Below are 61,683 nucleotides of genomic sequence, written 5' to 3' on the forward strand. Positions count from 1 at the left end.
AACATTTTGTTTCTATTTTGTACCTACATTTTACTGAACAAGACCCAGGTTAGAAGGCAGCTGAGGCTATTGAGAATAGAAGTCAAGGGTCATCCATCCTATGATTCACTTCTATGAACAGTAGACCTTTATCCACACCAGGCACTTTCCTCATAAGAGGAAAGGGCCTGGTGTGGATAAAGGGGAGATAAAGGGAAGATAAAGGAGAGATAAAAAGAAAGATGTGACATTAGGAAGACTTGTGGCCTGTTTGACTTGTGCACAGTGTCTTCTGATGTTTCAATCTTGCGCACAACAGAGACAAAGGCAGAGTAGGAGACCACAATGCTGGTCTTTGAGACTATTAATCTCCAATAGAGTTGATCAATGAAAGCTTGTGTTACTGTGTTATGTAAATGTTTTAAGCTGAGATGCTTTGGGAAAGAAGGTGCCATAAGGGTTCCTACCATCAGTACTAACATTAACATCACATATTCCCTGTCACCAAAACTAGGAGGGAGACTTTGAGATTTATTCCATACAAATGCCCACTCTTTGACTTTCTATATTTTGTTTCTTTCTCTCTATTTATTTTGCCCTTATCCTCATTATTCAGCTCTTTTTTCTTGATATTTATCCACCACTTTTGTGTCACACTGCTGTCTTTTTTACCTTTATCTCTCTTCCCATTCTCTTCACAGTAGCTGGTGGCTATGCGTGTGCACACTTGAATCTGTGTGTGTGTGTGTGTGTGTGTGTGTGTGTGTGTGTGTGTGTGTGTGTGTGTGTGTGTGTGTGTGTGTGTGTGTGTGTGTGTGTGTGTGTGTGTGTGTGTGTGTGTGTGCATATGTGTGTGTGTGCATTTGTGTGTTTGCATGCACAACGCTTACCCACCTTTTTTTCCTACCACTACATTCCTGGTTGTCATCTTCATTACATTAAGATAGAAGAGAGTGTGAATTTGAATGTTTAAATGTTCCATTTCCATCAGGCAGACTGTGGTTATCTTTCCTCTCTCCTGGCTCAGTCTAGCAGTAGGGACAGCATATGCAAACATGCTCTGTTGTCAGGATGCTTGTTAGTTTAGGGAACCTTCGTAGGAGCTAGAGAGAGGGCTGCTTGGCATCGGTTGTTTTGAAACACACAGATAGCCAACGGCATGTGCAATTAGTCTGACTTGGTGAAATGTTTATTTGAAATGTTTTTTTATTCGCTTGAGGATTGGAGAATGGATTTTTGTTGGGCTATTTAACAACTTTTCTTTTTTTTTTACTCTCATTAAAAAGCATTGGATTTTGCTTCAGTAATTGTTTTTTTGTCCCTTTCGTCTCTGTCAGTGGAATTCTTCTGTTCTTCAAAGGCCAATTGTTATTCCTTCACTTCTCCATCCCATTTCTGCAAGAGATTGGCATTTCAATCATTCAGAGTGTTAATTCTATGCCTTTTGTGTCAGAAAGCTCAACAACTTTCAATGGAGTCCCTTTTTACATTGAAACATTTCAAGGCCATTTGTTGATGTAAGCCATCCAGTAATACAACCCTGTGATTTTTCAGGTTAAAAAGTCCTGCCAATAACCATACTCTGAGGAAGAAATGTTTCCAAGCAAGGTGTTTCATTTCGATTTGTTTGATTCATCATCTATAATTTCTCTATACTCTATAAAATGTAAGGCCTGTTTGTCAGTATATAATATAGAGTGGCAGTGAGAGATGCTTTAATGATCTGAATGGTCTTGGAGGAACTCTGACTTGATTGGGGTCATCAGCACTTACAGAGGAACATGCTGTAGCAGACATGGGTCAAATACGTACATGTTTCAAATACTTTCAAATACTAGAGCTTTATCTAGTTTGCCTGGTATAGTAGGACCTTTGGAATAGACACAACAGTCAAAACTTCAAGCTAAATCAAGATGCACCTCAAATTCTTTCAAGTACCGTAGCTTATTGTATATGTATTTCACAAAAAGACTGATGTTCAAGTCATTAAGTGACAGAAGACATGCTCCCAGACCTTCCCCATTGCTCCACACTGCATCAGCCAAAGGTGCCTAGGTGCTGCTGAAAGCCTAGGGGGAGATGGAGTGGTCATGGGATGGGAGGTCAGGTCAGGTCAGGTCAGGGTGCCTATCCTGGCTGTGTGCCCATGGAGGTCTCCTCATTAGGCAAACCCAACGGTGTGATGATCAGCCTGCTATACCGACCACCTGAGCACCACTCTCAACCACACAGCTGCTGCCCATCCCTCACACACACACACACACACACACACACACACACACAGACACACACACACACACACACACACACACACTGTACACACTCACACACAGGCAGACACGTACAAATGCTTGCGAGAGCACACACACACACACACACACACACACACACACACACACACACACACACACACACACACACACACAGTCCCTCTGGAGCTAGGATGGGTTCCTAGAGCTATGCTGATTCAATAGTTGCACTATGTATCATATCAACATACACAGACACACCATCAACTACACGTACACTATTCCTTTTCTCCATCTCACTCTCATGTCAAATCCCATACTGTATATCCCACAGATGCAAACACTTATTTATGCACCCTGAGTATCACTGAATACATCTCCTAATAACACTGGATGCAGTTGTGTATGCACAACTGTGACTCTGAGACCTAAATCAGCAGATGCAGCTGCCACATAAGATGTGTAATATGTGGGTATCTCTCCTGCTGTCACAATATTGTCAGGTTTTTGTCTGGAAAATGAATTCATTGACGCACATCTATAAGGATCTCGCACCAGCTGGGTATGTTTTAAGAGCTTCTTATCATACAAGGCAGAACCACCCCTGTGTGTGTGTGTCCCTATGTGTGCTGCTTGTGAGCTTATGGTATGGATTTGTATTTGTGGTTTGTGTGTTTGAATGCATTAGGATTGGATTTAGTTGTTTGGATGAAGATTAGTTATTTGCTATAATGTGTGCTCAGTAGAATGTTTGTATTTAGATACTATATACTGTACAACAAATTGATTACTGTGAATCCCTGGCTCAAATACACTGATAGATTATGTGTGTGTGTGTGTGTGTGTGTGTGATCATGGAATCTGTGGTGCTATGTAAGCTCACCTCATCAATCATCTTCAACCACCAGCACCAGCACCACACACACACACACACACACACACACACACACACACACACACCCCACCCCCACCATCACCAAAACCTCTACCTCATCCCATCCACCATCACCCCAACCCCCATCCACTCTCTGCACCTGAGACCTGACCGCACACATACCCAACCACCCACATCTCTCCCCTATCACCATCTTAACCCCTCCTTCACAGTGTAAATGACCTTTCAGCCTTTTACCTTACCTTTACAGTGTGCTAGGTTCTGAACATTCCACTGGTACACTAGCATAACTCATACAGATCTGTTGGGTTTTTTAGTATTTACCATTTTATAATATTTACTGTGTTCACACCCTTGTAAGAAGCATATGGTTCAGTACGTAACCTTGGCAGCCAGCCTCCCCCCCTGAAAAGCAAAAATATAAAGAATAGCGAGTGGGTTTAAGAGCTAGACCACACATATTGACACTCTGGAAAGTGCACTTTGACAGTTTCTTTGACTGCACAAATTTAACTTATCTTTTGAAGGTCACATAGGCGTATCAGCACCTTTTAAGGGAATCAGAACATAATCATTCTTTACGGCTCAGATCCACAACCAAAGGGAATGGCATTTCCATGTGTGAATTACTATCCTCTGAGGTCAGGTTTGTGCATGTATTGTGTGTGTGTGTGTGTGTGTGTGTGTGTGTGTGTGTGTGTGTGTGTGTGTGTGTGTGTGTGTGTGTGTGTGTGTGTGTGTGTGTGTGTGTGTGTGTGTGTGTGTGTGTGTGTGTGTGTGTGCTAGAATGCAGCTCTCCTCCACTCCTCCTCGCTCTCCTGATTAAATCAGCAATCCAGATAAATTGTTGGTCTGTTTTTGCAGCAGACACAACGAGTAAATTAAAAGCAGGAGCTGACAGAGAACCATATGGTACAAGTCTCTGCAAGAGAAAAAAAAAGCTAAGATTAATTGATAATAGCTGCCTCTCTCACCACCTCCAACAGGGGTCTGTATATGCTGGCAGAATTTTAACAGCAAGCTCATATTCAAAGACCCAGGAGGGAACAGCCAGTCTGGATGCTTTATATGTTTGTTGCATCACATGCTTACATTTTTCAACTCTCCATCTTGAAAGCGATGCTGAGGACTTAAACAAGCAGCAAATTCTACATGTGTGAGAGCGCTCAGAGAACAGTGGGATATCTCTGTGTCTGTGTCTGTATTAGCCTAATGTCATACCATTTCTGTCATACATGTTGATGCTTAATGCCAAATCTCCCTCTACAGGGCATGTTTTGTCCAAGGATAATAGATTGTATTTTTTATGTACAGTACAGTATGTAATATGAGAAGGCGTAGGTATAGTTTCAATGGGTAAATGTTCGAAGTGTACAGTATGCTCTGCTTTAGAGGACAGGTGACTATAGGGTATTGAAAATCATTCAAACGTGGGCTAGGTTTGTTTCTCTGGCGTCCTCAGCCAGCTGCTGTGGAGGAGTTACTGTAGGTTGGGTATCTGCTCCCCTCTGGAATAAAGGATGAATATTCAGCTTTGTGGAGGAATACAATTTCTGTTGTTGTGTGGCTTAGTTTTTTTTTTTTTACCCTATGTGAGTGTCAGCGGTCAGTGACACAGCATGTTGGCAGTTTCCTCTCCAACTCGTGATTGGATGTAATGACGGGGCCGATGTTAGTGGGGGCCTCTCTCTGTTGATTACCTTTTATCATGGGGGGGGGTTACGGTGGTCTCTGGTGCAGGAGTGAACCCCAGGTTACAGTGGTAGAGATGGTGGTGTGGTAGGTGGGGTTGGGGGTGGGGGATTGGGGAGGGGGGGCGGGGGGGGGGGGGTGGGTAGGGTGGAGGCAGAGAGACAGAAAGCCCACTCGGGGGAAATCAGCACTCTCCACTCATAAACAGATTCATCATCAGCCCCTGACAAGCCATGAGCCGCATAACGATGAGCTTAAGTGCAGGGGAAGGGAGGGAGGGAGGAGGGAGGAGGGAAGGAGAGAGAGATGGTGGGAGGGAGGGACAGAGAACGAAGAGGTAGAGACAAGGATTTTAGACTAAGGGGGGGGGGATACAGCAAAAAGGAAAAACAACTCATGGTGAGAGGGGGAAGGATAGCTTTATTGCAGTAACAGAGAGTGGGCATGGAAAAAAGAGAACATAAGTCAGGTTGTAAAGTTCACTACTCCATTGTGTTTCCACATAAAGGCAAGAAGTACAATTTTCTGAAGCGCACCCTGTCACCCTGTTTTGCTTAGTGGTATGAACCCAAAGACAGAGGGATGTTTGCAGTCAGAAACATACAGATCAGATAGCCCACTCTGTGGAAAAGGTGGACAGTAGAGATGATGGATAAAGGGTAGAGGGGGAGCAGAGTGGGCAGGGGGTCTGGGCATGGTGCAGCCAGCAGTGGTGATGACACGGACCCCTGAAATGCCGGAGCGGAGGGGAGCCGTTCGTTGGACTGACAGGCCATAATTATGCCTCATTTTCTGTCATTAAGCCATAGAGAGTGAGCAGCACTCACACAGGGAAGGGCCCTGATTAATAATGAAGCCCCCTCCCGCTACAACACACACACACACACACACACACACACACACACGCGTGCGCACACACACACACACACAATTACACACACACACACACACACACACACACACACACACACACACACACACACACACAAATGCATGCGTACAAACACACAAACACATGCACACACTCTCTCATCCCATTCTAATGGGATACTTTACACACATGCATGCACTCAATAGCACACAAGACTGTCCATGTTCACATAGAAAACGACTTTAAACATTTACGATGCTCCACAAGGATACAAAAGCAGTCAATATTACTAATATTAATATTAGTGTCTAATATTACATTTCAGATAAAAAAGAGACTAGACACTGAAAAGAGAGAATGACAAAGAGGGAGGCAAAGGCTTCACAATAGGTCATCACCAAGGACTTGGTAGCCTGCCACAGACACACCTCTCTGAACCACCTTGACTCTAATATGAGCTGCTCGTTCCATCACAACACTTTTAAGTGGCCTTTCTTTTCCACTTCATGCCTCTCTTTCACTTCCAGGTCAACAGAGGTCAACGGGGAGTTCACTGTAAGCACAGAGATAGGAGGAGCCAGAAGGTTTACTTGGCGTCTGTTTCCGACGCAGTCTATGTAAAATAAGCGACCTACCCAGATTTTCAATGCTAGAAAACGATAGGAGGGGTATGAACATTTTTTTTTTTTTAACTAATATCTGCACATTGTCTTTTTTGATTTTGTATAATGTCTAGGGTCTACAATATTTTTTTCTCTCAAGACATGTTAGGCACCAATCACTTTGTTTAATGACTTTGTTTAAGGACAGTGACTGCTACGCACATGCACAGTCTCACCAGATCCTCTGCCCTCGTGAATAATTGCCGATACACATGAATAAAAACATTTGTGAAACAATGAAAAATATCTTCCCACCTTCTTGCGCTTCCATTGTCCAGCCACAACAAATGTATATTAGGAACTATGAAACCTATCACCGACAAACCTATTTACCTGCGGTGGCTAAATTACTAGTTTCTGGTTGGATTTCAACCAACTCAATGAATGAATAAAAAAATCTACTTAATTCTAGAATCTTTTCTGTAAGACTGGGGAGGAAAATGGAATAACCTTGATTCATCCAGTGGGGGAGCAGACACTGGAGCTGTCCAGAGCATGAGACGTGCTGAACACAAAACTACCTTCATGGGACCAAATACCAAATATGATCCCTTTTTAAATACGATCCCTTTGTAAATATGATCCTTTTGTAAATATATATATATATACATTTTTTTATTGTTTCCCACCAGTCAGTAGGTAGTTATTTATGCAGCTCCAGAGTGCAGTAGTTCTGGCTCCAGGGCAGGTGTTGGGGGCTAGTCCAGGATCAGCTTCTGTATGTCAGACAGTTTGATGGCTGACGTCCCCCACCCTTCCCTGGTGCACCCCCCCCCCCCCCCCCCCCCCACCCCTCCTCACCTCTCAAATCCCCCCCCCCCCCCTCTCCTCACCTCCCTCCTCCCCAACCATGCTCCTGCTGGCTGTCAGGGGACCTATATCTCCTTTGAACTCCTACACTGGCACCCCGCAACGATCAAGCTCCGAGCTGCTCCTCCCCATGAAATATTAAAAAGACAGAAGGGACATATTCGAGTCAGTGTCGGTCTGGAGTGGGTTACAAAGGTGGTGAACAAAAGAGAAATAGAGGAGGAGAAGGGTTGAAAGTGAGAAAACGAGGAAGAGAGAAAGAAAGAGAGAGAGAGGTAGTAGAGTCTGAGATAGAGGAAAGCACAAGAGGCCTATACTGTATCTGTCTCCAGTCTCAGTGGAATGGTTGGCATTTCTTCTTCACCATTTATACCATTTAGTCTGCAAGGAAATCAGATTTTGGGGTTGGAAAGGTCACAGACAACACAACTGCACTATTGTTTTCATAAAATGCAAACAAAAACCTTCTTAAAAACATATCAATACTATACACAAATGTATGATAATAGGTTTATATTTAAGTAATGAAATGCTTATTAGTGTCGCTGTGCCTCTTCCTGATTGAACTCAACCATCAAGTCAGGACTGCTTTTGGCTTCCCTCCGTGAAACCTAGGTTTGTGGAAAACCATCATTAGATAAAATCACACTCTCTAAATTAGGACACTCTTTGATCTCGATTTTCTGCTGTTTTGTTTGTCTCCTGCCACCCCTCTACCAGCCCTCTCCTAACCCCTCTCTTACCCGTTTCCCAGCCTATCTCCATCCTCTCTACTACCCCTCTCTCTTCCCCTTTCAGCCCTCTCCCCTCTACTACCCCTCTCTCCCAGCCTATGTGCCCTGTCAGCCCGTCTGGCTCCGGTGTAGGTGCCCCCTCTGGCCCCACCACTCCCCTAGAGAGTGGGTCATCATGGTCCCAGCTGGTCCCTCTAACACATTCCGCTGCAGCCTAATGACGGCAGGGACTCAGGGCCTCTCTGACCCCGGCCCTAACACCCCTTCATGGCCCCCTGGGGACGCTTCGAGGGGGGAGGCAGGGGGGAGAGAAGGGGGGAGGAGTGACACAGATAAGGGAGGACACTCCAGGTGGCAGGACAGCACTGGGAATTGGAAAGTCATGAATATATTAACTGCCAGGGAGTAATGAATTCAAATTAAATTATACGTGCTGAGCGCCGGGCCTCGCGTGAACGCAGCAGGGATATTTAGGGGGCAAATAATTACACCTTTCAGCCATTATGATGAAAAAAAAAAGAAATACATGAGAAGTAGAGACACATGCACCACTGTCAAACTCAAACTCTATTGCAGCTCTCACAAATTTAGCCATGGAAAAATAAGTGTGTGTATGTGAAGGGGGGTTGTCATTTGTGCCCTGTGTGTATGTGTGAGTGTGCATGTGTGTGTCTATGTGTCTGTGTCTGTGTGTGTTTATGTGTGTGTGTGTGTGTGTGTGTGTGTGTGTGTGTGTGTGTGTTCACCCACCCCCATCTGCAGTCTCCTCTAGGCTTGGTCTTGGCCCTGGGCTGGCCTGTAGTGCTGGACTGACCCCATGAGGCAAACCCACACCAGGAGGTGAGAGAGTGCCCAGCTGTCACTCTAGGCTATAGGACTTGAGGTAGAGACAGAGGCAGAGCGGCCCCAGGGGCAAATGTCAGATGAGAATACCCTCTGTTCAGCTCTGGAGCTGGGGGAAGGAAGGAGCCTAGTGGGGCCAGGCCAGCACGGTGAGGAGGATAATTGGGCTGGGTATTAGGGGGGTAAGAATCAGGATAGCCTCCCCTGAAACCGTTCCTGGCCACGGAGAAGGTGGGGGTGGGGGTGGGGAGACGGGGGGAGAGAGGTTGAGGCCAAGGTCCTTCACACAGCCTGGGGCGAGAGAGGAGTGGACCGATTCCCTCCCTATTGTTTCGTTGATCCTGTAAACAATCAACAATCCCTCTGGCCTGCTGAGCACTACGCCGTCCATACGGCCTTCCTCTCTGTTCCAACAGCTAGCCAGGCCAAACCAATCTGCCAGAACAAATACTAGCCAGATTAAAAGAGCCTATTCTAATTTCCTCATGAAAGTGTCATTAACTACACTGAACATCTAGTCTTCCTTTGTTTTCTTGTTTTTCTACCCAGCATCCCCTGGGGTCCTACTTTGAGCTGTTTTTATTTGCTCTAGAATTATGGGATTGCGGTCAGCGTGGAGAAAATAGCGAGCTAATCAGAGAGAACTGGAGTGAATCAGGCTGAATATTAGGAGGGGAAAATGCAACACTTTTAATTTTCTGGGCAAATGACAAGAGCAATCTGAGATTAATGGAAGACAATGTAGGAGCCGCACATCGAGGCATTGTTGTAATTATGAATTCTGAAAGACAATTAGAACCACAACCGCAGTGCAGGCTTGGTTTCCAGACTTTATTTGGCGAGATGGAGAGATGGAGAGATGGTGCGATAGGGTGGTGGTGGAGTGAGATTAAAAGAGATGAAGATAGAGGGATAACCAGTTATCTCACACAGCCTTCAGCTTTGTCCTCTTTCCCTCCCTCTATCTTGCACAAGCAATCTGATTTTCTCCTTGGCTATCTATCCTTGCGCTACCTTTCTTGTAATATATGGGTATTTTTGTGTCCCTCATCTACACAGACTCCCACCATCTCTCCTCTCTGCTCCCCATCTCTTTTCCTTCTCTAACCCCCCCCCCCCCCCCCCCACCCCCCCTTATCTTGTAGAACAGCTCGTACCCCCTGCCTCTCACTCAATGGAATTACAAGGATTAGGGCACTCTCCCGGCTGGCCTGTGGACACAAATACACACACACACACACACATACACACACACACACACACACACACACACACACACACACACACACGACAGGAAGAGGGCATGAGTTGTTTGGAGGTCTAATTTACAAAGCTATAGAAGAGCCTTGCTTTTTCTCTTTCTTTGCTCTCCTGAGCCACTTTAATTCATCCCTCCCTCCCTCCCTCCCTCCCACGCTCTCTTCCTCTCTCTATTTCTCTCTCCCTCTCTCTCTATTTCTCTCTCTGTCAATCTCTTTCATTCTGACCTCTGATATACTGTATCTAGGCTCAGTAAATAGACCTAGACTTGGTTAATCACAAGGAGATTAAGTGTTCAGACCACTCTTTTCTTTATAAAGAATTTAGTTTTGGAGAAAAAATATACTCTCTCATCGCACTCTGAATAGTTAGTTCTGGGCGGTAATGTTTTCTATCTGTGGTTTAATGATAAAGAAAGCATATGAAAATATAATAATGAAGCGAAGAACAATATATGTTTTCAACAATGTATACTGTTTATTTGTATTGTCTTTATTCTCAACATAGGTGCAGTTATGTTGCATGTCTCTTACATACCAGATGATAGATCTGTAAATGTTTGCAGTGTAAATTAATGCAAAACTGTCTTCAATAATGTAAGACACAGTATATAATATTTGGTGACAGGGGGAACATATCATGCACAGGATCATGGGTAAATTGGGGGAGCATGCTGAGGGGTACAGTGCTGTTGAGTTTGGGGTGGGATGGTGGGGGTGGGGAAGCAGATTAGAAGGTGCGAGACAGCAGATGGATATGTCTAAAAAAGCCCCCCCCCCTTTTCCCCAGCTCCCGACACCCAACGATGTTGAGGTGTCCAATTATTTTAATAGTATAGATAAAAAAATTATAACCCAGACAACAACAGTCCTAAATAATGTCCTGTTCAAACAGGAATTTTGTATCCATCAAAAATGGATGGAGCCTTTTGTTTTCCTATGCGGCTCATACGGTTACAGATAGTGGGAATGACATCAAAAGTAAAATGTGTGCATGGTCGTGCATTTCATCCGTCTCTATAAAAACACACCCTTAATCTTAACATTTGATAAAAAAGAAACTTAACTTATTTTCAAATACCCCCCCACAAAAAAAAAAAATCTATTGCAGCCCCCACCCAACCACACCATAAACATTTTCGCTTTTTTTGTTATTTTCACGGTACAAATATCTAATGCAAGTTTTAGATCCATTAGCTCATAGAATCTCTGCACTGAAATACATAAAGATACGTCATTTCATTGTCTTGCTATTGTGTAAAAAAAAAAAGAAGAAGAAGAAATTGGTGCTGAGCTGAGGCGATGTTGACAGAAGATGAGCACAGTCGTGATGCCCTGACCATATGGACGGGTATTGTGCTTCTCGTCTCTCTCCCAGATGGTGCCTACAGCTAGTGGAAGAGCAATGCCATTGTTTTACCATCACAACAGTAATAAGTGAAGGAGCGAAAAGAAAGAAAAAAAATCATGCCTTTAGAAATCTGTTCTTATTTTTGAGCTGGTGTCCAGAAGGGACATTTCCTGAGAGAAAGCAGCCAGTTCAGTAATTAACTGATATGATAATGAATGCCTAACTATGGCCCCGTAGATGAGCGCTGAGGGTTGCCTACACCAACTGCCCTGTGACCCGCTTTTGACAAACTGTCACTTCAACTCGTCACATCATAGAGGGGCTTATCAAACATGACCCCGAAATAGACAGGCGTCACCTCCCACACACACACACACACACACACACACACACACACACACACACACACACACATACATGCACGCACCCAAAGACACATACGTATGCATGCTTGCACGCATGCATGCGCGCACACACACACACACACACACACACACACACACACACACACACACACACACACACAAACACATACACACGCACACACACACACACACACACACACACACTATTGACATGGAAACACCTTATCTTTTTTTATACACAAGGGGAGGGAGAGTAAGGGCCGGGTAGGATGCCTCTGACAGGGTCATGCCTGGCCTTCGTCGTGGGTGCTTCTGGGATACGATGGCGGCTGTTTTCAGTGGCAGGCGTGGCACAGCGGGTTCCGTTGTTGTCTAGCCGAGCTGTCATTACTGTTAGCCCCTGTGAATCCCTCCTCTGAGTGCTTGGAGTCTGGAGGAATTAGCCCGACAGAGAATGAATGAGGCCCCCTCTCTCCATTTGACTGGCTGTGCTCTGATAACACTCCTGTAATGGCATGCCGGTCTCATTTCTGTGCCTCTCATGCTGGCTCTAACGTGATGATGATAATCTGTTGTATTGTTGTGTTTGCTACCATATGGTTTACGACCATTAAGATATCTTCCCATGCTGTGTATGGATAGAAGAGGGAAGGGGTAAAGAGAGTAAAGGAGAGAAATGTGAATTTGCCGCCTTATGTATGATGATTGAATATGACAGAATAATCTGCTTCGTAGGGTGCACAGCATATAAATCCATTGAGTGCCTGTCATGCAGTGCACAGCCCCCTTCAGGGCTCTATATAGCATTGCAAGCCCATGACCACGATAGTGTTCACAGTCTCAGGATACTGTGGATACCGTGGATTCAAACAGATGTTTCTTTTTACACCTGCTTATTTTTACACGCCCCCACACACACACACACACACACACACACACACACACACACACACACACACACACACACACACACACACACACACACACACACACACACACACACACACACACACACACACAGCTGCTGGATCCACATATGTAGCCTAACTGTAGGTTCACTCAGATAGCGATTTTATCTCAAGACATTGCCGAGACTCTACTTGGAGGTGCTCCTTCCGGGTGACACAATCTAGGTGTTAGCTAATATACTGTAGCAGCTAGCTAGCATGACATTCCCTCCCCCGATTGGTACGTTGCTGCTAAATACTAGAGCTAGTTCCTATTCTGGTCAACTGTCAAATAGCTCAAGTCTCCGGATGTCGCTGACTTGCATTGAAAATGACAGATTTCTGATTCTGGTCTGAACACACAGTGACAGAGCTGCGAGCATCTGTCATACACACCTCTGTCTCACCCTCTAAGGTGTGGTGAAGTTACAGCTGTGTTTTACCTGGGTGTCACTGGCTGCTACTTCTGCTATAACCTTATTCTCCCCCTCTCTTTCTCCCTGTGAAATGAATCCACAATGTACTCGTAGCACCTTAGAAGACTAGATGGAATTAAAGAGGGGAGATGTGGTAGAGAGATTGAAGGGGGGATGTACAAAAGAGGCAAGGAGGGAGAGATGAAGTGGGACAGACAAACATAGAGAGGGGAGATGGACAGAGAGGAGAGAGAGGGGAGATGGACAGAGAGGAGGAGAAAGAGTGGAGATGGAAGCTGAGGTGGAGATCTAGAGAAGTGCATTGTCATGTAGGTCAGTATGCTGTGAGAGTGTGCTGGTGGGATGGGGACGCACGCACGTACATGCGCGCGCACACACACACACACACACACCCACACACACACACACACACACACACACACACACACAGTCAGAGAGTAGCCTACTGCGTAGCCTCCAGATGGCCACAGCCCAACAGGTGCTTCTTGGGCGGGGGAGGGCTGGGAGGTCTGACATCTGCTGCCCACACACTACCCACTCCCTAACTCGCTCCAACCCCCATACTGTCTCTAAGCACACACGCATGCATGCACGCAGACACACACACACACACACACACACACACACACACACACACACACACACAGAAAGAAAGAAAGAAAGAAAGGAAACTCTAAAATGTACTTTAAAATGCACATGCATAGCATGAATTGAAGAACATACATTTACAGTATAAAAAACACAAAAAAAACTCATGCTTTGTTGTAAAACACATATCTTAACCCTCAAGTCTTAGCATAAATTCATCTCTCATAACAATCCAATAAACATGAGCTATCAAGTGGAATACATTTTCTTTTTCAGCAGGAGAGTTAAGTGACATCATTTTGGTTTTTATTGAAGTTGAGAAAATAGCATGTCTTAAAAGCTATAAATCATGTGATCAATAAGAAAAACAAATCATTGAGATGATTTCATAAGATATTCAATCAAACAGAACTAATATCATTTGAGAACAACATATGACCTATGCAAAAATCCTGTAAAAAAGCTGTATCTCAGGCTGCGAAGCTTGCACAGGCATGATTTGTGTATTGCCAGTCGCATTGCGCTTCTTATCACAGTGGGAAACCCTCCATGTCTCTCAGTGATACGGTTCCTCGTATTTGCTGACTTGACTTTGGAGATTCGTTTCTCCCTCCCTGGTTGGCCCATTAGAACAAATGAGATGTCAGTATGTGCACAATACCCACCCCTATCACTTCAAGTCTACGCCATGTCGCTAAGTCAAAGCGTTTCATAGTCCGAAGCACATGCTGTCTCAGTCACTCAATGCTAGGAGCACTCATTGTCTTTAGATCACTGCAATTAAAGTTCGATACATCCTAGAGGAAAAATAACAGTTTTACACTGAGGATGGTTGTCGGATTCCAGGGTTACAAAAACCCTGCAGTCTCTACCTGCTTGCGTTCGGCTTCAGGACCTGTGGCAATCAATTTATGGGCAAACAGGTCAATTGAACACACTCTCACACAGATGCCAGCTTAGGTAAACAGCAGGGGCTTTTTTGGGGGGGGTTCATTAAGCATGGGTGGGACATGTCCCACTTGAAAATTGCATTTTTCTCCCCTGCACGTTCTATCCCTGAGATTGCATTTAAAAGCTGCACCTCTGGGAGCTTTAGAACCATGCAGAGGCGGGTGTAGGCAGGTGTGTATCCGGCTGGCTTTAGGACCATGCGGAGGCACTCTGAGCAGCTGCTGGAAAACCACAAGCTGCCTGGCTACTTTCAAATACTTGATGCAGCTGTTTTCTTTACCTTGCCACACAAAGTTCAAAGTAAGGATGGGACACTCCGATGTCACGTATAGCTTATGAACCTTGCCTGTAGAAGGACCAGTAACATGAATGAATAAGAAGAAACCAGCATATGTTCAAATTATAATTTCATTATACCTCAAAAGGTGGAACAATATATGCACCACTTTATTGATATGTGACTTATCGCTGTTCTGCTATAGTGCTATCTTTTAACAATCTTATTGTAATGTGTATATACACTCACCAAACACTTTATTAGGAACACCTGTACACCTTCTCATGGTGGAGGAGGTGTAATGGTGTGGGGAATGTTTTCTTGGCACACTTTAATACCAATCAATCGCTTGAATGCCACAGCCTATTTGAGTATTGTTGCTGACCATGTTCATCCCTTCATGGCCACAACTTAGCTTCTAATGGCTACTTCCATCATGATAATGCACCATGTCACAAAGCAAAAGTCGTTTCAAACTGGTTTCATGAACATGACAATGAGTTTAGTGTTCTTCAGTGGCCTTCCCAGTCACTGCATCTGAATCAAATAGGACACCTTTGGGATGTGGTAGAACGGGAGATTCACAGCTTGAAAGTGCAACTGAAAAATCTGCAGGAATTGCATGATGCAATCATGTCATCATGGACCAGAATCTCAATGCCATGAACAATTGAGGCTATTTTGAGAGCAAAGAGAGGCCCTACCCAGTATTAGTATAGTGTTCCTAATAAAGTGTTCGGTGAGTGTACAACTCTTACCTTTCATGTCTGGAAATAAAATGACTGGGCAATCTTTAGGGGTCCAAGCAGTGAAACTGCGTAGAACCCTATTGTGTTTGTTAGTATTGGCTATTATTATTATTATTCACTTTTTCCGCTGTTTTCCATTGTAATGCCAAATAACTTTTACATGGTAAGGCATAAGTACACACAACTTTGCATGACAGCAGAGGGCTATAGGCCACACCCTGCCATGCAATGTCATGTTAGTTGGCCACTATACCATGCAATTGAAAATGTCATATTTTGATAGGCCACGCCCCTCATCCCGTATGACCGAGAATTCACTCTTTACAAGGAACACATTTGCCTCAAGGACCCATCAATTATTTTGAATTTAAAAACAATGAACTTTAAGGAGGGTGTGTACTGTTTTTTGCATGCTTATGGTGAAGTGCATCACTACCAAACTTGGCAAACAAATGTCTCACACTTGCAGGACCTTACATGTGCAGTCATATTCTGATCTCTCACATGGTGGCGCTATAACAAGCACATATGTATATCTTTTGATCTGATTGACTAAGAGTCATGACATTTGGCACAGATGGTCAGGGGTTAGGGTCAGGTTTAGGGTTAGAGTATAATATGGTTGTGTTTGACCACAGGGTGGTGCTATTATACGTTTCTGGCTCATAGCGGCTATGTTGTTTTAGCTAATCTAATAAAAAATTAACATGGAAAGATCTTTGTCCATAGATCATGTATACCAAATTTCATGCAGATCCGCAAAGCAGCTTTGGAAAAGAAGATGTTTAAATTATTCTACAACTTTGAAACAGAATACATCATGAGCATTTCTCATGAAGACTTTTTAAAATGACAGAGCTCTATATCGATTACTCGAAAACACATTGTGGTAATTCTTTCTAAGTATTCAGTTGGTGCCCTGTAAAATATGCGGTGTGATACTGTGTGATACTGTTTCCCTGGGTGAACTATATCATCCAGTGCATAGCCAAGGACAATCTGGGTTAACATTGAATGGTTGAGGCGTGATACAATGACAATTCTTTTAACATTTTTGGCCTTGGATGTTATGTATTGCCTATGAATGATGTTATTTGTTTTAACACTGTCTGTACATAATTAGCAGGCATTGTGTCTCTTGAATTCTCTCTCACATCAATATGCATTGTGGTCCTTAGTTGGCTGTTGGCTTGTTTAATTGGTTATTCAAGTGAGCTATTCAGGGACACGCTTCATTGATAAACCCACAGTCATGGAGGGAAGTGCTCTAGTCCTATTACAGAAATAAGGCAAATTATTGGCAATTACTTTCAATGTTGGTAACTTAAAATAGTTGGAGGGAGACTTTCTTTATGCTGCCTTGAAGCTGCATTGAAGGAAAATTGGTCACTGGTCTCTCAAAAGAATCAAGAGTATATTTCTCTAAAGAAATTTATCATGAAAGGCAAATTATGTTATGGTTAGGCTATGGAAGTGACAACAAGGTATGTGCCAATATGCTTTGCACAACCAAAACAATCTGGGAGAATAGTCTGTGTTTTGCAAACATGCTACTTGTCAAAGCAATACCTCATTCTCACATACTGCAACATGAGACAAATCATGCTGTTGTATCTGATGCAAATTATCAATTGAAAGAAAATATGCAAAATCAAATTCTGCTCATAGGAGAGTCCCAGCTATAGCACTGCATATGATTACAGAACAGAATCAGACTAAATGTTGATCATCAAGCCTTAAGATACCCTTTCTTCAGTTGATTTATTCATTGTGTGTCACTGACACCTTCCCCTGTCTGTAGGTGACAGTTCCCTGGGTGTGTCCGTATGGGCACACAGGCAGGGGCCAGAGGTTTGGTCACACATGAACAGATTATGGTGGTGGTGGCGGTGGGCGGGTGGGGGCATGTGCCTGGGCGCGTCCTCGTTAGCACCACAAGTGTACGGCTAAATTGGGCACCGTCTCCCCTGCCTATGCCGTCACACCTGCTCTCAAACCCCGCAGCTGTTAGTCAGTCAGCTCCTGTCAGCCCTGCACTCTGCCAGGGGAGAACAATGGAGCCCAGATAGTAGATGAACTCCACCTGACACATGTCCTATGTATGTCTCTTTCTCTGTCTCTTTCTCTTTCTCTTTCTCTTTCTCTTTCTCTTTCTCTGTCTCTGTCTCTGTCTGTCTCTGTCTCTGTCTCTCCCTCTCCCTCTCTCTCTCCCTCTCTCTCTCTCTCTCTCTCTCTCTCTCTCTCTCTCTCTCTCTCTCTCTCTCACACACACACACACACACACACACACACACACACACACACACACACACACACACACACACACACACACACTCTAGCTCTTTCAGAGGCTGACCTGCTATACCACTGGCAAGGCTGCTCTTCCTCCAGCACACAAATGGTTAATCCCCTCATTACTGGGCTTCACAGGCTGTGAGTGTGTGTGTGTGTGTGTGTGTGTGTGTGTGTGTGTGTGTGTGTGTGTGTGTGTGTGTGTGTGTGTGTGTGTGTGTAAGTGTGTCGGGGGGGGGGGATTGACAGATGGCATATGGAGCGTGTTCTGTCAGGGCAAAGGGAGACAGGGGTGCTTTTAAATAGACCATACCCCTGGCTGGGCAGTCTGACCGGGATTACATTAATCAGATCAATACCTCAGCGGTTATGGGGAGGCTGAGGCAGAGCCAGCTCTAAGCTACTGCCCTCTCCAGACTATTTACTGCCCCCTCCATACTCTATACTGACCTCTACAGACTCTATACTGCCCCTTCCAGCTTCTGCTACCCCTCCAGACTTTATCCAGTACTCCTACTCCTACTGCCCCCTATATTTTAGCAATGCCTTCGAGAAGGTGGCAATAACTTTTGCTGGTTTAATGTAAAGACATACTACCTTATGCACACTATGCAATCATGATCTATAGTATTTCAGATTATTTTTTAATCAAGGGATGTGCTGAGTCACCCATTTGAATACTGTTGCTTTAGAAGTATCTCAAAATGTCATCCCCAACAGTTGAACCATTGCCACTACTTTGCTATAGCCCCTGTACTTTTAGATGATACTCTTCTTGAACCTTTCAACTTACTTCACAGCATTGTGTCCCTGCATGTTCAAGGTCATTGTACAGTATGTGTCCTACTGGGAAATGTTCTGAATGACAGGAGTAGTAAAATAGAGAGAATAAAAGAGGAAAACAAAGAATAAAAGAGAGTGGTTAAAGGGTCAGTGGGGTCACAACCTTAGTTGCTAGTTAGTGTGTGCCTGCCCTATATAGCCACCATCTCTGAGACTGGTCAGCTCCTCTCTGCTCTCCTCCTGTCTGACCACACACAGCTGACCTCTCCAACCAGCCACGCCCATCTCCCAGCAGGCCATACTTCCTGCCCTGCCTGACTGTCTATTTCAGGCTCACATCCTCCTCTCTCTCTCTCTCTCTCTCTCTGTCTCTCTCTCTCTCTCTCTCCCTCTCTCTCTCTCTCTCTCTCTCTCCCTCTGCTCTCTGTCCGCCCCTTTCTTTCCTACTGAAACGGCGTGACCTCCCTCCAGCACACAAACTGGCTCCCTGAGACATCCACAATATTGCTTTTGAACAGGCTCCAATAAACAAACAATTACAAGAGAGGAGGACTTATCAGGCTGAATTGCTTCATGATGGTGAAGCGTTTAATTTCAGATTTCACAGTCCCCTGGAACAGAGGACAGGGGGCCAAGCCAAACATGCTTTCACTTTCCCAGGCTCTGAGAGCGTGCACACACACACACACACACACACACACACACACACACACACACACACACACACACACACACACACACACACACACACACACACACTTCTTTGCCCTGGCCTTTAAATGCCTTTCATAGCCCAACGCCATGGCTCCCATTTTCATTTTAATGTATGGATGTTACACATTATGACTTGGAGAGGGCATTCATCTCTATTTGGGGTTTAACATGGTCCCATAACTGCATTGCAAATGAGATAATTCAATTTGGAGCAATGTATAATCATTAGGGGCGAGTGACCACAGTCTCAATACACACCTAATGGATTTATACAGTTATGGCAGTGCCCTGGAGCAAGTATTTCTGACCGCAAGTTGCCATAAAGAAAAACATTAAACTACACGCAGATCAATACACACGGTCCTCTGTGGCTCAGTTGGTAGAGCATGGCGCTAACAACGCTTAGGTTGTGGGTTTGATTCCAGCTGGGACCATATATACTGAAATGTATGCACTCACTGCAATGCAAGTTTTTTTAGGATGTATTGTAGACCTAAGTGCACACCTCTGGGAGACGGTCTAACAAAGTGCCTGTGGTGGAAAAAGTGCCTTGTTCACTGGTCCACCACAGGGATAACAGTTCAACAAGCCAGGGTCACATTATCCCATTATTGGGGTCAGATGAAATGATGCATGTTGGACTGAGACACTTGTGTCCCTCTTGATCCAGACATCCAGCTCATGTTCTCACTGCAGGTAACATGGGCATAACAGTAACTGACAGCACACCAGTACCCCAAGTTACCATTACTGTGGGGAGGATCCAAAATGAAAGGCCAGGACAAAACATACATTCACAGTTCAGTTCTATATCTTTATTGTCCATTTAGAGTTCATTGACAATGTCCACTTTTAGAGCATCACTGAAGATGTATGAAACATTAAATACAGAAACATGATTCCTCCTCCTCTCCTTTGGAGTACCATCTATGTGTCCTGTAACCCCTCATTGTCCTTATGGTGGTATTGTCCTCTGGGCTTTGTGCCTATTACCGGCCCCCTGTTGCATCTGCCAGCCATGCTCCCATTGTTCAGCACCATACCACACAAACAGGGGCTCAATTAGGCACATAGTCTTTTATGTAGCAACGTGACTGAACAGGGCTGATCTCCATCGCAGCACCTGTCTCACACATGTTCGGGCCTTTGATGGGCCCCGTAACTTAAGCCCCGCTCAAATGACTCCAGTTATAAATAGCACACGACTCCCCACACCGTTACTGTTCCTCATCTCAGGAATACTTCTGTATAAGATCCATATGGGAGTAGTAGACAGTCAGAAACCATGAATGTCATCATTTATTTAGTTGTGTTTGCCATTTTAAATGGTCAATGGATGACCTCTTAAATGGTACAGTAAGACGTTAGTGAAAATAGAGGACATGTATGGGGCATCATTCCATCCATCCCACCCTCAGGCCCTGCTCCGAGGTTTGTATGCCAGAAAAGAGCAGAATTACGCAGGCTCTGTCTGGCCTGTCTCTGGGTCCAATGGCCATCTTGATGCTGGAGGTGGAAGTCAGTCCCCAATGGGCAGTCTGTGGGACGGAGACATCATGCAGGAAGTACAGAGTGGTGATTACCAGAGCAGAGCACTGGAACCAATCTTCTTTCTAAAGAAGAACCATGTGGTAGCCCTTTCCTCAAACGACCAAGCATTCATAAAGGGACACATACAAAAACACACACATGCATTAAAAACTTGCACAAATAGTGTCACACTCATATGCACGCACACGCATCATACTGTGCTATTTAGGTAAGCGCTCACCACTGGCTTGCAACATCAACATACCTCTATGGGTAACTGTGATGCCCTGCTATATGTCACTGATGGAGTGCTGCCCAGCAGAACTTTCACCTCTGACCCACAGCTGCTGTCACATGTCACGGTACTCTGACCAGCCCCGTTAACACAGGACCCTGCTGCAGGCTGCTGTGATGAAACCAGTGACCTCATTAACCTAACTCATTAGAAAGCCCCTTTAATGGCTGTTTCATTGGGCACTTTCAAATATCACACTGATTAAACTGTTTAAAGAAAAAGACACAAAATCATATAGCCTATCCAAAATATTTATGCTCTCACTCATATTTGTACTCTAAGTAGCTTTACTATTTACTATTTACTTTAAAAGCCTCTGCTAAATGGCATTGTATCCTGTATTACAAATACGAAAGAGGAAGGCATGTTTAATAGTTTTGTCCCTGTGTGTGTGTGTGTGTGTGTGTGTGTGAAGTGTGCTCTGTTTTCTTTTAACTGTCAATTTGTGAATATTTTTACTAGACAAAGAAAGAAGAGCATTACAAATCACACTAATGAGTACTGTACGTATAATTCACTAGAATAATTCACGTTTACCTGTTAATTTAGCACACTTAAACATTTGAAAATTAGAAAAGCAACAGTATAATGCATGACACTATACTGTACCATCATCAGTTTCATAACAACCACTGGTATCTAATTCAATAGTGTGCGCGAGGAATACGTATTATCTTGTCACTGCTATAGATACTCTTAATCTGTTCACAAACTTCATGACTTAAGAACCACTGCTAATTAACCACACGCCAAAACAGGAATACATTTTAATATTGATTTTCACCGCCCCCTCTCTCCCCAGTGCATTGTGTATGTGCGCGAGTATGATTATGAATATTTTAAGAGCACATTTAACACGGTGAAGTCAGGCAGCCTCAGAGAGGGATTTGCGCCCACTCTTCAGCTAATGACCCTGGGCGCTTCCAGCAAGCTTCTTCATATTTTAAAGAAAGTCGATAGCACGCCAGCCCAGTCAGCAGCATTAAGATTCATACAGACGCCACGGGACCTGAAAAAAAATTAATAACACGCGTGCCTAACAATCCTTGCTGCGATTTAGTGGCGCACTGAACCCCTCTGCTTGAAATGCAAAGTGGTAATGAATACACAGACAGGATGAATTCTGAACACGCTTCCCCCCTCAAAGCACACACTCACATCCCCTACCTATACCCCCCCCCCCATACACACACACAGATTCTCTCTCTCCCCCCCCCCCGAAATACAAAAAGAGGAAAAACAAAGTTCAGAGCTTCTTTAAGACTCAAGATGTGAACAAAAGCATTTCACATTGCCTGCCTGTGATGAATTTTTGAATGCTTTAGCAGCTGTGTGGAGGCATTGACAGGTCCTCTCACAACAAGTTCAAACATTTCAAGAATCAATCCAGCTTTTGGGTTGTTTACGACAGACGTGAAGTGTTCACTCTGCAGGTAGTGCTTTCTGAGGCCCTCTTGCAGAAAAGTGGAAGAGGACCACCAGGGAAATGTAGCCTCACAAAATGACAGCTGAGTGTACACTTCTCTGGAGAGTGTGCACATCTTCACCAAGCTTGGACGCAGCATGTAGACATCTAGTGTGCACATCTAGGCTATACAGAGTCTATATTGACTGTGCAAGTCTCTGCTGAAGCCATGCTCACCGTGGATTGTCTCCCCTAATCACACTGACAATGAGATCAGAGAACATTAATGGAGATATTCTTTGGGATCAGTATCACTGACTGATTATGTCCCATTATTACTCAGCACTAAGAGATTGACTTTTATTATTGACATCATTAACAGATAAACCTGGGGATTGCCTTACAAAGGGAACCTCTATCCTCTATGAGCTCTGTGGGTAAGGCACCCTCCCCTCTCCCCTCTCCCCTCTCCCACTCACAGCCACTGCCACAGCCACAGCCACTGCCACTGCCACAGCCACAGCACTGCAGCAGAGCTGGTATGCCCTCCTGCTCCTTGGGAGACTAGACAGCATATGGTACTGTATCTCTGTGAACACACCACCCAAGCAGAGTGCCAGTATCTGAGAGAGAGAGAGAGAGAGAGAGAGAGGGGGGGGGGGGTATTGTAATGAGAGAAGAGTGAAGCGGAAGACAGACGGATGCCAAGCTTTGTGCAGAGAAAAAATGGATAAGATGGAAATGAAAAACAGCTTTTCAAAGAAGGATGTATGGTTCAGGTGATTTATTTATCTAATGGCCATACATGTATAAACTGTACTGACATAAATATATCGCAAACACATGCAGCGCTTTAGCAGACATAATAAACAAAATCACTTCATGTGAACTGAGGAAGGAATTCAGCTTGTTTAATCCCAATTCAATCAGGAACATTTCATGTAAAAAGGATGTATGGACTCGATTAAGGAATCAAAGCTGACATCTGGATGTAATAGCAGCATGTTCAGATGAATGAAATGCAAGAACGTTTCCAACTAGAAAACCCCAAGCAAAGCAGAGACATATTTCTGTGGTGACTTGTAAGTGATGCCTCATCTCTAGAAGTAAGAGTTGGTCTAGGAATCAGATTGGGGAAAGTCCTGATTGTCAGTCTGGCACAATTGTTTCCACTTCCTTGGAAGGAAGTTGAAAGGGTATGAAGGGGATCAATAACTCATTAGTGGGAAGCCATCAGCGTATCTAGTGTGCCTTGAAGCCTATAATAGCCAGTGGAGTATAAGTCATGAGTGTCTCGTAGGCTGAAGTTACCTGCAGGTACCTTCACGGTTATCATCAACCTTCTCCTATTGTATCTGACTGCTCAGTCTCTTCCTAACTACTGACTGTGCTGTCACTGTGTGACCTGTTCTCAGTCTCTACTGTATCTGACTGGGCTGTCAGGTGCGTTCAACCAGGCTGATTATAAGCAAACTTTAGCTAATATTTGCAAACATCTCAGTCTCAATCTGACTGACTGTGTTGTCACTGTGTGCCCATGAGGCAGGAGCCCTCACCTGGTTGCCTGCCAGCCTCTCAGCCCTGACTCTTGACCTGGGCTCTGTCTCTCTGACTGAGTCAGGGTCAGAGCCCAAACAGTGTAGAGCCACTAAATCCCCCAGACGGTGCTCTCCAAAGCCATGAGCAGCTCACATAAGCAGCTCATCACCAGTCTGGTGGCCCCATATGTGCCTCACACACCAAGGTCCCTAGTGGGACTCTGCCCTGTGCACTGATACTGTCTACACGCCTGTCTGCCAACACAGCCCATTTGGAGAAAAAAAACAAGCCTGCTGCCCTGGCTTGTAAGCTGCATGGCTAGTCTGCCAACTCCAAGGGAGACAGGGGGCACTGGCTCACTGTGTCATACTGTAGGTCAGCTACCAGGCCAACAACAATACATACACAGTAAAAAAATGAAGCGATGAGGCATCACACACACACACACACACACACACACACACACACACACACACACACACACCACACACACACACACACACACACACACACAACACACCACACACACACACACACACACACACACACACACACACACAACACACAACACACACACACACACACACACACACACACACACACACACACTGTATATATAAACAAGGACACAAAGAGCCACACCATAACCACCACCATGTGATAACCCAATTGGAGCTGTTGCCACACAAAGGAATACCCTGGAGAAGGAGGAGGGTTTTTCCGAATCCACCTCCAGTGTGATTCCTGGGGGCCAGCGCTGATGACATATGCTGTGGTTAGATGGCAGACAGGAGACGGGTCCAGTGTCATATCTGCAGTGTGTCTTTTACAGTCCCGTGTGGCAATGATTGCTTATCCCCCTGCCACAGCACATATGTTTGGGATGTGGAACAGTTGGACGTGGCCGAGGGCTAAACTGGGTCAGACCGCCACAGATGGAGCCAAACTCCCAGTGGGTCACTCACTATCAGTTGAACAAAAACAGAGCTGCCTTTGAATCTTGACAGAAATGATCTGCTTGCCTACAAAGTATTTTACACTGTACCAAAAAAATGACAACAAGAACTTGAAATCCAAATTAGGTCACATAGCTTGCTAGGGGCAAACCCCAGGCTCCAAAGTGATGTGGATGTCTGGTTCGCTTAAATATACTGGATGATGTGCTTTTGTCAACTCCCCCCCCCCCCCCGATGCAAGCTTTCACTTCCATGGTTAATTCAAACCACTAAAAGAAGTTGTGCTGCATTTCAGTGACTCGAGAGGTTTCTTTTCATATTTACTTTTTAAAAACATTACTTCTCTTGAGAAGAAACACTGTATATCCTTTACAACTGGCTGAGTACTTTGTAAACACCTTAGGAGTTGTAACTGCTGACGTTTGGAGAAAATGCTATGCTTTGGGAATTACCCCAGAAAGGTAGCATGTGGGGCTTTCAAAGAAGACATTTTAATTAACTGTGCAGCATAAACCAAACATGTTTTTGCACATATGGAGAGCATTAAGCATCACTGAGGTCCCAGTCAAGTGTATTTGGAGCAGCACCATCCAGCCATAGCAAAGAGTGAGATACAATGTCACTCCAGAAAGCTCTGCAGGAAGAGAAACACGATGTTAACCAAGTAGACCGTGTCTTGCTCTTGTTCTGTAATCTATTTCCTTTCAGAGTTCAAAAGCATTTCCAGAGCTTTTCTCAGAATCGACCTCAATGCCAAAGCATCCATCATCCTCCAAAACAGAATGGAAACATTGAACATGGCAACAAAGTGTAGAGAAAGGAAGAGTCATTCAATCACTCCATTGTAGAGGTGGACTTGTACCAAGCCAGCATAATCCTCAGTAGGCTCTCTGAGGAGTCAACAACTTATCCCAACCAGAATAAAAAGCTGTATCTTCGTATTTCGTCTAGATAAAACCTTGACCAAGGAGGCATGTCCCAGTTCACTTGGGTACAGCACAACGACAATGGTGGTTAGTATGTGGGTGGCATGAGGCAGTCATATGTTTACAGTGCTGCATCTCTTGGATGAAAGTCAGGTTTGCAGCTGCAGCACAGAATAATTCATTGCCCCCTCCACGCCCGGGAGGATCCACAGGTAGTTGATGAAGTGGCAGTGCCAAGCATCCCAACTGGCGAAGACAAAGCGCAGCTGCTGAGAGTCAACGCGGCCAGATGCCGCTGCCGACGTACCATGTGTTCCAAGCAGGGCAAGAGGGGGAGAGCTTGCCAAGACATTCTCACATGATGCCAACCTGACACATGTTCTGGCACTCCCGACGGTTTCTGCTCCCAGCTCACTCTCTCCTTCTCACAGATACGAGGGGGGTCCGCCGCTCTCACTCGCTCTCTCCAGTCTGACGTCTTCCATAGGACTCCCATGCTAACCGATTGGCGCCCGCTGCCGGTCAAGGTGCCCATCCGCTCCGGAGCTCTGTCAAGATGGTGCTGGCTGGCAGCCTGGGAACTGAGTGCCAAGCGTCTGTTCACCAGGTCGCCATGCACCCCCCCCTCCCCCCCATTGTCCATAATGCCGCGTGACTGTCTCCTGTGCAGCTCCATATGTATCGCTGAGTAGCTGAAATTCCAGACCTGCCGTATGCTGTGTCAGGAACATGGCTGACCCTAGCAGATAAGTCGTTTAATCCAATCAAAACATGGCAGTTCTGACCGATTTCCAAATGTTGAAAGCAAAAATATGTATCCACATGCGACAGTTTAGGTTGTATCTGTATAGCGGTGCCATCTGCATGAATAATTACAGAGCCAATTTCTAATAAAGGACGTTGTATGGAGATTATGTAGCTGCTGGTAGCATCTTCTCGCTGGCGTTTTCCCTGCGAATGGAATGCTCTCTCTTTGACGATACTACTGCTGAAACTGGAGGGGAGTTTCTGAGACAAAGGCTCCAGTTTGTAGGAACATGCCATCCTCGTTTGCAATGTAGGGGTTCAGGGAAGTGAAAACTTTTTGAATGAGTGCCATGTCTGAACCATTCTTATCTGAGGCCCGCGACTGCCAGCTGGTGGCTGAATGTACCCGCTCTGTGAGATGATGCCAAGCTAGTTGGCACGGCGAAGAGCTGGCAAGAGTAATCTAACACCAAACTCTGTGGGTGCATATCCTGCTTTCTCTCTTCTCTCTCTTTTTGTCTCTCATGGCTGGGATCTCAGTTTGAATTAACACGTTTTCTTGACAGGAGCCTTGTGAGAAACTCAACAACAGATGTCACCGGGTTGAGGAAAGAGGAGATGATGCCCATAAGTTTGCAAACATACACAAATTGAGTTTTCACACTAAACTTTCACAGATTGAGGTTTCAAATCATTGAGGTTGTTCTGAGAGGTCGGTGAAATCTCAAAACAAACCATTAGACAAATATGAAAAAACTATAATGCAAAATTAATCTTGAACACACTTGTTTTAGTAACCTACATAAGTTAAATGCATAACACATTTGTTAGACTACTTAACCCAGATTGATAATGGATGTCTGCTCTCTATACCCTGACAACTGTAAGAATGTACTAAAACAGTAATAAAGTCTATACGAATATCATCGACTTTCTTGCATCATGTTCATCCTGCAGTTCCATTAAAACATTGACGATAGACATCTGAAATTGCTTTATTCTTTGTTTCACAACCGGAACGTTATAAACATGCTCGTGGTTTCCGCCCGGGGTAATGTTCTAACGCACCGTCCGTCACAAGAATGACCGGTGTTTGGGTAAGCTGAACATTTAAATGACGAATAAAGTACTTGGACAGAAAACCTTACCCTATATATATATATATATAAGTATTGTATTAAAGAACACATATCCACATTTTGGAGTGTAAAACGCAAATATGGTTCTTTGCTAGTTTTAGAGCTTTTTCTCCTTCAGCCACCATAATGAGTTACCTAGCTAACTGTTAGCTTCTATCATTGAGTGCTGGGGTTGTGTAACTTGTTAGCTAACTAGCTAATTATTGTAGTCAGTGGCTTCACAGCGGACTGTCAATATTACAATGTTTTATCTTGTCAGCCAACATTGCACATATTGGGAGAGGAAGAATGGCGTTCTGAAACCTGCAGATAGAGATAGCTGTGTTGTTTATCTAGGCAAATAAACCATTACCCTCAACTAAGAAGTCCAACGTTAAGTCATACAGTCCATAGTACAGTCCATAGTACAGTCCATAGTACAGTCCATAGTACAGTCCATAGTACAGGTCATAGTACAGGTCCATAGTACAGTCCATAGTACAGGTCATAGTACAGGTCATAGTACAGGTCATAGTAATCAGGTCATAGTAACTCAGCCAGAACAGTAAACGAGTAAAAGCCCCCGTCAATGGTTTCATGGTCAACAACAAAATGTAAACAATGGAGCATTTTTTGTACACATTTTCACATGCAAATAGCACTTGATGTATGTAGGAATAGTAGTGGTACTCAGAGATTTAATGAGAGCAGTATTACTTTTGATGAAGTGACTGCATATAATTTGTTTACAAAATCTTATGTGACAATGAAGACATAACCAATGAGAGTTAGGTCCTCGTTTTGGTTTGGATCATGGTATTATTCCATTATGATTAAGGTATTTAGGAGTCAAGTCTGAAAATAGTGGTAGTATGTTACCATTCTCAGACCAATCCGACAGTGATTCAGTGTGATTCTACTCTGTGTATTTACTTGTAACTTTATCCTCTCTTATTTAAAAAAGGGACACCCGTATATCTACCTGAAGACAAGCATTTCTGATGTGGCATGCATCATAATAAACATGCTACTAGCAGGCAGTGTAGATTTAAAAGCAAACAATAGATAGTAATGCATTATGTTAAAACTACTGTATGTTGGATAGATTGAAAGATACATTCACTCCTGCTAATTGTAATCTCCCTAAATAATGAACAGGTAGCTATTCCAATGTGAACTGATGATGTGGCCCAGGATGGAGTTTTTATGAAGATACCATTGGAGGCTTTGAGCAGTGTCTCCCGCCATGCTCTCAGGAGCAGCACGTCATTTAGTCCACTCTGCCCCTCTGTGGCTCTCTGCTGCTGGCTGCACACAGTGTGAGGCAGGGAGATGGCTTCTGGTTCACATCCTGAGGAGGGCCTATGCTACCTCCAGTGGTAGGCAGGCTGGAGCACAGGAGAGTGCCCCCGTGTTCACCAGAGCGCCAGCATATGGGGACAAGCTGGCCCTGGTGGACAGCAGCGGGAGCCACAGCTACAGGGACCTGTATGGCAGCAGTAAGGGCTTGGCAGGGCGTATCCAGGCTGCGCTGGACTGCCCCACTGGCGACCTGCAGGGGAAGCGTATCTCCTTCCTGTGTGCCAATGACGCCTCTTACACAGTGGCACAGTGGGCGTCCTGGATGTGTGGGGGCACCGCTGTGCCACTCTACAACAAGCACCCGGTGTCAGAACTGGAGTACATCATCTCGGACTCCCAGAGTTCCCTGCTAGTGGCGGGGCACCCATATGCTGCCACCCTGGAGCCCCTGGCACAGAGACTGGGGCTACCCTGCCTGCAGTTGCCCTCCACCTCCAGTCTCAGCTCCCTAGAGGCTACAGAGACTCAGGCCAAGCCTGGCATCACGGACTGGGCACAGCGGCCTGCCATGGTCATCTACACCAGTGGGACTACGGGCAGGCCCAAAGGGGCCCTCCACACTCACAGCAACATCCAGGCCATGGTAAATTTTTATTGTTTCCATGTATAAACAATACACTTTAACCATAAATAAATGCTAATAATGCAATGTGTTCTGTCCAACTTATAGTTGAATGGATTTGAATTCAATTATCCTATGTATGCTAGGCTTTTACATACAGTACATGTTGATCTAGTTACTATGGTGTAGCCATCTCAAATACTTGGTCTAGCCAAGTATTATGGTCTTGGTGTATCAAGGCTTCATCCCATTGTCTTACGTCAGGTGTCATTCTAGCATGACACCACTTTACCTGAACTACCCCTTTTATTAATCTTGGAATGATTCTTGATTTTTAAACATTTGGAAATATAGTGCCATCACATCAATATGCCACACATTCCTTTCAGTGGTATTACAACCTACTTTACAAACAGTCAAAACTCAATTAAAACCATTGGCTTTTATCGGAACTGGCTACTTTTAGAGATACTTATATGCACAGAAGTGTGCACCTGTTTTGTTTCATATGAAATGTGACTGGCTAAACCAGCTGGAGAGCTGACCAGCTCTGATCATCCTCATTGCCAAAAGGTAATAAATACTGGACACTCAACGTTTCGTTTTCATGTGAAATGTGAGTTGCTCAGCTGGCTGGCTCACTAAACAATCTATGATAGATCTTTGATTGTCCTAAATTATCTTTCCACTGATAATGAAAAATAGGCAATGTCTGATACTAACAGACTTTTGTCTCATTGTAAAATCTGCTAGCACTATGCTAAGTCAGGCAAATAGCCTGTAGAGTTCTGCTATTACTAAATAATTAATTGTCATACACAACCCCGTTTTTAAATAGAAGTTTAAATATTTGTTTATACAATAGAAAATAAGTCATTAAAGAAAGCGCACACATAAAACGAACAAGTAACCAAGAGTGAACTTTATAGTGAAAGATAGCACATTCTGCTCTCTCCCTCAGAATGTGCTCTCTTTGGGAGGAGGAGATGGAGACAGTTTGATAGATAGACGGATTAAGGTAGCAAAACAATTGTTATTAATCATTAACTTACATTCCTGCTATTGGGTAAAGTATATCTATATGAAAATAAAAATAAAACATTTACAATTATGAAATCAATGTACTAAAATGGTTATGATGATCAGGTTTTTTTCATAGGCGTCCCGTCACAGCCCTATGTAGCCCAGTGATGGTGTTTGGGAGGGGAGGGGGGACAGACCCCCCGCCCCTCATCTGATTCCACATAGACACGGTGTCGCTCTGCTTTTGTTCCACATGAGCTCTCTGAATAATCTGCCAAATAATTTCATTACATGGGGCACTTCAAGCTGCAGAGGATTTTTTCCCCTATTTTAGTAAATCTTCAACCAAAATTGACCTGCATGTCCAATAGAGTGGAAAATGAGATCACTCTCAATTAAGGAAGAGCTTCATTTTGGGAGAAGCTCTTCCGAGGGGTATCGAGGAGCCATGTCACTTCTGGGTCCACACCAATGTTCCATATTCAATGTCTCCATCTGGATTAATTCATAATAAATTCAGTGTTCAACAAATGCTTACAGGAATTTCCCGGATTGTGAATCTAGCCAGTATCTTCCAAATGTGCTAACAAAAAAAGTCTCAACGGTTGCTCTTCAAGAATACGAGTCATTACAAATTAGTGATTAATCTCAGAAGTTGTTGAATGGGTGTGTTCCTGCTTTCAAATGGTATAAATCCCTGTGGTTCATGATATAATGTAATTCGATTTCTTATCTCATTAGACGACACAGTCCTTAGTTTAAGGCCAACATACATTAGCAAAATAAGCTTTGGCTCATGGTAGTGGGGAGATGGGCCCCTCTGTGTCCGATCAGGTCATTTCTTGACACATTATTTTCTATTTCGACGACCCGATTTTTTTTTTGTGGCTGAAAATACACAAAATTCTCAGTGACTTGAGGAACATAACGCAAGAACAGAACAGAGTTGTCAACTGAGCATTGGGTGGTTAGCAGCAGGCAACACTATTAGCACCTGTAAAAAGGAGCAATAGTGACTTGCACGCTGGTATGTGATGGAGCTTTGAGGTTGTTCACTGCCTGCTGCCCCTATGATTGAGCATGACCTGCTCTTTTTAGTTCAACAAGAAAAGGAAGATACATACAGTACATCCAATAGCTTTAGGCATTGTGTGTAGAGTCAGATAAAAAGAAAATAATTATTTGATAAGGTAACGTTCCGACCCTTAAATCTTCTGTCACCCTTCTTCAGTGGTGTCGTAGGCCAATTCAACCAAGTTATGGCAATAGAGAGTGATGGATCAAGGTATGATCTTGACTTTTTTTTATCTCATCAATAGAAATAAGTTGAACAACAGCCTAATCTAAAAGCACTTGAAGTAGTGTGAATTTGATCATGTGATTCATTCCATATAAAACATAACCTCAGAACATCCTCTCTCTCAGGTCCAGGGTCTGGTGTCAGAGTGGGGGTGGTCCAGGGATGATGTCATCCTCCACACTTTGCCGCTCCACCACGTCCACGGCATCGTCAACAAGCTCCTGTGCCCACTCTGGGTGGGCGCCACCTGTGTGATGCTCCCTGAGTTCCAGCCACAGAAGGTACAGCTACAGTTCTGTTTACCTCTATCACTATCTTTACCTTTACCGCTAGATTGGCACAACATAGTCCCTGTGTACCTCAATAGACTAGCATCACAGTTTTCTGCCTGAACACATGAAACACGTGTGTGGTATGCATGCATGCATGTGTGTGTCAGTGGTGTGGTAATGTGTAACACTTACAGTGGACTTTGTGAGAGGCTGGAGTGGGGCCTGGCTGTTTGCCCTCCACTGGTAAGGGATCACTGTACAGACCTGAACAATGGAGACTTAAAGGGTGTGCTAGAGTTTTGATTTTTTAACCCAACGGGAACCTCAGGCCTGATTTTATGACAATTGGTTGGGGCTGGCTGGGCTTGCCGCGACAGCCGCTGTGTTTTTTTAGTTTTTTCTGTGTGGCTGGGTGTGATAACTCGCAGCACACCGACCGCGCTCTGCCTCTGACTGGAGAGTCGGTGAGAGATGCACAGCAGCAGCACCTGTTCAATTAAATGTTTTTGTTGCCGTTATTTTCGTTAAGGCTAAATATATATATATATCTAAGAGAATATAGCCTGTATGTTATCTGCAGATACAATGCAAATCTTTTTGTTTTTTAACGTTTCTCTGTTTCTGTCAGTCCTAATTACTGAAATCCCTCCTATTGGTGTTTAAAGGCTGTGAAAAAAAAACCCCAAAACAACCCATTCCCTTTTCCCTCTGTCATGCTCTCGTATCATGGTGCACCTGACCAATATGGCATCAACTCTTACACTACAGGCAACAACAGCAAGATCTGGCTCATTTCTGCTATTCTATAAAGGCAGGTGCAGTAAATACAGTTGTTGATTGTAACTAAGGTGCGTTTTCCAGCCTCTCTCTCTCTCTCCACTCTTCCCAGCAAGTGGCTTTCTCCTCTCCTCATTCTGCAGTGCTGTAATTTGGCTGTGGATAAAGAGCCATTTCCTAAAAGTCAGGCTTTTTTCGGGTTCAGGCTAAAAAAATATCTGTGATCACGGACTAGTCTCGGGCCGCATCTCAGCGGGCCTGGGTCGGCTTGAATTTTGTGTGTGCGTGCGCGTGTGTGTGTACTGTATGTATGTGTTGCTTGCTCTTAAACCTTATTAGCGTCGTTGGTGCTAATTGTAGTAGCGTGTGGCTGTGCTGCCACTTCTGGGGGCATCAATAACTGAGCCGGGAGCTGAGATGACAAGCTCTCTCTCTGTGTGTGTGTGTGTATGTGTGTGTGTGTGTGTGTGTGTGTGTGTGTGTGCCCCCATCTGTATTCCCATCAGATGGGCTGCTTGCTGGGGGTCAGGGAGAGGGGTGGAGGGCCAGGCAAGAGGCAACGCTCCAGGTTGAATGGGAATGTGAGACAGGCTGACTTTGAGCATCCCTCTCTCTACACACACACACACACACACACACACACACACACACACCTCCCACCTCCACCCCCACCCCCACCCCCCAGACTGTCACACTAAGCGTCGGGGGCTCAGTGATGGATTGCCCTGTGTGGCTTTGTATCTGACCACGCCAAACTCACGGCAGGGGCTTTAGAGCCGGATCAATCGATGAGCTGACATTGAAGAATGATAGCGCTTGTTTAGAGGAGGGAGGAGGAGGAGGTGGGGGTTGATGGGGAGCGGTGTCAGAGCGTTTTTTAAAGTCCGGGGAGGACTTAATGGGCGTCAAGGTGGTGATTGACAGGTAAGGGCTTGTAAGGACAGTAGGCCTTTAGAGTAAAAGAGGTGGTTTCCTGTACGCAATCAGAGTGTTTCACCATCTTTCTACCTGACCTTGACCTTGAGGACCAAACAGCAAAGCCTTTACTTTCTTCGCAGACTGTAGAGTTCCCTCCTGTCTCATTCTCTTGAAGTCATAATGAGAAACCAATCAATACACTGTACTGTATTAAGATTGCTCTAGGCTATGCAGGTTTTGTGAACTGACTAATAGGCCAGTTGGTTACTTCAATTAGAGGAGTAGGCTACATGATGGTTGTGAAGGGTTTACTGTATGTCTGGATCCATATTGTGCGTGCGTGCGTGCGTGTGTGTGTGCAGTGCACGTGCGTGTGTGTGTGTGCGGTGCACGTGCCTGCATGTTCTACCATTTAACCAGCTCAGATGACCAGATAACCAAGAGCACGTAGGGAGACAGAGCTCTGATGATGGAGCAGTGTGTGTGGGTGAGTGCTAGTCCCTGTGGAACTGTCTCTGACCCCAGAGATAGAAGGTCTTTGCTCGGTCGATCAAGCACAGGAGTGTGTGTGTGTGTGTGTGTGTGGAGACAGGACACACACTGACCAGGAATGGAGAGACAGAACATTGTCCACAGGCCAGAGGAGCTGAGACCTAGTGGTTATTGTCTCAGCCACACACAACTGACTCTCCTGTTCCCAAATGGATCCGTTGACCCTACCCCTCAATAAAGTGAAACTCGATTACAAGTGTTATTGATAAAAGAAAGAGGGACACTCACTGGAGATGAATCCTCTGTGGCTCAGTTGGTAGAGCATGGCGCTAACAACGCTTAGGTTGGGGGTTTGATTCCCGCTGGGACCATATCAACTGAAAAATGTATGCACTCACTGCAATGTAAGTCACTTTGGATAAAAGTGTCAGCTAAATGGCATATATATTATTATTATATTATCATCACCCCTTCATGTTTGCTGAAATGGTCTATTTTTATTCATGTTTAGTTTCTACTGTGATTCTACAAATAATTACTAACCTTTTCAGTCCATAATATACTTTGGATTTGTTCATTGTCCATATTCTGTATGTTGAAATTGATTGCGGTGCCCTGATTTTATACAACTTTTAATTATTTAGAAAATGTATATAAAGCAAAAAATCCACCAATGAGATAAAAGGAACTGATCTTATCGTCTCGACCATAGAATTAGAAATGAAACTCTATGACAACGCCCCCTGGAGTACGGTACCTCAACCACAGGTGCTGAAGGAGGGTTTGAGAAACACACGAGGCAGAGGCAGAGTGATCGGTTTGGGTCCATGCATTTGGGTTGCTCATGTGACCAACTGGGTTCGAGCCCAGGTTGTCTGTGCTACACAAGACTGTGTTAGCTCACCGAGCTAGAGAAAAGTTTGTAGAGAAACCTTAATGGCTACAGGACTAAAGAATAGTTGGCTGCTAAAACCATGTTAACGCTGCAGGACCAACAGGGCTGTTTGGGATGCAGGATGCAGCTGCGGATCACACACACACACACACACACTCACATACACACCCACACACTCCCCCAGGTGGAGGGCAGCTCTTTGACGGACATAAATTGCCTTTTCCCCCTCCTGAGTGGCTGCTCTGGGAAGCGCTCCACTGCGTTTGATAGACACAGACCCAGAATGCCCTGAACAGACAGTAAATAATATTCCCCTCTGAATCCCCTTTATGTGTGTGTGTGTGTGTGTGTGTGTGTGTCTGTGTGTCTGTGTGTCTGTGTGTCTGTGTCTGAGTGTGTGTGTGCACGTGCGCGCATGCAACTGTGTTGTGTACAGTTTTTGTGAGAACAGATTTGTCTCTTTGAGGGATTGTGAGTTTGTATGCTCACACATTTCTGCACATTTGTTTATTAAGTCTACCAGTCTAACTTAAAGCTTGATCAAGTGAAGAGGAAAGCAGGGGTGGAGTTGATAGAATGATAAAGCAGGTAAGAGGAGGAAGAACTAAAAGAGGATGATTTAAGAGGAGAGTGGGAGGTCTAGTTGAGGAATTGGTGGCAGATGAGAAGAGGGGTGATGGAGAGAGAGAGACAGAGGAAGACTGATAAGAGCAGAGGCACTGAAGCAGGAAATTATGAAATAGAGAGAGGGAGGGAGGAGGGCTAGGGGAAATGTGTGTGTGTGTGTGTGTGTGTGTGTGTGTGTGTGTGTGTGTGTGTGTGTGTGTGTGTGTGTGCGTGTGCGTGTGCGTGTGCGCGCGCCTCCCGGGGGAGGTGGGAGGCGGGGCAGAGCCAAGGAGAATCTGTCGTTCACCTTCAATTAATTCACGTTGTTCTCCCCACTGTGTGCATGAGGTGCATCCAGGCGTTCCTGGTGGGTGGGGGGTGGTGTGGGGGGTGGTGTGTGGGGGTTGAGGGACTAGTAATGTCTCACTGTGTTTGTGTGAGTTTGTATGTGTGTACAGTAACTACCTTTGTCCTTGAGTGTGAGTGTGAATGTGTGTGTGTGTGTGTGTTTGAGGGAGAGTGAGAGTGACTATGCATGCATAAGTGTATTTGTGTGTGTGTGTGTTTGTGAGAGAGAGAGAGAGAGAGAGACTCGGCTGTGACGGTCATGGGATTTTGGGTAGCGGTCGATCGTCATGCAAATAATCGTTATAACGACCATAACTGTTCAGTTCCAACTTTTTATATTTAAATAGGCTCTGTCTGTCTGATTGGTGTCTCCCAAATACATTTTACAATGGCCACTGTTGAAATGTCAAAATTGAGCGTGACACACTCATTTTACCGCAGTAGACAGTGATATTGAGGAAAGACATGTTTCTAAATGGCGCACAAATTGCTGCAAACCGCAGGGACAAATCTTACAGTAGCTTGCTTACAATAAATATAATTTTGTTTAAATAGAATACAGGTGAAATACCACATGACAGAGGCAGAATATCTGAAAATATTATAAATGTATATAAATAAAACATTTACAATTCTTAAGTCAATGTATTGAAATGGTTATCAAGTTTTTTAGGGGTTTTTTCACCGTTGTCCGCCTATGACCGTGTAACCAACGTTCACAGTGTAACTGTCACAGCCTGTGTGTGTGTGTGTGTGTGTGTGTGTGTGTGTGTGTGTGTGTGTGTGTGTGTGTGTACGTGAGTGTGTGTGTGTGTGTGTGTGTGTGTCTGAGCGTGTATATGAGTGTGTGTGTGTACATGTGTGTGTGTGTGTGTGTGTGTGTGTGTGTCTGAGTGTGTACGTGAGTCAGTCAGTCAGTCTTCACCTGTGTCTGTCTCTGTATGTGACGGAGACAGAGGAGAGGGTGTTTGGCTCCTTCACAACGGCTCATGAAGCACATTTGTCAAAACTAGCTGGACAAAAAACAAAATCAGTTTTAGAAAGCCAATGTGCCAGTGCTGGGCCACTATTCTGACTGACCCCAATATAATTTCTCTGTAATTCTTCTCTAAGATGTTGTTGTGGAGGATGTCAGCACTGACCTTTCCAAATCCTGACAACATTTTTTTGTTGTAAAATAGCCTGTGTTGATAGTTTTCATCTTATGCCGGGCACAGTGCCTTGCTCTCCATTTACTGTAAATAATGTATACACAATGGCACTCCATCCATCTTCTTTACATATTTGTGATCTGGATGTAGTGATTTTGTTTTGCATTAATATGGAATGGCTTATGTAATCCATCTACAATGCAAGAGGCTGTTTCTGATACCCCCAATTACTACCTACCACCTCTCTACCATGTTAATGCCTTTATCTTAACCTCTCCCTCTCTCTTCCTCTCTTTCTCTCCCTCTTCCAATCTCCCTCACTCCCTGTACCTCACCCCCTCCTTTTCTCCCTTCATCTCTCTCTCTCTCAGGTATGGGATTTGCTGCTCAGCTCCAAGGCTCCCATGGTGAACGTGTTCATGGCCGTTCCCACCATCTACTCCAAGCTGATCCAGCACTACGAGCAGCACCTCACCAAGCCCCATGTCAAGGACTTTGTCAGGGCCGCCTGCAAGGAGAGAATCAGGTAGCACGACCTGAACCACCCATGTATCGCCACATGATTATTTGTGGTGCTCTGAGACTAGGCCTAAGTCGAAGCCTCAGACTTTCCTGAGTTTGAGCCCAGGCTACCCTCACTGTCCCCAGGCTTATGGTGTCTGGCTCAGCTGCCCTGCCCCAGCCCACCTTGCAGCGCTGGGAGGAGATCACAGGACACACACTGCTAGAGCGCTACGGCATGACGGAGATCGGCATGGCCCTCTCCAACCCTCTGAAGGGACCCCGCATCCCAGGTAGTCCACTTGTGCCTAGCGCCACACACACACACACACACACACACACACACACACATATGCTCTCACACACTAAGGTTGGGTCAATATTTAATACTCTAGAATATCATGATATTGGAGCATATTGTTATATTTGGAGCATATTGTGATATTCTTTTACAGAAAATATTCAGTAAAAGTGCTTAAACTCCAGACAAGTGCACAATTACAATACAAGTGCAGTGTCCCGGACCCTTTGTTTCACTAGAGTGTTTACAGCACCAGTCATACTCTATGTGCTCCAGTTTAGCCATTTTTGCTCACGCTGGCATGTCTCCACCATACCTCAGCAATGAACGATGTTATCATATATCGTGATATTTTCTAAAGTAATATCGTGAATAAGAAAAATGTAGATATCGCCCAACCCTAACACACAAACACTCACGCATGCACAACAAAAAAACACACACACACATACAAACATACCATGGACCATATTCTTTACTTTATACAGCGCATAACTACGCACAACTCTAAATTACCATGAAGCAAGCATATATCTCTCTCCCTCTCAGGGCACAGCATGCAGACAGTCGGAAGTGTGTTCCACAGTGTTGTGGGACTGTGCCCTGACACTGTCTGACTCTGCTGTCTCCGCCGTCTCAGGCATATGCTGTTGATCAGACTATTTCTGTCTCCTTTACCTATCCCGACTGGTGTTGTATCAAAGCAGCGCCATTTTGTTGTTGCTACTTATGTCTCCAGGTGACTTGGGGGGGTGGGCTATGTTCCTCTCTTTGTCTTCTCTTGTTGTCTTTTGAACTGAGGAGCTTCAAAGCAGCATTCTGACAAGCCAGGCTAATTTGACTGTCAGTGGCCCCAGCTAGCACGTTCTCTGTTATTGTTAGCGTGCATTTGAAATAAAGAAGCAGGTTATATTCTAATCCTCTGAGGTGATTATTAAGAACAGCTTTGAGACGTTTCTGCGGTTGTATCGACATTTCTGCGGCAGTCTATGAGACACTCGCGGAAGTGAGCGCTCTGCCGTCTCGTCTTAAAGTAGGTTAAAACAAATCAATAGTCAACCGCAGAGCTCTCAGAAAAGAACTCCACTCTCCTCCTCTCCACCTCTCCTCTCAGAAGCACTTCAGAACAGTAGTCAACTCAATTCTAGTTTACACTTAATGCAGCACGATCAGTCATCTAGTTTTATCGAGAATTTATTCATGAAAATCTATTAATGACGTTGTAACTCATTTATATTGGTTATGCTGCATTTGTGGAAAATACATGAGAGAATGGTCATATTTGGATAGTGATGTTTGGGCGCATGGCTTTGGGAGCGGTACACACCCTAATGGTGCAATCCTTGGTTAGTTTTTCAGCCAAATGCTGACCTGTCACTGGTATCAGGTTGAGAGAAAGGGCTGGGGTAAGGACCACTCTCACATTATCTTGGTGCAAGGATTAACTGTCTGTGATAGATTATGGTTTTAAACATATTTCAAACTAGCTACACATTCTATATTTATAGTAAAACAACCTTATATTTTGTTAAGGTAAGATGGACATTAATAAGTTATATTCTTTGAGAATTAATGGGTACATGAATCATGAATTTAAATGACTAGCAGATAAAATCACAGTTGTGCCTATAAAGCACTCTCTCTTTCTCACTCTTTGTCTCTGTTTCTCATTATCTCACTCTCTCTCTATCTATTCATCTCCATCTCATTTGTTTTTTCTTCTTTTTTTTTCTCCTTTTGTTTCCCCCCTGCTAACACCCACCCTGGCAGAAGACACATGTCCCCTTCTAGCACTATGACTTTGAGTACCCCCCCCCCCCTCTCGTCTCCAGTCACACCCACTCACCCCCTCCCCTCTATCGAGATCCCCAGCCCCAACCCTTAATCGTTCCACTTTCTCCCCCTACCCCCCACCCACCCCTCCTTTCTCCCCTCTCTCCTCCTCCCCCTCCTCCTCCTCCCTCCTCCTCCTCCCTCTCTGTTTCAGGCGGTAGGGTGAGGGGGGTGTCAGTAGGGCTCCAGGGGGCGCTGTCAGCTCCCCGGGGCGGCCCACTGGAGAGCACGGAGAGCATGACGGCCGATGCATTATGCATAAGGAGTGGGGGCTTGGTGCAGAGCGGCGCAGCACAGGGCTCTGCTCCTCTCTCCCTTCCTCTCCTCTCTTCTGCCTCTCCTCATCTCTCCTCTCCTCTCCCCTCCCCTCCTCTCCCCTCCCCTCCCCTCCTCTCCTCTCCCCTCTGCCTGGCTGGGCTCATTTGGAGGCTCTGGCATGGCTGCTGCTGCTGCTGCCTTAATTAGGAGTTCAGATGTGCACACTGATGGAGTCTTGTTAATGGACCTCTGTGCAGTCAGGGGACCCATTGTGTCTCTGACAGGGCTGTCGCCACAGGGCTGGCCACATTCCGCTACACACACATGCGCCCACACACTCTCACACACACACACACACACACACACACACACACACACACACACACACACACACATGCACTCACACAAACACATATGCACATGCGTGTACACACACACACACACACACACACACACACACACACACACTCTCTCTCTCTCTCTCTCTCTCTCTCTCTCTTGTTCAACTACACAGTTACAGTATATTCATTCAGTTGCCGAGCTCTGCTTACTAGACATGGTGACAAGGCCAGTGGTAAGGACACCAGCCTGATGATATGTTGTGGTTCTCTTATTTTTACTACTGGGATGTTTTTGTTTTTGTTGCTTGAGTTAATTAATTCTGCTGAGGGTGGCTGCTGTGTGTGTGTCACACATCAACTCATCATTACCTGCCACTCTGGACCCTCTTCAGTTTGCATACCGCCCCAAGAGATCCACAGATAATGCCATTGCCTACGCCCTGCACGCCGCCCTATCCCACCTGGACAAGAGAGACACTTACATGAGAATGTTGTTTGTCAACTACAGCTCAGCATTCAACACCATTGTCCCCACCAAGCTTGTCACCAAGCTCCGGGACCTGGGTCTCAACACCTCACTATGTAATTGGATCCTGGACTTTCTGATGGGTAGATCCCAGGTGGTGAAGGTAGGCAGCATCACCTCAACCACTCTGACTCTCAACACAGGAGCCCCCCAGCGCTGTGTGCTCAGTCCCCTAATGTACTCCCTGTTCACCCATGACTGTGTGACCACGCACAGCTCCAACTCCATCATAAAGTTTGCTGATGACACCACTGTGGTTGGCTTGATCAATAAAAATGACGTGTCAGCCAATAGGGATGAGGTAAGAGTCCTGGCGGACTAGTGCCAGGATAACAACCTCTCCCTGAACATCAGTAAAATGAAGGAGCTGATCCTAGACTTCAGGATGAAGAAGGCCGCAAGCCAGCAGCCATTCAGGATCTTTACTCTGAGAGGTGCAAGAGGAAGGCTGCGAAGATCACCAGGGACCGACCATGTCCTGTTCTCTCTGTTACCTTCTCTGGACCCGGTCCAACAGGCTCCGGAACAGTTTCTACCCACAGACTGCTCAAGACTTTTCCTAGAGCTGGCCTCCTGGCCAAACTGAGCAATAGGGGGAGAAGGGCCATCGTCAAGTGGGTGACCAAGAACCCAATGGTCACTCTGACAGAGCTCCAAAGTTCCTCTGTGGAGATGGGAGAACCTCCCAGAAGGACAACCATGTCTGCAGCACTCCACCAATGAGATCTTTATGGTAGAGTGGCCAGATGGAAGGCACTCAGTAAAAGTAAAAACTCAATGACAGTAAATGAAGTCAAAAGCACATGACAGCCTGCTTGGAGTTTGCCAAAAGGCATCTAAAGGACTCTCAGACAAGATTCTCTAGTCTGATGAAACCAAATTGAACTCTTTGGCCTGAATGCCAAGCGTCACGTCTGGAGGAAACCAGGCACCGCTCATCACCTGGCCAATACCATCCCTACGGATAAGCATGGTGGTGGCAGCATCATGCTGTAGGGATGTTTTTCAGCGGCAGGGACTGGGAGACTAGTCAGGATCGAGGGAAAGATGAACGGAGCAAAGTACAGAGAAATCCTTGATGAAAACCTGCTACCGAGCGCTCAGGACATCAGACTGGGGTGAAGATTCACCTTCCAACAGGACAACAACCCTAAGCACACAGCCAAGACAACGCAGGAGTGGCTTCGGGACCAGTTTCTGAATGTCCTTGAGTGGCCCAGCTAGAGCCCAGACTTGAACCCGATCGAACATCTCTGGAGAGACCTGAAAATAGCTGTGCACTGATGCTCCCCATCTAACCTAACAGAGCTTGAGAGGATCTGCAGAGAAGAATGGGAGAAACTCCCCTAATACAGGTGTGCCAATCGTGTGCCAAGCGTCATACCCAAGAAGTTTTGAGGCTGTAATTGCTGCCAAAGGTGCTTCAACAAAGTAAAGGGTCTGAATACTTATGTAAATGTGATATTTCAGTTTTTTATCTTTTAATAAATTAGCAAACATTTCTAAAAACCTGTTTTGGCTTTGTCATTATGGGTTATTGTGTGTAGATTGATGAGGGGAAAAAAATTGATGAGGGGAAGTTTTTTTAATTTAATCCATTTTAGAATAAGGCTATAACATAACAAAATGTTTAAAAAGTGAAGGGGTCTGAATATTGCTCGTGCAATATTGACGTATTGGGGTAATCATTTCTGCAATATTTCTATCATTCTAAAAACTCCAAGTCAATTGTTAAGCTGTTGCGACAAAATGCAGTGTCATCTTCTGGACCCATTCCATTCCACACACCCCTCAACCTTTTTTGTCATTCCCCCCCGTGTCTTTATATTCTTGCCTTTGCTCTTTGAAATGGCACTCAATCTCAATTCTCCGTAAAGTACACTGACTTCAATGTTACATGCCTCAAAAATATGTCTGGGGCCTCCCGTACGGAGAAAAAGAGATGGAGAAGAGGGGCAGAGAGAGAGAGAGAGAGAAAAATTGCCTGAGCTCAAGTTTAAATGGATTTTGGTGACTTTGTGATTGAGGAGGAGAAAGCTGCCTTTTATCATCCCATCGTTGGCAGCTTTTTTCTGCCTGTGTCGAGGGTTGGGACTGAGGACACGCAGCGATTACCCAGCACACTGGGACTCACCCCTCTGAGAAAAACAAGGAGAGAGAGACTGAGACGGACACTACCTTCTCACAGACAACATGCATTAATGGAGTTGGATAGGACGTGGGTCAGAAACTGATTAATAGTCCCCAGATGGTAGATGTTAAGTGGGATCCTTGGGACGACCCTACCCTTAAGCCTAACCCTTACCTTAACCATAACCTATACCTAACCCTAAGCTTTTTCCGTAACTGCTTTAAATCTCAACTTCAATGGGGTGACGTCAGAGTTGGGCCTTCCCAAGGATCCCAGTTACCATTTACCATCTGGTAAATGGTAACTGGTTGTTTTTTTTGATGGCTGGTTGTTTTTTTTGTCGCTTGGCTGACAAAGTGGGAACGGAGTGTGTTTGACTGACATTGCCAATCAAGGCTAAAGTGGATTAGATCAATATAAGGAGATAGGCGATGTTTTAATCACGACTCGTCTGTCCCGCTCTTTATTGGGAGAGCAGAGACCTGTGAAATGACATGGCCCCCACAGTGTCACTGTGTCAAAGACAGACCTGTACTAAAGGTGTCCGCTTGCTGCTCATACAGCTTATCTATAGGACACACACACAGACACACTCTCTCTGTCTCGTTCAATTACACAGTTTCAGTATTTCCATTCAGTTGCCTGCATGTGTGCCCTCACACATGCATGTGAATGCATTTGGGTGGGGTGAAAAACAGATGGAGATTATAATTTAATGGTTGTATTTTTGTGTTGTTTGTTAATATTGTCATTTGCGGTTTATCCTAAACCATTAGTTTGAATGTTGATGGTGTAATTGGTCCCAGTGTGAGTGACTGAGGCTACTGTGTAGGTGTTTACCCCGGTACATGTGTTTGTGCAGGTGCAGTCGGACTCCCTCTTCCAGGTGTGGAGGTTCGCATCGTCATGACAAACACTATCAGCACCACTATCGCAGAGGGCAACAGTAGAGAAACTCAGGTAACGGAGGTGAACAAAGCTAGCTTGCTTACATAGCGGACATACACACCCTGGATGCTTCTGTTACAATGATGGAGTAAGTTAATGTGCACTTTTTCACCCCCTATAATGTTATGAAAGTTGGTAAAAGAATGGGCCAAAGTGACCTCCCACCCTCCCCTTCACCAAGCCCATGCATTTAGACTCCTAGGAAGGGGAGTGAACAAATGCTCATTTGGGGTAGAAGGTTAGGGAATGGGACAGCAGCCAATGTCTGTCTTACTCACTACAGCAGTGGCTCTGGTGTCGTGTCCGTAGGTCCGTCCGGGTTTGGAGGGGAAGGAGGGGGAGCTGATGGTGCGAGGAGCTTCAGTCTTCAAGGAATATTGGAACAAACCCCAGGAAACCAGAGATTCCTTCACCGCTGACGGCTGGTTCAAGACAGGTACAAATTATCCAGACTCCATTTCAAGGCTCAAATAACAAATGCCACATACTTTAGTAGTTGTAGTGTATGTAGTTTGCCTGGTGCAATGGAATGGTCCAAACTTTGCAAGCACATCAAGCAATCAATAAAAAAAATCAAGCATCAATACTTCCTGGTATTTCTATTTGACGTTCTGCTCAGCTGGTATTTATTTAACAGGGTCAAGGAGATCTTGATTGGTTGCTCATCATCAGGTTCAAGGAGATCTTTGTGGGCTCAGAATCTTGGACCGTTGGCAAGATTGAAAATGTGAGTGTATTTCACGTGCAACATATAATAGGTCTGCGATGGGCACACAGTCACCCACCCACTCTACTTACCATTCTCTCCCACACCACATGAGGCCTACACACACAAAGCACACTGTCAGAAAGAATTTTTGTCACATCCTGTTTCCTCAACGAAGGGGCTGTGTTTAAACATTGTCAGTAACAGAAAGTCTCCCTCCCTCCAGCCCCCGGTCCTGATGATAAATGTAGTATGTGTGTGTTTTTGGTGCTGTAAGGCATTTTTTTTCCCTCCCTAAGTGGTTGTGACTCCTGGGTTTGGGGGAGAGGAGAGGAGTGGAGCAGTGCAGTAGAGCTGTCAGTGGTGGATGAGGAGGCCCTCTCTCTGGCCCCCAAGGAACCTCGATTCACAAGAGCACTACAGGGAGGGTGTTTGGGGGGGAAGGGGGGGGTGATATAGACATGGAAAAGGGTTCAAGGATGGAAGGGAGAGGGCAAGACAGGGGCTTGGGAAGAGAGGGTGGGGGGAATGCTGGAGAAGCATTGAGAGAGATGGAGAGGGGAAATGCAGAAGGAGGACAGAGAGGAGAGAGGGAGAGAGAGGGGGATGGAGAGCCAGGCAGGGTGGAGTGGGTTTAATTGGCTTTAAGGGCTGGAAGGACAGAGTTCCAGTGCGCCGCACGCTGCTGTCACACTCCATTAGAGCCACTGGCCGGATAATGAGAGCCAGCGCAATCAGCTCCCAGCAGACCAGCCAGTCCCCCAGCCACTGCCAAGCACCCTGCCTGCCTTCCCGCCCGCCAGCTTCCCCCTACATGCATGCAGGCACATATACACATATGCTGTCTGCACAATCCTACTCACACATACATACACACACACACCATGCCTGCCTGCACGTGCGCACACATACACACACGCACAGACACCCATCCCCCAGAGCTCCCTAACCCCCACCCCCAGCACCACAGGAAACCTTCCTACTACTTCAGTAGCACTTCCCCCTCCCTCCCTCCCTCCCTTCCCCCTCCCTCCCTCCCTCCCTCCCTCCCTCCCTCCTTCCCTCCCGACATGCCCACTGCCTTACAGTGAGTCATAAGGAACAGTGAGCCTGTCAGATGGTGCCCACTTGTTTACTGTTTCCCCCCTATTTTAGTACACTGGGGGTTGTCAAATGCCAATCTTGCGACACTAGAATCTAACTGGTAATCTAACTAAAGTAAAACAATCCTCCAAAGTTGGCCTTCATTCACGAAACAGAAGCACCATCCAAATTGAGTAGGGCATAGCCATTGGTTATTCTCCCAACCAGTGCCACCCATAGATCCACTGAGCCTTCCTCAGTTGGGTTTTCCCCCTTCTAGGCCACAATTGAAGTGATATTTGTCCAGTCGTAATGCAAGGCATCATTGCCTGGGTACGAGGTTGGTAAAATGCTGACTATAACACAGTTTTTTCTGCCAATGTTAATGTAAAGATTTATGTAATGACAGGTCCACGTTAGTGATGGGGTGGATGAGAAATGTCAGGAAGAAGCTGGCTACGGCTAAGCAACTCTATTGATCCATTCACTTTGCATTGGCAGCACTCTTCACAATACTATATCACAGTCCAATTTATGGTTCTTTGTCACTCAATGTGAGTGGTGTGGTGAGGGGGTGAGGATGGGGGGGGGGGGGGGTTAGAGGCAGAGTGACTACCACAACTTACACTTACACTCACTACCAACTTCCTTTCTCACACTCTACACTTTTCACCCTCACACCTGCTCCCTCTATGACACTCTCCTTTCTCAACTCTCTTCCCCTCCCCCCTTGCCTTCTTCACTCTCACCTGAGCTGGCTGTCTCTCACCATGCCACGTCTGAACTTCCTCATCCTCCTCTTTCATTTGACCCTCAGAGAAGAAGAGAGAGAGAAAAAGAAAGAGAGAAAAAAGGAGAGAGAGAGAGTTCAGAAGATCAATATGGTCCCTGTTTGCCCGGCGGTTCCTTTAATTGCGTACGTGTGGCCCAGTGCAGCATGACTGGCACCTCTATGGATAAGCTGTCACCCTCTCTCTCGAGTGCTCACTTTCTGCTCATCTCCACACAACGTTTGTTCCCATTGATTTCCCTCACTTCCCTTTGTGTTGACTCTCTCATTCGCCCCAATCTCTGCCGCTCTCCGACTACTTCTCAGTTGCTCTGTTTCAGCTATCTGTGTGTCTGCAGGTTACTGGGGAGAAAAGCAGAGACCAATGCATCAGTATCCTTAACTGACCTAGAACTCCCACACACTCAGAAGTCAGTTTTTCCGGGAACATTGAATCCAGATAAAAAGGGTCCTGCGTTGTGTTCAATCCTGCTCCCCTCTTCAGATAGTCCCATCCTAAACTCATTGCAACTAGGCTCCTTCCTAGTTCGGAAAGCCTGGGGAAAGCAGAAAGTAGCTACAAAAGGGTGGAAACCCGTTTGAATGGAGTGACGCCTCACAACATGTTTAATCAATCAAATACCTTCCTTGGGCGGAAGCTCCAAAAAAACAGAAGCTAGCATAGGCAACAACTCTCTGAAAAATTGTCCTACCCGATTCACATAACAACAAGCAACCATTCCATGTGGGGGGGGTTCTTGGAATGTAACATCCAATTAAATAGCAAGCACATTCTCCCATCACTCCGTCCAGTTCAGTCTAAGACGGAACCCCGAATCAAAAGTTCTCCAGACCTCCAAAAGAGGTGAGATTTAGAGGTATGGCTACATGAGACTAGTCCTTGATTGAGGGATGACATTTCAAGCCAAAACTAAACCTAATGTCTCATGTTTATATGATATTTGGTTGACATATGTTCTTTCAGAAGTTATAAAACTAAGAAATCAAATCTAATTGGTGAACAAAATGAATAAGACGACACAGAATCATAGATCATATAAATCTAAATGAATGACCTGCCAGTGTCTAGCCTGGACCGCCAGTGGGGTTATAACACTTACCTCTCGACAGCCTTTCAGCATGTCAGCTCATGCCAACAGTGCTGACAACCACATAGCGTGAGGAATGCTGCCAAGGTCTCACATCATCATGAATTCATAAGGAACGTTGTGGATCGTTATCGTCGACTCTCTGTCTTCTTCTCAGACCGCTCCTCCTGCCTCCTTTCAGCTCTGAAATATTGACTGCTGTGGTTACATTTTGTTTTCACTCACTAGTGTTTGTCTGCAGGCTGCGTTGGTTATGGCTAATAAGGTTCCAGTAGCGCCAGCGCAGCCCTTAAGACTGGCCGGCGTAAACAAAGCCATTCGTTTTATTAGTATTAGCGCTTCACAGAGAGAGAGGTGGAGAGAGAGACTGGGAGAAGTAGGGTTCAGCTGGTCTCCACCGCTCTAGCAGGACAGCTCGCCTCTTTCCCGGAATGGATTATGCGGTGAAAAACAATAAATAAATAAATATATAAATAAATAAAGACGGCCGGGGCGGGAAAGGCATTAGCAATTTTCCAAATGCTGCGTGCACATACTTATGAATAATGGAGGCATCCTAAAAGTTGCCAGTGCTCGGGTAAGCACTGTTTGGGGACTGCACATTAGCCATGCTGCTCGTAAATAACAGGGCTGGTTGGATGTGTGGGCCACTAGAGATAGAGCGGAGAATGTTAACTAGGTGGAGCTCAGCTCATCTCTGGTCAGAGACCAGGGTGAATGTTAACTAGGTGGAGCTCAGCTCATCTCTGGTCAGAGACCAGGGTGAATGTTAACTAGGTGGAGCTCAGCTCATCTCTGGTCAGAGACCAGGGTGAATGTTAACTAGAATTGCTGAACAGGGCCTTAGCTGATCTCTGTCAGAGACGGGGGGAGAATATTAACTAGGAGAAGAGTGGAGCTCCACAGCAGCCCTTTGACAGAACCATGCCCATTATCACACTCACACGCATAGGAGATCACAGGCTTGTGACAAAGCACACCAAAGGTGGTGATTTGTGGGTGGGTGGGTGTGTGTGTGTGTGGTGTGTGCGTACGTGCCTGCGTGTGTGTGTGTGTGTGTGTGTGTGTGGGGAGGGGGTTTGTCTGTGAGTGAGTGCAATGCTGGTCATCTCATTAGTCATTGGGTTGTTTTCTTCAGGTGTTTCTGTTTATTTCTTGTGTTTCTTGTGTTGTGTTTGTCCCATGTAGTGTGGACGTGTGTGTTAAGCCATAGGTGTGCTGTGCTGGACATAAGTGAGTACAAGTGTGTGTGTTTTGTGCTTTGCTGTCAGTGTTAACCTCAGTGCTTAGGTGAGCCTGGCTGTCTAGAGGGTGTACAGACAGCAGTGGGGCTTATTTCCCAGGGAGCCATCACCAGTGATTTGAGAATTGCTTCATTGCTCCCAGCTGTGACTCCCTCCCTCCCTCCCTCCCTCCCTCCCCAATGTCACATTTCACCTCCGGTCCCAATGAGCTCACCCTCCAATGTCACATTCTCCTCTCAGGCTTGCCACCCACCAACCCTCTCTCCCAGTGTTACATTTCCCCTTTGGTTAGGCCACACACCTCCCATGACATTTACCAGTCAAGGTGTTGCCAAATGACACCCTGTGTACCCAAATACCGTGGTACAGGTATTGCTATTCTTAGTTGTAAGGACTTTTATGGTTTGCAAGTATGAAATATGAGATCTGACTGTGTGTATGTGTTGTTGTATTTTTGTCTTTAAAGAGCCTAAAGAAAATAAAGACTGGTGACAGCCCAAATCCATTTGGTGACCTACTCTACTTTGTCGAAAGTGACAAAGATCATTGATTTTGTAGTAGCCTAGATCTGCATGCATTGGCAGATGGATGGAGGCCGTTGGGAGAAGGGAGGATGCTGAGTGTTTTCTTAGCCAGGCTTGGGCATGACAGGAGAAAAGACTGAAGGGGTTGAGAGGGATAGGGGAGATAGGATAGAGAGAGAGAGCAGGCTAGCGTCTGTAGTGTCAGTAAGTGTGTTGTCGGTAGCTCCCGACTGCATCAGATTTGTGTGACAACACTAAGAACAGTTGCATGCAAACTGTACTCAAGTAGTTAGTGATGGCGCACCCCGCATCTCCCAGGGAGGTTATCAATCGTCAAGGTTTTATTTTGCTCGCTTTCTCGCGAAGAAAGCCAGCAACCACCAAGCAACATAATCACTAACATTAACATAAAGCAATTCTCCCCTTTAATTGCATTGTATTAAATAAATGAGATCAGTCATCCAAGTGCGAGGCGCTCCCTTGTACGATATTAATTACAAAAAAAGGAGCTGTGACAAAAAAGTTTAAGGATGATGAATAACATCAGAGTGGCTGATTTCTGTCAGCGGTTGTCTGTTATTCATCCTCATTAGCGGTTCCATTTAGCCACCAGGGTTCTAATGTATCCATTAATATTCATGTATCTTTAGTGTTTACTGTTGTTCTTCAAGAGTGATGGTGTATGAGCAGACCTGTTCGCCCATCACAGATCAGGTCCTCTGCTAAATGTGATAGTAGATGTTTTCACAGAACAGCGTGTACTGTACTGTACAGCGTTGTATAATCTCCATCCACTACAACGTCAGTTGATGCCGTCTTGTGTTTCTGCTGACTGGTGGAGGACTTGACGTCCTCTAACTTGTTTTAGTGATTTTTTCTTTTCTTTTCCAATTGTCTTGGTCTCCCTCTCCAGCACCTAGAGCAGTAGCGCCTGTAGCTGACGAAAGCGTGTGTGACGTTGGACGTGGCCTTTGTCATATGTCACACTCTGCCCTTTCCAGAGCTGTCTTTCACCACCCCCAACACCTCCCACACCTCCCACAGTCCTCTCACTGATTGTACCTTGAGCTCCCCCCAAAGTGTGTGTGTGTGTGTGTGTGTGCGTGCGTGCGTGCATGTGTGTTTTTGGTGTCTGTTTGTTTGTGTGTGTGTGTGTGTATGTGTGTTTTAAGAATGCTCAGGCTCTTGGCAGTGGCAACGCCAGCCTCGAAAGCATCACTGAAGGGGCAAAAAGAGACTAGGGCGACACGCTGTACGACCAGCCAGACACCCTGAGCCCTGGAGCAGCTAAAGGCACATTATCTCACACCACAGCAACGGGCCTGCTAATGTCTCTTGTCCTCTGGAAGACATCTGGAACTTTATGTGCACTCCATCCATCTATTCTTCACTCCATAGTTTTTTTTTTTTTTATGTGCTGCTGTGTGCCTTCATTTTTCTTTAATGCCCAAGAACGAGATGAAAGCCCAGTGCAATTAGGCTTCTTATCGTTTTAATTAAGAAAGCCACTCGTCCATATCTGCCTCCTCCGCCACAACAGTCAAAAAGATTGGGATGCCTAATGTGTGTGTGTGTGTGTGTGTGTGTGTGTGTGTGTGTGTGTGTGTGTCCTAGTAACATGCTTCCCAACACACACCCTCCCTCTTCTATCAGTCTGTTCTCCAATCACTATTCCCACTGGCCCCTCGCTCTGAACACGCTCTGTTCCTCCTCCACTTCCTCAAAGATGCAAGGTCACGACAACAGCCACCGTCAAGTGAGCATCAAGTCTTTTTCAATGTCAGCTGAAGAACGTTGTCTCTGTTGTTTTTCAACGTTTGTGTAATGTGTCTGTAGCTTAGAACCCCCACGCCCCTTAACACACACACACACACACACACACACACACACACACACACACACACATATAGAAACACAAAGAGCCATCATTGAGGAGTAAAGAGGGGTGGGTTTAAAAAGCTATGCATATATTCCCCCACACCTCACCATAGGCTGCTTATCTGTAGTCATGTAAAACACGCTCTCATTCTCCTTTGCCATTTACATGAGAACAGGGCTACACGGCTGTGACCAAATTATTCCTCAGCCTTCCTTCGGTTGTTTTTTTTTTCTCCCTAAAAATTAAGAAAAAGGGGAAGAGAAACAGTAAATACACTATAACCGGTGTACAACCAGTCCCCCCCCCCCCTCCCCTCCTCCTCCCTCTTCTTCTTCTCCTCCCCACCACCTCCCTCCCTTCCCCCCGTGCCCCTGCCTATCAGTGCAGAGCAGTGGTCTGTGAAGAAATTCCCAATATCTAAATTTACACACTGTATCAATCTTGTTTAATAGACTGGAAAGCTTATAGCTCCGGCACGGTGCCGGGAGAGAGGGCAGTGGTGATAAATTGCGCCGTCCCCGCGACAGCCGCCCGTGATGTATAATGAAATATTTATGATTTATCCCGGCTAATAAACTGAAATGAAGTGCGTGATGTATGGGAACAGATGGGCCCTCTATTGATGCTGTGTGTGAGAGAGGGAGAGAGAGAGAGAGAGCGAGAGGGAGAGAGAGAGAGAGACATTAGGCAGAGGAGGACACGAGAAAGATGGAGAGAGAGAGAGTGGGTAGGAGAGGAAGGAACATTGTAGAAAGAGAGGGAGAGGGCAAAGGGAGAGAAAAAGACATGCAGACAGAGGAGAGAGGGGGAGAAGAGACACTGGGAAAAAGGGGAGATGATAGAACGGAGAGTGAAGGAGGTTCACTGTAAGTGGACAGCAGGAGAGTGGTGAAAGAGTCAGGATGGAAAGATGAATGTACTTCCAAATGTGATATGATAGAGTGGGAAAGGGACCTAGTACCTATGCTGATTTTTTTTGGTAATGTCATGTGTCTTGCATACATTTTCTTCAGTATTTAGTTCACCTTGTCATCATATAAAATGGCCAGTGTATATGTTTGTGTATGTATGCGTGTACCAAGGGAGGCTGGTGGAGGTAGAAATTGGAGGACAGCCTCATTGTAATGCATGGATTGGAATGAAGAATGGTATAAAACACGTCTGTTTGATACCATTCCCCATTCCAGTCGTTGCATTACAATGAGCCCGTCCTCTGATTTCTACCTTCACCAGCCTCCACTGGTGTGTACATTAAAGCCACACTTAAATATTTGCGTACCATCAACCAGCATCGTGGGCCTCCAACAGAAATGTAAACAATAAAGCAAAGGAATCCCATAACACATGTCACATATGAATATGAAGTTGATGACTTTACTAATTTAATTACCTTTTTGGTGAGGTAAAAGTCAACAGAAAACTGATTGGCTGTTTCAGTGTTTTCATTTTTATTCCGATCCTTGCCAGAGGCGCATAACGCTGAATGACTGAATATATTGTATGAACAAAATGGAACTGATATTAATTAATCAGATGATATGTTGGGGGTAATACGTCTTTAATGTGCTATATCTTATGGGTGGTTGAGGTGACAAGTGTTCTGGTTTGAAGTGAGACTGAAGGACATCTGTGATGAAGGGGAATCTGACGGGGTGACCTTGTGGATGTACCACCTGCACCAGCCACTTGTCCCCCACCAGACACAACCCACCAGTCCTAAAGCAGGCTGCAACACAGCCCCCCACTTAACCCCTTGCACATACACACACACACACACATACACACACACACACTCACACTCACTCACTCACTCACTCACTCACACACAAAGCCTTCACAGTGCCTCCTCCTACCTCAGCTGGGCACTCACACTCAGTAATGATCCACCAGGACTCTCTACACCTCCCCTCCCTCTTTTTTCTCTCAGTCCCACACTCATCCACAATGACCCACTTCCCCTGCTCATCATCCCCCTAGCCCCAGCTGAGCCCTCACACTCAATAACCAGGCCCCACACCTGGCTGTCTCCCCACACCCCAGCCCTCAGCCCCCGCTCCTCTCCTCACACCAAGGCTGCCTGGTCCTGTCTAACTGCCTGACTGACTGACCTCCTACCACCCCCCCCCCCCCCACACACACACACACATAGTTGCAGCACTTGGTGTCCTGCATAGCTGTGCTATGGGGTCCCAGCTCCAGTGTGACAGACAGTGTTTCAGTCTCCTCTGCCCAGGTCCTCTCCACCACCCTGGGGCATGCCTGATAGGCGGGACACCTCCACTTGGAGAAGTGTTACCTACTGATGAGGTGTCGGGTGGCCTGGAAGTCAGGTGGTGTGGTCAGGTGACCTGTTGGTGTTCCAACTGATGTTTTGTATGCCCACGTGTGGGGGTGGTGGATGTATATATACAGTTTATGTTTATCTGTTTGTATACTATATCTGTCAGTGTATGTTCTTTGGGTGTGTATTTGTTCGTGTGTGTGTGTGTGTGTGTGTGTGTCTGTCTGTCTGTCTGTCTATCTGTCTGTCTGTGTGTGTTGTGCCACTGAGACCGCCCAACACCTGAGCTAAGCTGTGTGCTGCTGATCAGTGCGTGGGGGAGGTAATTAAGTGGAGCTCCAGCTGAGCAGCTCTCAGCTATTTGCCCAGGAGATAGAGGCAGAGCAGGTTCAATACTGGTTATTATTAGACCTGACAGGGGACTGACTGTGTGAGCAGCCATTGTACGTGTCTGTAGGGTGGGGGGAGGGGCAGGCAGAGAACCTTGGATATCTGGATATTATTGCCATTCATCTTCTGATTTTTGGAGCTCTCAGCAGCTCTAGGTCTTGGCGGCCATGTTGGATGGTCTTCCACAATCTCCCAAAACCAACCCTAAGCCGCTATGCACTTACAGAGATTACAGAAAGTATTTGATAGGCGAAGTGGAATTGTTGCTTATTATCTATCAGAGGGCAACATTTAGCGACTAGCATCTTGCTTCTATCACTTCTATCTCCTGTATATGACCCAGTGCTCTGTCCTAGTGAGTAGGCTACGGTTCAGTCAGGCTCTGTTACACCACTTCTGGATTGCATGTATTACTGAGCGTGTAGTCAGTGTGTACCTTCTACAGTACACTTCTACAGTGGACCTTCTTTCTGGAAGGGGATTAACAAAAAGATCTCGCTCCCACAACTCCTGATCTCCAACACCCAATTGTAGTCGACTGTGTTGTTGTGTTTGTTTGTTTATTATTGTTTTCTTTGGTGCTGTAATGGCAACAGGTGGTGTGGAATAGTGCGCTTGTTCCATCCATCATTCCGAATCTCCTGCTAGTTTGATTCTTCTGCATGGATTATACGTTGTCACGCCGACTGGCTCCCCCGTCATTATCATATTGGAGGAAGAAAGAAAGAAAGAAATACAGAAAGAATGAAATTAATGAAAAATGATTTAATACATGCAGATATGCAGAGAGAAAAAGTAATAATTGTTGTTTTATTTATTTATTTACATAGATATTTTGGTATTTCCTCACTCATGTATTTATTAATGTATATATATTTATGTGTGTGTGTCTCTCTCTCTCTCCACAGGGGACACAGCTGTGTATAAGGACGGGGTCTACTGGATCATGGGCCGCACCTCTGTCGACATCATCAAGAGCGGAGGCTACAAAATAAGCGCCCTCGAGGTGGAGCGCCACCTGCTGGCCCACCCAGACATCACAGGTAGCTTGATTTGTTTTGATCAACGGTAAACCATTCATGGCTCGTCAATACTAATTGGTTCCGTTTGAAAAAGCATGAATTACCCTATGGGGTTAATTTTGGATGAAAGGCGTGACTAGTTGGGATTTTCAGGGATTTATCCTAACATTTGGTCTTCTGGTCACCCCTCAGATGTGGCAGTGATCGGGGCGCGGGACGCCACGTGGGGACAAAAGGTGACAGCGGTGTTGCAGCTGAGGAGGGGGCGGAGCATGACCCTGCCAGAGCTGAAGGCCTGGGCCAGGTAACACACATTACTGAAGAAGCCCTTATCCTCAAGCATCCATCCATTCAGGAAGACATTAATGTTTAGTTCCCCAAGGAGTCATCCAAATCGGTTTATACTTATTGCTCCTGAAGCAATAGCAAGCTCACTACAAGAGAGAGAGAGAGAGAGAGACTCCACTCATTTAACTGAAGGGTCCAAGGGCAGATGTGGACTGATGAGGGGAGCTGAGGAAAGAGGGAGGGAGGAGGAAAAGAAAAAGACAGAGATGGAGGAAGTGTGATGGAAGACTCTTTGTTTCTGTCTTCTGTCTTTTTTTTTTTTTCTTCTTCTAAATGTCACTCGTGTTTTTACTTGCCTCCAACAGACACTGGCAGGAGACACATGTCCCTTTACTGTAGACTGGCTCAGAGCATATCTCTCTCCCTCTTTTCCTCCCCTCTCTCTCTCTTTCTCTCTCTCTCTCTCTCTCTCTCTCTCTCTCTCTCTCTCTTCTTCTTTTCCTCCTCTCTCTCTTGCTCTCATTTTTCTTTTTCCCTACTCCATACTCTATTCCTCCATCTGTCTTTCTTTCCCTCTATCCTTCTCTGCCCGCCCCCACCTCACACCGGCTCTCCCTCAGTCTCCTCCCCTGAATATGTTGCTTGTGTGTGTGTGTGTGTGTGTGTGTGTGTGTGTGTGTGTGTGTGTGTGTGTGTGTGTGTGTGTGTGTGTGTGTGTGTGTGTGTGTGTGTGTGTGTGTGTGTGTGTGTGTGTGTGTGTGTGTGCGCGCATTCATGCATGTTTGTGTACACTGTCTGTGTGTGTGTACAGTGTGTGTGTGTGTGTGTATGTGTGTGCGGCGTGCGCGTGTGCATGTAGGTTGTCAGTAAACAGCCGTGTGGCAGGGCTCTGGGCTCCATATGGCGCGGGGGCGCGGGGCCCAACTGCTGTGCCCTGCTGGTCCTGCATGGTGGATTAGCAGCACTGTCTGCCAGTGAACTAACCCTCCTCACCCACGGGTGCAGCCTGAGGACGGGCAGTGGCAGCACACAGCCCAGGAAGGGCCAGAGGGAGGGAGGGAGAGAGAGAGAGAGAGAGGGAGACATAAGCAAGAGCATGGATGCTCAGTCCTCAGTGCCCTGGCTTCAGCTGTCAGTCTTTATCTGTGTCACGCGCTGTGTTCCTCACTAGCTTGTGCACACACACACACACACACACACACACACACAAGCAGATCCTTAGAGAGTTGGGTGCATACGGACATGAACAAGCCCCATTAGAGAGAGACAGAGAGACAGACAGAGACAGACAGAGACAGACAGACAGACAATCCGCTGCATCCACATGTATGGATAATAATGCAGAGGGGGGAGAGAGAGAGCAGCTCAGAGACACATCTGCTACAAGGGACAGAAAAAGCATGATTTATTATTATTCTCCAAAATAAAAAACTATACAATAATAAAAAAACCTTCAGGCCTCAAGACTCAACATAACAACCATGCATTCAAAATGGAAAACATTTAATTAGCTCTGCCTTCTGGTTTTGCCTTTATTATTTGTTTTTATTTCACGCTGATTATATTGTTTTGTATTAACCAAATAGGAAATGTCTTGAAGCATTGTCTGAGTGATATTACTGAGAGGAGAGGCGCTCTAGTGCGCATGAAGGACATTTCCTTATCTCTCAAACTGAACCGCCAGAGGCTCGGCCTTTGTTCCACTGAATTAGTTGTTGTGTACATATGCTAGAACTCTCTCTCTCTTTCTCCGTTTTCTCTGTGTGTGTGTGTGTGTGTGTGTGTGTGTGTGTGTGTGTGTGTGTGTGTGTGTGTGTGTGTGTGTGTGTGTGTGTGTGTGTGTGAACCCTTATATTCCTGTACTGTAAATGCTCATGTGAAACTACACAGACACACTTTGCATTTGAATCAAAGCATTTTGAAAGTTTCTCCATAATGTCAGACAGTCTGCTTTTTCATATAAGGAATAAGTAAGCCATATTTGACCTGTTGCCTTCTCCCCTGGTGTGTTTCAGAGAGCACATGGCCTCATACACCATCCCTACAGGCCTGGTCCTGGTGGACGAGATGCCCAGGAACCAGATGGGCAAAGTCAACAAGAAACAACTGCTCAAACAATTCTTCCCCAGCTAGGAGAGCCTTTCCTGTTCCATAATGTCACTTCCTGCCATGACACGAGGCATGTCCATAAGAGAAGGGACCCTTATGAGTCCCTCATAGGCACGGAGAGGATGGAGAGGAGCCCAGGGAGGGTCCCTCAAGTGACTGACCCACCACACCGTTGGCAGCAAGGTCTGAGGAAGAATGATGAAGCCTTAATTTAGGACTATAACTAAAACACTTGGGCCTCACTCACCAAGCTTTGACTTAAGTCTGCCTACGGCTTGGCTATGATACCAGATTTGTGTTTGATTTAGCTTGGACTTTAGGGACTATTCCATTGGTTCCATTGCTCTAGGGAAACAAAATCAATCGCACCTTCCTTATATCTGTACCTGCATGAATGTACAGTATTTGACATGTATTTGGCTCTTGTATGTGTGTCCGCCAATGTTGGACTGTTCACTGATTATGTTCAGTCAGCCACTTACAGTCAATGTTTTGTGTTTCATTGATCACTACTCTAGAGAGAGATTTAGTTTGGCTGTCCTGGAAAGGTACAAGTTATTATAGCAGCAGCAGATATCCTTGGGGAGAGGGACATAAGAAGGAGAAAACACTCTTGAATTCTTTATCATTTTAATCCAGACAGATGCCCATCAATTAGCAATTAAATTTATTTTTATGTAATAAAAATATGAATAATGGAAATATGTTTGTGGTGTTGTGTATCGATTACTGTCTAAATCCTTGTTTTTTATTCAGATGTAAGAGCTGCCTCTCTGAGTGTGTGTGTGTGTGTGTGTGTGTGTGTGTGTGTGTGTGTGTGTGTGTGTGTGTGTTTAAGTGAGCTAGCTTGTGTGTGTGTGTGTGTGTGTGTGTGTGTGTGTGTGTGTGTGTGTGTGTGTGTGTGTGTGTGCGTGCACACGGTCACGCGCTCGTGCAGCTGTGGTTGCACAGGTGTGATGAGAGCCTAGAGGCAGAGAAAGGAGAGTCTCTAGATAGAGGACTGTTGCCACAGCTGGATGCTCCTCCATCCTCCTCCCTCCCTCTCTTCCCCCTCAGGCCACTGTCAGGAGTGAGGAGTGACCCGGCCAGTGTTTGACACAATCATCTTCTGAGGTCATGGAGGGATATAGTGAGCATTCCCTCTCCGCAGGGTGCTGGAAGTTATAGAGGAAGTGTCTATACTAGGTAGGTAGATAGATACTGTAGAAGATGAGAGATAGGTAGATGCTGTAGATAGATACTGTAGATAGATACTGTAGATAGGTAGGTAGGTAGGTAGGTAGATAGATAGGTAGGTAGGTAGGTAGGTAGGTAGGTAGATAGATAGATAGATAGATAAGATGAGAGAAAGATAGAGACCTGTATCAAGATAAGAAAGAATTTGCAAAAAAGTATATATGACAAGGAAGAGAAATCTATGATAAGGAAGCTCTCTAGGCTTCCCACCATCACCCAGTGTAGGAGAGGAATGCAGCATGTGTATGCACAATGTTTTTCTCAGTGTTTGCATCTTGGGGAATTATCTTGTATAAATTATCTTCCTGTATGGAGCCAGCTCCCTATCAATTAATCACTACAATTACCCTGTGTGTGCCAACCAGCACCAACCAACTCCCTGATGCCACTGGGATGCCAACCTGGGTGTCGGACTACCCGGGTCTGAGCTCTGGCAACCTGCCAACACAGACAAGGCATGGAGAGAGAGAGAGAGAGAGAGGGAATGGAGGGAATGGAGGGAATGGAGGGGGCCACTGAGAGAAACTGGAATAATACAAGGATGGAGGAGTAAACAGACACAAGCAGTAAGAGAAAGGGAGGGGGAGAGGACACACACACACCTCAGCCCACAGTCACCAGAGACCTGATTAAGAGAGCAGAGCTATCGATCTGTCGACTGGCAGGCCAGAATGGATGTGCTGGAGCTGGGAGGACGGCAGGAGAACCCGTGGACAGGCTAGGGCACCACCCCCACCACCACCACCACCTCCCCCCCTAACCCCCCCCCCCCCCCCCCACACACACACACACACACACACACACACACACGCACGCCACATGCCATGGCTGGTGCTGAGCAAGACAGTGGACAGGATGGGCTCTAGTCTACACCCAAGTAAGAGAGGGTGTGTGGTGATGGTGTTGGTGGTGGTGGGAGGGGGCTTACTGGTGCCCTTGGACTGCTCTTCTCCCCCCTCCCCACACACATACACACACACACACCACTGGCTGCCTCCCCTCCCTGTGTGTGTGGCTGCTGGAGCGTAGTGGTGGAGGTTGTCTGCAGATGGCTGCTTATTGGGCCCCAGGGTCCTGGGGGGAGGGGAGGGGGGAGTGGCACCAGGGAGGTGGGGGGGGGGGGGTGCCGCCGCCGCCGCCTCGTTTGACTGGGCCCGTCTCTCTCTCTTTCCTCCACGCCTGCCATGAATATTGGTGGAGCTTCACACAGACACAGAGAGAGAGGGAGAGGCAGCCAAATGCCATCGCAATCTATCTCTGAATTCCAATTAGCCAGGGGTGGGGGGGGGGGGTATTGAAACGGTGTCGGCTTTTAAAGATAAATCCCGCAGTTCAGTATTGATAACTCACTAATTGAACGCGGTGTCTGAGGTTTTAGGTGCTTCGAGTCATTCAGCTGAAGGTGTTTTCTTTTTTAAACTTGCCTTTTAACAGAGTCTTTTTTTTCTTCTTTCTTCTTTCTCAGTCACTCAGGCACATGAAAGTAATCCGTCATAAATGATTCAGGGAGAGAGAGAGGTCCACACACTGGATCCTCTTTGAACACTCACCGCACAGTAAACAGCTCTCTCAACGTTTGAAGTCATTTTGAGATATAGGGAAAAAACTACAAAGTCTAAGGTCGAGGAATGGGACGTTTTTAATACCTTCATAAATGGTATGTATGAAGAAAAAACAATGACGAAAAAACCCTGATACGTTTGCGGGCTGTTTTCTTTTTTTTTGGGGGGGGGGGGGTTTCTTCCCTTCATACATTTAAACAAACACACTTTTGACAATCACAAAAGGGTTGTCGTCAAAAGAACAGTGCCAGTGCCCGGGTGCCAGGCCAGTGGGTAATTGATTAACATGACAGGGTTCATAAATGTGGGCATAAGATTGAGGGATGGGGAAGATGACAGGTCTGTCTCCTGCCAGGGGGCTTAATGGGGGGCAAACACACCCCTCAGCCATCCCCTTGCCTAGCAGGGTCTGACTGAGTACTGTGCTGGAGAGGGCAGCTCACTCAGGCAGTGGTGTTTACATGATGCTCATGTTTATTCTGGAGCTGGTTCTACCTCTATGGCTCTGCCCAAGGCTTGGTTTGCATTAAACTCCTGCTGACTCTGGCTCTGTTTTAAAGAGACAGAGTGATCTCGGCTGGTTTTTCTCATATTGTAATTCTGACTCTAGGCCACACCTGAGACTCAATTCTCATCAGTATTGGAAGGAATGGAAAGGGTTAATAGAGTAAAACAGAGTTTCTTTGACATATTTCGGTTTAGATCAAGGTTCTATTTAGCAAATAAAATACTGACATTCTATTTGCAACTTTTTGATATTTGCTCATTCCTGAGAGGTTGTGAACTGTGTGCATGTGTGTGTGTCCTTTCTGCATACACTCCTTTACATGTGTGACTGTGTTTGCAGTTTTTATCTTGAATGGACTGGAGGGTCTGGCTGAAAACTTTTTGAGCCCAGCGGATCAATATTGAATTATCATGTTCTAGCACTCATAACTCGGCCTACTCAACAATGGGGAGAGACAAGGTCAT

The 61,683-nt window shown here is 45.6% G+C and overlaps 1 protein-coding gene across 1 annotated transcript; it reads left to right on the forward strand.

Moving 5' to 3' along the window:
- The first annotated feature begins 27,922 nt into the window (after positions 1 to 27,922).
- Positions 27,923 to 58,557, forward strand: acsf3 (acyl-CoA synthetase family member 3). Its single transcript, XM_083688758.1, has 10 exons — positions 27,923 to 27,943; positions 29,123 to 29,909; positions 32,337 to 32,492; positions 38,042 to 38,196; positions 38,319 to 38,464; positions 44,424 to 44,521; positions 44,819 to 44,945; positions 55,403 to 55,537; positions 55,709 to 55,820; positions 57,820 to 58,557. The coding sequence occupies exons 2-10, from the start codon at positions 29,211 to 29,213 to the stop codon at positions 57,935 to 57,937; spliced, it is 1,746 nt and encodes a 581-aa protein (XP_083544884.1). The 5' UTR covers positions 27,923 to 27,943; positions 29,123 to 29,210; the 3' UTR covers positions 57,938 to 58,557.
- Positions 58,558 to 61,683: the final 3,126 nt, after the last annotated feature.

The sequence above is a fragment of the Argentina silus genome, assembly GCF_951799395.1.
Source record: "Argentina silus genome assembly, chromosome: 2".
Classification (NCBI taxonomy): domain Eukaryota; kingdom Metazoa; phylum Chordata; class Actinopteri; order Argentiniformes; family Argentinidae; genus Argentina; species Argentina silus.

What these genes read in the sequence shown, in the direction of transcription:
- acsf3 (XM_083688758.1), top strand. Translation starts at nt 29,211, where the DNA reads ATGCTCTCAGGAGCAGCACGTCATTTAGTCCACTCTGCCCCTCTGTGG. An exon ending in GCCTGCAAGGAGAGAATCAG is followed by an intron (nt 38,197 to 38,318) that starts GTAGCACGACCT and finishes CACTGTCCCCAG; the next exon opens with GCTTATGGTGTCTGGCTCAG. An exon ending in TGACGGCTGGTTCAAGACAG is followed by an intron (nt 44,946 to 55,402) that starts GTACAAATTATC and finishes CTCTCTCCACAG; the next exon opens with GGGACACAGCTGTGTATAAG.